The 68,110-nt window shown below is 50.4% G+C and overlaps 4 protein-coding genes across 5 annotated transcripts in view; 3 read left to right on the top strand and 1 right to left on the bottom strand.

Moving 5' to 3' along the window:
• Nucleotides 1-1,250: 1,250 nt before the first annotated feature.
• Nucleotides 1,251-31,688, top strand: SLF2 (SMC5-SMC6 complex localization factor 2). Its single transcript, XM_050899146.1, has 20 exons — nucleotides 1,251-1,360; nucleotides 5,839-5,882; nucleotides 6,345-7,057; nucleotides 8,041-8,098; nucleotides 9,397-10,556; nucleotides 13,393-13,475; nucleotides 14,430-14,546; nucleotides 14,819-14,986; nucleotides 17,408-17,510; nucleotides 18,973-19,048; nucleotides 20,816-20,957; nucleotides 21,413-21,521; nucleotides 22,712-22,888; nucleotides 23,451-23,548; nucleotides 24,020-24,107; nucleotides 24,611-24,733; nucleotides 25,574-25,651; nucleotides 27,357-27,443; nucleotides 28,851-28,919; nucleotides 30,053-31,688. The coding sequence occupies exons 1-20, from the start codon at nucleotides 1,251-1,253 to the stop codon at nucleotides 30,086-30,088; spliced, it is 3,639 nt and encodes a 1,212-aa protein (XP_050755103.1). The 3' UTR covers nucleotides 30,089-31,688.
• A 24,795-nt stretch (nucleotides 31,689-56,483) lies between these two features.
• SEMA4G (semaphorin 4G) lies at nucleotides 56,484-65,239 on the top strand. 2 transcript variants are annotated; one of them, XM_050898701.1, is made up of 16 exons: nucleotides 56,484-56,648; nucleotides 57,854-58,002; nucleotides 58,579-58,641; nucleotides 58,717-58,815; nucleotides 60,003-60,096; nucleotides 60,344-60,457; nucleotides 60,569-60,735; nucleotides 60,885-61,054; nucleotides 61,218-61,362; nucleotides 61,440-61,662; nucleotides 61,748-61,863; nucleotides 62,219-62,356; nucleotides 62,559-62,678; nucleotides 62,745-63,998; nucleotides 64,214-64,333; nucleotides 64,415-65,239. In XM_050898701.1, the coding sequence occupies exons 1-14, from the start codon at nucleotides 56,528-56,530 to the stop codon at nucleotides 63,579-63,581; spliced, it is 2,556 nt and encodes an 851-aa protein (XP_050754658.1). In that variant the 5' UTR covers nucleotides 56,484-56,527; the 3' UTR covers nucleotides 63,582-63,998; nucleotides 64,214-64,333; nucleotides 64,415-65,239. The 2 variants fall into 2 exon arrangements, with proteins under 2 accessions (XP_050754658.1, XP_050754659.1); XM_050898702.1 differs by having other exon boundaries at nucleotides 58,750-58,815; nucleotides 62,219-62,370; nucleotides 62,576-62,637; nucleotides 62,728-63,998.
• A 41-nt stretch (nucleotides 65,240-65,280) lies between these two features.
• MRPL43 (mitochondrial ribosomal protein L43) lies at nucleotides 65,281-66,423 on the bottom strand. Its single transcript, XM_050898704.1, has 3 exons — nucleotides 66,293-66,423; nucleotides 65,722-65,828; nucleotides 65,281-65,510 (listed from the first exon to the last, which is right to left on the bottom strand). The coding sequence occupies exons 1-3, from the start codon at nucleotides 66,421-66,423 to the stop codon at nucleotides 65,296-65,298; spliced, it is 453 nt and encodes a 150-aa protein (XP_050754661.1). The 3' UTR covers nucleotides 65,281-65,295.
• A 253-nt stretch (nucleotides 66,424-66,676) lies between these two features.
• Nucleotides 66,677-68,110, top strand: part of TWNK (twinkle mtDNA helicase) — a 4,782-nt gene continuing 3,348 nt past the window's right edge. The window contains 2 exon segments of the mRNA XM_050898703.1: nucleotides 66,677-67,097; nucleotides 67,100-67,927. Of these exon segments, the coding sequence (XP_050754660.1) occupies nucleotides 66,677-67,097; nucleotides 67,100-67,927 (1,249 nt within the window).

Consider the following 68,110-nt stretch of genomic DNA (forward strand, 5'->3'; position numbering starts at 1 on the left):
GTGCTAAAATAAACAAAACCAAACCCGATTTCACCATAAACCGCCCCAGATAATCTCCAGGGCACTGTTGTGATGAAAGCAGCTCTGTTCATGTTATCTCTTTATTTCTGCAGACCAAGGGCAGGGATCAGCTTGTATCTGTGCAGTGCCTGCTTTTAACTGTGAGAGCTACGACTGTGGAGACGTTTTGATACCGCTGATTTTTATAGAGGCTAATTATGTAAATTTGCGCAGAACACTACAGATGGCAGTACTAGGTCTCCCTAAGCTTGCAAATCTGGTTCTTCAGGTTGTCTAGTCCAGGCTTTTGACCCTGGGCCAAAGTGTTTGAAATGTGGTAGGGCAATCACGCAAAGGATGCGTTTTAAGGGGGGGGGGGCATAGAGCGAAGCTTGCACAGCACGCTGTGATTGGAAGGCACAGGTCTGCACGCTGTTTTAGCGGAGATGTGGGTGATTTCAGAAAAGTTACTCCCTTCCCAACTTTTTAGCCTCCTAACAGCTGCAACTTTGTCAAGCGGCTATGGAGATGGATATGCAGTCTGGATCTTCTCACAGATGTAGCACAAGCCCCATGGCCTGCAGCTCACTGGCTGTCCCCGGCCACATTCCTCACAGGACACTTCTGCTCGCAGAGGAATCCCCCCGAGCGTGCCCCAGGCCGAGGGCGCCCTCCCTGAGAGGAGACTGGCCGCCGCAGGCCTCCGGCAAGGAGGAAGGTGGCAGGGGCCGCGGGGTGCGGGACCAGGGCCGCGGTGGGGCGGCCGAGACGCTCCCGTGAGGCGGGGACGGAGGCGGGCGGTGCCTCCCGCTCGCGCCGGGGGTGGGGGACGGAGGCGGGCGGTGCCTCCCGCTCGCGCCGGGGGTGGGGCCCGCCCCGCGCGCACCAATCAGAGAGCGGGAATGGGGTGGGGGGTGGGGGGGGTGAGTGGCACGAGACCAAGGCGCCAAACAGCCCTTCCTCCTCCGGCCGCGGAAGGACGCTCCCACCTCCCGCTCTCTTCACAGCCAATCACAACCGCGCTCCGTCTCCCCGTCCCGCCCCTGGCGGCAAAGAACCAACGGGAGGCTCTACTCCTTCAGCCGCTCAGCCAATCAGTGACCGAGCCTAAAAAAACCCATCCCCGTCGTCTCCCGCCCGCAGCCCCGGAGGTGAGGGTCGCTCCGGCCGGCGGCCTTTGCTATGGTGCCGGGAGCGGCCGATATCCCTGTTCCCCTCCGCCGCGCGGGGTCAGCCGGGCAACCCGCGCCATGACCCGGCCGCTCGGCGTGGGCGTGCCGTCGTCGAGCCCGTCCGTCACCAGGTCCCGACGCCATTTTACGCTGGCGGTCGCGGCCAGAGAGACGGCCCAAGACTTCAGGTACCGGCAGGGAGCGGCTGAGGGGCGAACGGGGGTGTGGGAGGTGGCTGCGGCCGCCGCCAGGTACCGCGCCCGCCTAGCGGGGCGCCTCTCCGCTCCCGGCGTGCACCGCGCCTCCCGGGGCGGAGGGGTGCTCCCAGCGTGCACCGCGCCTCCGGCAGGGGGCGCCCCCGGCGGGCGGCTCCCGGCGTGCACCGCGGCGGGCGCGGGAGGAGGGGATGGCGCCATGGCCGGGGGCCGAGGCCGCTTTGAGGGTGGCCGGCGGCTGCGGGAGCTTCGCGGTGGTGTTCCCAGCTCCCGCCTTTCAGTCCCGGCCAGGCTTGGCAGATGGGGGTGTGAGGCTGTCAGGGAGCACAGCGGTGTGCCAGCCGTGAGGGGCGGCCGGTGCCCTCCTCATCTGTACTCGCACCACTGGGAGTTCCAGCCCTGAGGCGCTGGCCCTTGTTTTCATGTGGTGCTGATAGTTTGTTGACCAAGGTGAAAGGAGCCTGATAGCCAGGCAACCTGACAGCATACAAGGAAACTGAAGAAAATGTCAGGCTAAGTACTGACTTGTATCCAGCACATCATTCAAAATACATGAGTTCTCCCATGTGTACCCATATATTCTCCCGTCTTCTGTCTCGGTGTTTGTTAGCAAGTCTACCTGTAGAGCTAGGTAGGCTTCAGCAGTTTGGCTCTAAAGACCTAAAGAACTTCAGTTGTCATTGATTCAGCTTTCAAGCTTGTTCCAGCTGTGAACTGTACTGCTAATGGTGCTGGAAGACAAGATCTCCGATGAAGGCAGTGGCTGTCAATGACAGTTTTTAGACATGACAAACCTCTCTACCAACTAGAAATCCAAATTCTGCCAAAGACTTGATGAGGTTTTTCAGAGGCTGCCGAGTTAAGTAAGTTTAGTTTCTTGCGCTATGAGGCAAGTCGTAATTTTCTTACGCCATTAACAGCACCTTGTTTTGTTCATTTCTGCTGATACTCTTTTTTTGATAGCCCTGACATTTGGAGGAAAGGGAGAAGGTAAAAGTTCCGTTTCTCTTCTGTGTTACTTCTTGCCCAGGAAAGTGAAACTACTTTGTGTTTTGGTTTTGCTGCAGTCATCTAAAAGACAGTTGTGAGGTTTTATGTGTGACTTTCTGTTCTGGGTTGTTTTGTTGTTGGTTTTTTTTTTTTTGGTTGTTATTTCTACAGTGCTTTTCAAGATGCTCCATTTCGTCAAAGATGTAGTAACATTTTGTAGTTTATTCCTATGTTGTGTGGCTTTGCTTTCTCTGAGCTATTGCTAGTGTTTCCAGCACAGATTTTTAAAAGTGCAGTTTTTATCCAATCAGAGATAACCACTGATATGGCTGTAAACACTAATTACTTTTAAAGAATACTCAGGGGTTTGTCTTTTTAAAAAGTGAAAGAATTTCCTCCCTCCCTCTTTCATGCAGGTTGTGCCCTTAATTTTGAAAGACCTGTAAGGTCTGTTAGGTGCGTCTCCTGGCTGTGTAGCTTTTTTCTTTGTTAAGTGAGATCATGTATTTATGGGTTTTGCCTCTTCTTATCTGGGTTTTTTAGTGGTCTCCCTGGCGTCCCAGTTAAGATGAGATTTCACAAAAAATGGTGGAATAATTTTTAGTGGGGATAAATATGTTTTCCTGAATTTATATATTTTGCTGAAAAGTGTTAACCGGAGCTTTGTGGTTGTTGACAAAGATACGTTAAACAACTGTGACTTTCATGTCAGGTAAAAAAAGAGTGAAAACCAGTAATTATTGTTGCTTCATCAGTTCTTCATTCTTTTAGGGCTGATTATTTGACCTCTTAGTAAAACAATAGTGGAAATTCTCCTGTGAATAGTTTGTGAACAGTTATGGTCCTGTTCACATAGAAAATCACATGTTCTTTTTGTACTTTCATATATATGAAAAGCAGGTTGGAAAGCCCAGTACTTCCTCGTGTTCTTCCTTGTACTGTATCACATGCTTTATTTTTTTTTTCACCCTTTGCTTTTGTTCGAAGTTTCTAGTACACTTCCTTGTCTGAGACAGATACAATACAGCACTTGAGAAATTATTTTTAGTTGGACAGTTCCTATCCCTTGCACTTCCAAAAAGCAGAATTGCAAAGTAGAAAATGTCAATGGATAAGCACTTTAAAACAAATAGTCTAAGACAAATCACTTTCCATTCAAGTTAACTTTTATCCCAGGGAGAAAACAAAAAAAGCCTTTTTTTTTAGCAGCGGTGCCTCCATTCTCTCAATTATGTTATACAAGGCTTTTTATAATTATGGAACAAACACGGATTTTGTTACAAAGCTCTAGCATTTAGAGTAAAAGACAGCAAAAAGATACAACAATGAGATAGTGGATGTGGGAGGGAGATATGCAGTCGTTCAAAATCAGTGGCTGTGGAAAGAAGGAAGAAGATAGCAGAAGGCTTTGGGTTTGGTTTTGATTTGTCTTCAAGATTCAAGTGCAGAGAGGTAACAGAAGATGAGATTTGGACTGCCAACAGTGGTTGGTATTGCAGATGGGGCTTTAACCTGGAAGGAAGAAGTACAGTTTCTTAGTTAGGAAAATAGAAGGGTTTTGGAAAGATATGCAATGCAGAAAGCTGTGGGCATGGGATGATTTTGCAGCTGCGAGAGCAGTCGCAAGCAAGCATTGGGAGTGTCGTGAGGAATGCAAGGCGGAGAGAGCCTTGCCGTGAGAAGGTGAGGTCAGAGTGGGAGGTGGTCTGGGTCGGAAAGACAAATCAGTCAGCAACGGCAATAACAGCGAATAAACCTGCAATTTAGCCTTTTGATTCTTCTGTTGAACTGAAATTTGGGGACCCTTTTGCTTCAGCATGTGGGAAGAATGGGCGTATTTTGGCTTATGTCAAATTAAGCTGGGACACGTTGGAGGCAAGTAGTCTTTGACAAGTAGTTTTTCTGCTCTCTTTGGTAAGCCAAAAAGGCGGTTCTATGCACTCGCGTATTCTGATTACAGGTGGCTTTTCACTGAGTTACAGTATTCTCAAACATCATTGCTTGTCAGCAGCCTGCTTAAAGAAGTATCAGTGCATTATAAACAGCTTTTTGTATTTGTGTAGGTGCTAAAAATGCAGAAGCCGTGTTAGAAAATGCAAAAGTGAAAGTAACAAGCTTACGGAAAGATTCAAAATTAAATCCAAGTTTAGTTTGAACAAGTGAGCAGTGGGTTCTTCTGGCCTGAACTTCAAAATGGTTATTGAGTCTGTGAAAGCACAGTCATGTATGGATGCTTGAATATGTTAGCTTAGAATCTGGAATAAATAAGTTTTGCCTTTGTAATCACCGTTACACTGACAGTAACAATATAGCTTTCTTTTGGAAGGCACAGAAAGATTACAAAAGGTGGAAGAAGGTCTTAAACGAATCTGTATTATTCTTGCTTTCTCACACCAATATCTTGTTGGAACTTGAAGAAACACTTCCAAAACAAGCATAAATATAGTCTTGAAGTCGTTAGTAAACTTCCTTGCTGCGCGGGAGAAGATGAAGATAGCAAGTTCATAGTTCTTGATGTATTTTAATGTTCAAATTGTACGTTACTCAGACAATCTGCCCATTTTTAGAAGTGACATTCTTTCATGGAGAAATGCCTTGGTGTTCTCACGTCCTACTTACTCTTCCCAGAGAAAACACCTCTGATATAAAGCTATTAATTATCTTGTGTATGTGTAAAAATAAGATGGCTGTAGACTGCTATTTCTGTTGGAAGCCAGAAGATGCCCGTAACGTGTGCTGGGAGGGAGGCCACTGACACGTGTATTTTGTTAAGGGGCAGTGCTGGTACAAGTTCCTGCTGAGAAGTCTGATAATAGTGCAGATAGGAATTTGCATCACAGCCTGGCACCACATGTGTGAAAAAAGCAACAGTAGTGCACAAAGGGTTTTGGACAACAAGAAGAAAGTTACAGGATTAGTTGAACTTTACAACTTGCAGATAGAACTTTGTGGTTAGACTTGATTGCAACTAATAATGCATCGAAGAGGGTTTGGTCACTGATGGTATTGATAAGGCCAGCTGCTTACCACTATAACACCTTAAAAAAAAAAAAAAAAATTACAGTAGAAGTTACCAGCTCAAAGTGTTGACAGTGGAGATGGGGAAGTTGTTAATGCCATCACATAAGGTACTGGTGAGGTCTTATCTAGAATACTGGATACAGGTGAGGTCAGTCCCATTTAAGAAAGCTTAGTTTAAGTGGGAAGGATGGTTAAGACTTACTAGGATGATAAAGGAAACGGTTTGAGTGAGGAAACTGATAGGTTGGCTTCATTAGCCAAGCAGAGTGAAGGCTAGAAGGCGATGAGGATAATGATGCTTTCTCTGATCTATCAGAAATAAGAGCTGCTGGCATTAAAAAAAAATCTGCAGAAATAAATTACAGCATTTTATCAATATTCACTGTATGGGCATTTAGGTATTGTTCTTTTAAAAAGATAAAGTTATGTTTTCTCTTCAGAAACCAGACCATTACAGAGTTCTTCAAACCAGTTTTAAACCAAGGTAAATACATGTTTTTTAAATGGAAGATTTTTATATGAATTTTAATTATATAAGTGTTCAGAAGTATAGTCCAATCTCATTCCAAATCGGAGCAGCAATATAATGAGTATAGCTTACCAGATATATCAAAATGTGCATGTTTAAAATTTTTTCTAGTAACGTAACTGAAAACGTTAATTTCCTATTAAAATTAATTTCTTTTAAATAGTGATGTAATTATTATTTCAAGTTATTGTCTCATGCTTAAGCTAGATTGTTTATAACAACTGAAGCTGTGACATAGATCATGCAATTCTTTGATGTGAAATAAATCGCATGGCACTAGCAAAACTAAATGATTAAGTAAATTCCTTTTGGATTGCGTGTGAGAGAGAGATAAAATATCAAGTAATACAGTCCAATAAGATTTTTTTTTTCCAATATTGTGATTGTGAATAATTTGTCTTGTCTTTTCTCTCTTAGACCTTGGCCATAAAGACAGAACTGTGTTGTGTTCACCAGACAGAGGAAATGTAAAAGATGCAGGAATCGGACTGTCAGTTTTATGTGCTGAACGTTTTGAAAAGAAAATATCTTCTCCAAAGAAGGTCAGAAGAAAAAAGATGCCAGACCAAACACCAAACACAAGTCCTGTGTTGGATGCCTTTCGGAGAGGAATTAGGGAGAAAAAGGACAGTGTAAACATTTTAGAGAATGGCAGAGCATGCAAGGCACTGGGTTCATTGTACCCAAAAGTAGTGATTCAAAAACTCCTTGTTACCGCAGGGTCTCGCAGCTGTTTGTTGGCCAAAACCGATAAAACTGTCAAGTCAGAACAGGGAAGAAATGAAAAGTGTCTGGGTGTAACAAGAACACCATTGTCTTGTGGAAATAGTTGGGAAGAGAAAACTGACCGTATGGATCTAGAAGATACCAGTTCAGACTCTGACAAATGGCTTTCATCATCGGAAGCTGATACTCAAAAAGCCTGTGCTAGAAATAATGGCACTGTGAACAACACATCTCTGTGCCAAAATCCAGGTCTTCCCATGAAATTGCCCTGCACTCCAACTGACTCTGAATTTAGATTGTCACTGGAAGCCCTCTGCAGAGACAGGAAGCGGAAGAAACATAGAATGAAACAATCTAAGCCACATACTGTAAAGCCATTCTCAGGAACAAGTGTATCATATCAGGTGTGTTTACAAGGGTTGGAAGAGGTGGAAATCAGTGACCCATTGTGTGTGTGATTCTCTCCCCCCGCCTCCTTTTTCAATGTAGGATGAGATTCTTGGTGCTGCCTTTTTCAAATGTGACAAAAGTTTATGCTGTTTTGCTATTCCTCTGTAAATTTTAGGTAATGCTTGGGTAAGTTGGTTCTTATTCTACAATAAAAGAGAAATCCTGGGTTAGATGCAAGCATGGAAATGCAATGGAAGTTGTAACTTTAAATTGTATTTTGTAGAAAAAAGTGTCATTATCTTAAATGTCTTATAACCTTGTGTTTTCTTACAATGTAGTGTAGGGAACAGCCTGGCAAATTTCTGCTAGTTAGAAGTTGCAATTAATAGCAGTTCAGATTTATGCACTGAAGCCACTGTATTTAGATAGAGGTGGGAATGGTCCTATTAAGTATGTAGTATTTCATTACAGGTTGAATTATATTCACTTTTTTACCAACCAAGAAAACTCCTTGAGAGGTTGCTGGTTACTTGCAAGGAAGATCATTATGTGTGCCTCCATAAAGCGCTATGAATGGAACAACAAAGATTGTTTAGCTTGTGTTTCTTTTTCTCCTTAGCACCCCTCCCTCTGTATTTGCTTGTCTGTGCTTTCTGTCATTTTGTTATTTAAGTTCCTAATGACTTGTTTGAGGAAAGCCAGCTGGGCTATGTTGCCGCAAGTGGCTAATGGCCCTAAAAGTGGAGAGATTCAGAACCGGAGGCCAATCTGAAGAAAAGATATAAAATTAGGGTTGTGGAGAGTCCTTTTGTTGAGATCTTTGCAGCTGTATTTTAAGTTTGTCTTGAAATGAAGTATATTACCATATTTCTGGGTGTGTGTGGAACTAAGTCTGTGCTGGATTCAACACTTGGCTCAAGATCTCAACATCCTGGTTTTAAAAAGGATTATTAACTATTAACGATTAACTTTTTTATTTTCTCTGCCTTTATTTTAGGGAAATGGATGTCCTTTACAAAAAATACCACATTCTGGTTCAAGGGAGACTGCCTCAGGTAGAAGCAGCGCTGAAAATATGGAATTAATTAAACGATCAGATTCGTCACTTTGTGTCTCTTTTTAATGGCTTTTTTTTCTTGAAGTTATGTTCTTCTGTTTTCTCTCTCTCAAAAAAAAATTACTGCTGTATAGTGAAGGTTATTTCTAATAATATGGCAAGCTTGAAGAGGTTTAAAAGTAATTTGGGATTTTAGTGAAAAAGAGATTGTTTGTAACTTAGTTAGAAGTCATGATATTTCTTTGTCTTAAGACCGTAATCCCTGATTATTTTTATGGTTTCTCTTGCATTTTGGAAAATCCACGTTCACTGTGGAGATTAACAAATTTTGCCTTTCAGCTTAATCCAAAAAGAACATTCTTGTTGAATCAAACACTAAAGTTTAGCTGGTATTCTTGTTGCTTTTTGTCCCTTTTAACCACATAATTTTGTTCTACAGTAGGTAGAACTGAATATAAAAAGCTCACGTGAATAGAAGCTTGAGCTAGGTCAGTAGGATGATTTAAAAAAAAAAAAAAAAAGAGGGAGGGAACCCAAAACAAGGAGAGTATTCCCATGTTGTGGGTCCATGGCTGTGTAAACCTATCAGACACTGCCGCTATGCTTCACTTTCTGCCTATGCTAGCACAGGGACTTGGCCAGCGGTGCGATGAGCTGATCTGGCTGAAAATTGATTTGGGAAGTTCTCAGCCACATCAGCTCCGTGAAGTAGCTTGCCATGAAGTGTGCAGGTGCTGGTGCCAGCTTGAGGCAGGAAGCAGAAAAGCATGGTGAGGAAGGTGGGCTCTGGTGCCATAGAACCATAGCCTGAAAACAGATTTCTTCATATTCTGAATGCTTTTTTATGACCACTGTTAAAATTATTCCAGTACTTCCAAAATACTTTTCATACTGTTCATTATTTATAACCATAATATGTAATTACAGAGACTTTCTTCCAGTCCCATACCTCAACTGGGCTATTGTCTGTTTCCAAAGACTGTTTGATTCTAGTGTATAGGAAAAGTGTTCTACTGTGGCTACTGCATTGCTTTAAAATAAAAGGATTTAATTTCATTTCCGAGTTAGTTACAATAATAACATAACAGTACAGTATCAGCTAAATCTTAATTGTGTTCCACTGTATTGAAGCAGAATGGAAGTATTGTAGTTTCTGATAAAAATTTCAGTCATAGTTGACTTAAAAACAGAAGTTAATTTTTTAAAGGGTAAGCTGTTATGGTTTTGATTTTATTTTTTTTTAATATTTTTTAAACCTGACAACAGTGGTTTACTTTTTTCTTAAACACTTCATAGATAACCCATCTCAACCAAAGCCGAAGCAGGTTTCAAAACATGAGGCATCTTCTCCAAATGCACCGAGAAAGTCATCTGAGATGGCCGCTGGTATGTGCAAGAGCCAGTCTGTTCCTTCATGCTGCCTTAGTTCTAAGATGTGTTCTGGGCGATCCAAACAAATAGACTTTACTGGGAAAAGAAAACGTGCTGCCATGAGTGTGGATGCAGACAGTTCAAATCAATCTGAAGTATCAAGTTTGAATGATCCTGCTTTTAGTAGATCATCTGCAAAATGCAAAAATAGGAAGTCTGACTTTGTAAAAAATATCCTTCTAAAGTCTACTTGTGGTGATGTTCTGCAACTAATGGAGGCTGCTGCTCTACCTAGACATGATCCTGCTCTTCCAGAGGAATACCTGAACTCAAGCAATGAAAATGAGAAAGATAGTTACTCCTCTGTAGGTTTGTCATCTTCATATTCTGCACACAGTCCTGGTAAAAATAACCACATTTCTGTTGTGGATACCAAAGAGAATCAATTGCAGGTGGCTAACTCATGCTTTTTCTTGGAAAAGTCCCTTCCTTTTTCTCAGGAAAAAAGTACTGTGTTGCCTTCTCTCCACGACTTAACGCAAACAAAAGGTGTGAAACCTCATCTTCAGAATGCTGGCTTATCTCAGGTATTGGATGCTAACAAAGAGGAAGATGGGAAAAGACCAGAAATATGTGCACACAATAAAGCTTACAGTATTCAATCCAGCAACAGTTTTTCAAAAACAGAAGACAAGACTTCAGAAAATGCTTCTGATTCTTGTTCAGTGGAAGGTTCTGGGAAACTTGCACTCTCAGAAGAGGCTGGTAAAAGTGTTACCTGTTCGTTGTCTTTTAAAGAAGGGTGCATGGACAGCGGCCATATGTCTTCACAACTCACAGAAGAGTTAAAAGTTGAAAGCGCCTGTACAGACGAGTCCAAGTTGAATGGAAAATCAAAAAGTGGCTTTGATAGTGAAGATGAGAGTTTGGAATGTAATCTAGATGATGATGATGATGAAGAAGAAGTATTCATGCCACTGCAAGAAATTCTCTCTTCAAGTCCCAAGCCACAGGCAGGAACCCTGGAAGAATCTTGTCTTGACAGTTTTTCTCAGGTCACCATGACGCCATTACTGAAGCTTCATGTAAGTGGCTAAAAAACAAAAAAAAGCATTGCATCAGCTTTATTATGTTGTGGTTTTTGTATGATTTTTTCCTTTATTCATAATGCGAGTTATTTGCCTGCAAAATTGGTTACTCAGCTTCAGGGTCCTATGCTGTACAGTGCAATGTGGTCAGAGAAAGGGTGTGCTTGTTAGTGTGCTTGTCCTTGGAATGGTTGAAAGATGGTTTGTGCAGCCGGATTGCGTTAGCTGTATGGCTTTCGGTGGTTCTGTTTTTGCTTTTTTCCCCTAAAGAAAAAGGCAGGAGGTTGTGGGGTCTAATGTTTTCATTTTCCTGATCAGGTAAGATTTTTATGAGTTGAACTAGAGGGAATTGATGTAGACGTTGAAAGGTCTGTGTGCTAGACTCCGGTCATATATCCTTGTCACAGTGTGTGATTGTCAGAAATCTGCGTACAAGTTCTTGATCTGTAAGTGTGATGTTTTCTTTGAGGTTGAATTTCATGGAAATTGGAAATATTTTAGAAAGGATTTCAAACAGCTCAATGACTGTTCTGCTCACAAGGGATAGATGAAGTGTTTGAATCCCAGTTTACAGGATATTATGGTGATGACTTGATCTGTGTTTTTAAAAGTTAGCCTATTTGTTTAATAACAGCTTGTCAAATAAGTAGTCATTTTGAAGTTTTATGGTAAAATAATGTTTTAATTAGGAAGGTCCTGCAGTAGGACTTAGTGTGGCATTCCTGACAAAGTTGGTACAGGTTAGAAATGGCTGCATTTAAATAAAAAGATTTTGTACAGAATCTGGCTGGGTTGGAGTTAATTTTCTTCATAACAGCTGTATGGTGCTGTGTGTTTCGGACAAAAACAGTGTTGATAAGAGACCAGTCTTTTGCTATTGCAGAGCAATACTTGCTGAGCATCAAGGCTTTCTCTTCTTCCCACTCTGCCCCCACAGTGAGTAGGCCGGAGTGGTCAAAAAGTTGGGAGGGGACAGAGCCTGGACAGCTGACCCCAGATGACCAAAGGGATATATTCCATGCCACATAGTGTCATGCTCAGCAATCAAAACCAAGCAGGGGGAGTTGGTCTGGCATGTAGCCATTACTCAGAGTCTAGCTGGGCATCCTTCTGCTTGTGGGAGGTGCTGAGTGATTGCCCTTGCATCGCTTTTTCTTTTCCCCCTTATCCCCTCTTCCTTCACTTATTAAACTGTCTTTATCTCGACCCATGAGTTTTCTTGCTTTTGCTCTTCTTATTAACTCCCCTGCATCCCTGGGCGGGGAAATGAACAAGCTGTGTAGTGCTTAGCTGCTGGCTGGGGTCAGCCCGCCGCTATTTTCTACAGTAGAAAACAAGCAGCAGAATACCTGTATAAATACTCTTGTCCTCCTCTCCTCCCGTTTTTAAATCTCTGAAACGGTTTGTTTGTTGACTGAGTTACTATCTCCGCACGCAGATGTTGAACAGCCATAGTTATTTTATCTGTCCTTAGCATGCTTGCATAATGAATCGTATAGATCAGACTTCTGTGGTTACATATATATTCCACAGTCTTAACCAACATGTCTACCTAATTAATGGTTAAGACTGATAAACACATGCAGCCTAGATCAAATGTTTGTGGAACATGTATGTGACCACAACATTTGGCCTGTCCTGTTTCTGCATAATTAATGGCCAAGTAAGACAAAAGAGTTAAGAACTGTCCCAAAATTTCCATGACCATGGTTTTTGCATATACTAGCATTCTTCTCTTGTCATGTAAGAAGGGGCATATGTGCGCATTGGAATAAAGTCTTGATTCCTCAGTTGTTCAACAGTCGTTTTAGACATATTAACCAGATATAAAATAAGGTAAGAGGTCTTCAGCTTTCCCACAAGATTTCCCACACAAAGACATGCTGCTTGTTACATTTGAAAGGTATCTCTGAATACCAAAAATTAATGCTGTATTAACTGGCTTTTTTATTAGCAGGAGGACACTAACTTGTTAAACTAACTTCTGTTACCTTTGGGTAGTAGAAAATCCCCTATGAGAGGGTATGCTTTTACTGAATTTTGTTCTAAAATGAAGGAGCTCATAGGAAAAAGCTTTGTGACTGGTAAGAGGCTTGCAATTTAAGAAGGTGGTGTCAGAAGGGCACTGCTTGTCCAAAGAACTGAATCATGGTCATAAAAGATTTCAAATCTGTGTTGTTTGCTACTAGCTGAATAAAATGCTGGCTACTGAAAAACAAACTAATTTTGCTAGCAGTGAAGACTTTCTTTGTGTGTTGTTTTGTTTTTTAATTCTATTTATTAGCTTCTTAATTTGGGTTTATATTAGGATTTTGATTGGAAGCTTTGTTTTGTCTGATGATTTTGGAGGTGATTTAGCAAACACTGGTGCTTTGCCCTCTAGGGACTCCTGAAAGTAACAAAGAGGTACTGAATAATTTTTGGAGTTTCTTGTCTCATGCATGAGAATGGGGATTCCCAGGGTCTCAGTGGATGATAATAATAAAGCTGTGAGGTAAAAGGCTTCTGATGCTAATGGTCTTTGAAGGTTAGCTGGAGGTCAGCCCCAGGGAGAGAAGCAGAGACTTGCTTTGCTGCTCAGATCCATCATGAAGCACAGCTCTTTCTAAATTAATCACTGAGAGAGATTTGACCGTTATATAAAATTGTCAAGGGATTGAGAAACCTAAACTGTTAATAGTCTTGTTTTTCAGGGTATCCTTTGCGTTTTTATCTTCAGGTAAAATATCATTAAAATTGGAAGCTGTTTCTATTTTGATTATGTTTATTGTCTAATACTGAATGAATTGATAGCTTGTGGTATTTTTTTAATTTCTTAATATTTCATTTACAGCTTTCTAAGCCTCCTGTTGTTAGCCAGGTGTCGTATGTGAACAGCTTAGAACATCTCTTGAAGGAGAAAGAAGAATCTAAAAGGTTTGTTTCTTAAAGCTGCTTTTAAAAATTCGGGATGGAGTTGTAGAAGCTTAGATTTACCTCTGATGGAGTTTGGGTAGCAGCAAGCTAAGCTTTGCCTGCTGATGCCACCAGCGTACATCTGACGGGACCTACAAGGGTGGCTTAACTGTAAAAGCTGAATAACAGGCTCCTTCCAAGCAATAATGAGTGATTTGTGATACATCTGTCTACCCCTCAAGAGCCAGACTAAATTTACTGATGCCTTCTTTATAGGTCGCTGAGCCAGCTAGCAGCTGCTGGTCAGGCATGAAATAGAAGTATTTATGTAGACTGACTGTACTAGTTTCTTCAAAGGCATTTGTAGCTCAGTTTTGGTTTCCAAAGTTGTGTAGACTATTGGTATCTGAGTAGTTACATAGTTCAGTGAACAGAACTAATGAGTGTTCTTGCAAGAGATCTTTTGGGTAGAAAATGTAATGTGGTATATGTGCTAATGGCAGGTGGTGGCGATGGGTATATATGTGTGATTAACTGTTTTGTTTAAAGAATCTGACCCTAGTAACTATGGGCTGACTGACTATGGAGTAGTGAATACTCCTATAACTAATACTATTTAACAAATAAAATACTAGTATGATTTTAAAAAAAAAAAATTTAAAAAAAAAATCAACCAGAAGATTGAAAGTTTTGTGCAATTACAAAAAATTCTATCAGAAGTTGGTTGAGCATATTTGTCTCTGACAACCTAGTGATTGATTGTGCTGTTGGAAATGCGTTAGGTTTTGGGAAACATCCACTTTGTATCTTGGAATAGCAAGATGCTTTTGTTTTACGCAGATGCAATGTCTCGCATGCTTTTGCCATGTGTAATTGGCTACTGACTCCTAGGTTCACATTCAGAGCTTAAATTTGTTGTCTTCAGTTGTAAATACTAAATGGTGATGATATGTTCTGCTGCTACTGTTATTTCAGGGTAGATGAACTAGAAAAGCGGTTACAGGAAGACATACAAGGAAGGGAAACTGATTCTTCAAATGGAGAGGATGATGAGAATGCCAGTGGAGATGAAGATCTCTCAGAAGAACACAGGTCCTTCCAACTCCAAAACCAATTAAATATAGTTCTTCACTTTTCTAGCTTTTTCTCCTAATCTCTCTCTCTTTCCATCAGTTGTTAATATGTTTAATGTGAACCATTTTTAATTGTCTTTCGGGGCTGGGTGGATTTTCTTGGACATTACTGTATTTTAACAGTTCAGCTTTCACATAAGGCGGATGTGTTCATCATCTGAAAATAACTGTCTCAACCAGCAAATAGCCTCTCAATGTTTAAATTCATAAAAGCAATTTTGAATTTTACAGGGCGTTTATAAAGAGATTTTCAGTAGTAGCTCATGCCATACCTGACTACCACCCTGGAGAAGATATATTTGATTTATCAACCTCTGGGAAAATCTTCAATCAACATAACCTTGACTTGAGGAATTTTCACTTCATCCCTCAAAATCCTATAGAGAAGCTCCTCCTTAGGTAAGAATATCCTCTTCACTCTGTTGTGTTTACTTGTACCATTTTCTTCAGTGTTAGCAGTTTTTAAGATAAAATAGTATCTTTGCATGCAAATGAGCTCTGTCTTACTAAGTAGGTGTCCTGGTTTTGGCTGGGATAGAGTTAATTTTCTTCTTAGTAGCTTGTACAGTGCTGTTTTGGATTTAGTGTGAGAATAATGTTGATAACACACTGATGTTTTAGTTGTTGCTAAGTAGCGCTTATCCTAAGTTAAGGACTTTTCAGTTTCCCATGCTCTGCCAGCAAGCAGGTGTACAAGAAGCTGGGAGGGAGCAGAGCCGGGGCAGCTGACCCGAACTAGCCAAAGGGATATTCCATACCATAGAATGTCATGCTTAGTATATAAACGGAGGGGAGTTGACCAGGAGGGGCGGATTGCTGCTTGGGCATGAGTGAGTGGGTGGTGAGCAATTGCGTTGTGCATCACAGGTTTTTTTCCTTTTTTTTTTTTTTCCTTTTTTTCCCTCTTCTTTTTTTGTTATATTCCTTTTCTTCATTATGATTATTATTGTATTTCATCATGAATATTGTTAGTATTATAGTTTACTTTAGTTATTAAACTGTTCTTATCTCAACCCATGAGTTTTATCTTTTCTCCCAATTCTCCTCCCCATCCCACTGGGAGCCGGGGGGGAGCGAGGGAGCAGCTGTGTGGTGCTTAGTTGCTGGCTGGGGTTAAACCATGACAGTAGGCAAGACTGACTCCCTTTCCCTGGAATTCTCCTTTCCAGGTTAGCTTTACAGAACAGTGACTTGTTACTTGAAGCTTCCTTCTTTCCTCCTCTGGAATTCTTGAAAAACATCTTAAATGAGACATAAGGAAAAAAATAGATGTTCTGGCCTCTTCCATATTTCTACTGTGTTGAGCTATCACTGACCAATTTGTGGAAGATAAATGCAGAAGTGAAATGTTATAATGAACAAAAGCTTAACTATCCCAAGACAGAAAGAGGACCTTTGTGGTGAACTGATTTGTGACCTCCTAATGTTGCATTATGTCTGCTGAAAGACCTTTACGTGTTTTCGTCCTGAATGGGCCTGGGACTTCGGGCTCCACCTAATGAGGATTGCAGAAAGTCACAATTTCTGACATCTGTTAGATTCAGTCACTGAGCTAGCAGTGTGTCTGTGTGTATACAAACAACTGTTCTGTAACTCATAGGGATTTGTATTCTATATTTATGAGGCTGTCAGGCTACAAATAGCTGGACAAATTCTTGCCTAATACCGTAAGTGCAAATCCTGAAAAATTCTGGTTGTTTCAGTTGGCATTTTATTCCAAACTTGCATCAGTGAAACTTAGAGAATTCATTTAATCTTAAAGGATTTTGGATACATGTGTATGTGCTATTGTGGGTGTGAAGAGGAGGAGGGTGGCTTCTCCTTATCTCTTGAGGAAGTGATGTTTGTGATACACTCCTTTGGCTTCAGGCCTCTCTATTAATGTGTTTTGAAGATCACAAGGCTATAAGCTTCAAAAGCATCTTGTAAATCAGTGACTGGAGGAATGAGAATTAAATGAATCATCCCTTGCAGAAGGCAATTATGATTTAATTGCTTATGCATTCTGCACAGTTGGCACAGCTGGCATGTACTGGCTGTCCAGTTGGCACATGGATGTCTTCCTAGCCACTTGCTCAGTCAGACAGGTAGAGGGTATGTGGAGAAGTTAGGACACAGATCTCTCAACAGTGAGAGCAAGAGTAGACTGAAGAAGGTTATGTGGGAAACTGGATATCATTAATTCAGCTGCTTATGACATACCTGACTTTCTAAAGAGGACTAAAGCTAAAATAATCCAGTAATAAAGATGACATATTTTCTGTTCTTCCAACAGCTACTTTTTGCACCTCACAAGTTTGCACAGTGAGATTAGACTGTTTGATTTTAATAGCTTTAGTTTGCCTCCAGACTCTTTATTTAAAAGATTATTTTAAAAATTTCAAAAAAACTTTTTTCTCTTTTCTTCTAAAAGTGTTGGTAAAAGTCAGTGGACAGTAAAAAATCTCATTCACTGGTCTCATTGAGCATAGCAGTCTGTCTGTATAAACAGGCATAATGTTCATTGTACGATAGTGTAAATCAATGTTTGTTTGAAGCTATTATTCTCTAATAATACAAATGTTTCCAGATTATATAATGTGGCATTCTGGAGGAAAAGATAGTTGTTCTAAATAACAAATAAGGTTTAATTAGTATAGTATTTCATATAGGTGAGAACGTAAGAATAACATCTGTTTTGGATGTTCAGATCTTTGTTTGCTGTTGATGATGATCTGAGGGGTGGGGAAGTTCTTAAGCTTTTGTGAAAGTGCTGATTCAACCACTAATTTTTTTTTTTTTTTTTTCTCCTCTTTCCCCACCCCCATCTTTGTCTTACAGTTCTGGTGTAACACAGCAGCTTTCTTTAGCTATTAATGGTTTTCTAAGTTCTGCTTACAGTTGTATCTTGTGTCCCATACCAATTCTGAAGTGGCTTTTCCAGGTAAGACTATGCTATTCATGCAGTTATACTCTATCCAGGTATAATATTCTTCCTGGAAGCCAGTTGTAGCAGGAATAATCAGAACAAGTTGGTGAATCTGTTGCATTAGGTTAACAACTTTTAAATAAAAAAAAAATCTTTTTTTCCGGGTTCTGATTTGTCCTCCAGTCTGAAATACTTTGATTGTCACTAGGGTTAAAACACTAGGGATAGCTTTTTCTCCGCTCTTTCTGAGTGACTGCAAAGCTGCATGTCCCTCTCCATCTTCATACGTGTTACTGCATTTGAAAAGGGCACAGTACATGCTAGGTGAGAAGAGACTTCAGGATATAATAGTGTGGGCCAAATCACAAGCAAATGTAATCTCATTTCCTTCTACCCTTCAAAAAAAAAAGTATGTGCTGCAGTATGCAAAAGTGCAAAAGTACCATTTCTACATATATCACCTTCTAAATCATCAGGGATACCTGCATTATCAGATAATTTTCATTTGGAAAAGGTCGACATGCATTATGGCTCAGGAAAAAGTCTGGAGCCATTCTTAAACGAAATGTGGCTGTCTGCTTTCTAGATGTCAGTGTGTAAATCCCCAGGAGCTTACATTGTTCTGTCACAAAAATGCCCCTCTCCAATCTCCATTCTATTATTATTTACCACACTCTAACAGTGCCTGACACAAAAAAGAAAGCTGGACCGCCTGTGAAATTGCAGCCTTGGTCTGTTGACTGGCTTTCTGCTTTTGCCAAAAGCGAAACATTTTGCTCCTCCGTGTCCTTCCCTCCAACCAGTAAAAAATAGCCTTCCATCCCTTCTGTGAGCCCTGGTGTTCCTCTAATAAGGAGGAAGTGTGAGCCAATTCAGCTCACTTACAGAGCAGGAAACTGTCCAGCACTTGCGGCAGAAAAAGAAGAGTTTTTTGCTGGGCTAGTGAAGTGCTCCAGGAAACATGAACTGTAGTTTATAGTCATGTTTTTGTAATCAAGAGTTCTGTGAAAATCTAAGAATTCATTGTTTCAGTTTTTGCATATGTTCAACTTGCCCATGATTGGAAAAGGTTGTAGTTAACTTTGTTGCCTCTGCTCCTGATGAAGGAGTTCAATTTGATCACAGATGCAAATGGGTTCTAAAGGGATACGTGATACTTGCCATTCTCTTAACCTTCAGTACCTTCTTATGAACCAACAGATTCAACATGGGGTTACAGCATTCTGATATTGCAAATAATTAATTTTGAAGTATTCATAGCATCTGTGCAGTGCTTGAAATAATCAATATTCACAATATTCTGTTCTCCTTGGTGTATCTTGCTTTAGAGGCTTTCGGGTTGTGGGTTGTTTTTTTTTCTGTTCCTGTTTCTTATTTTATTTTCCCAAAGAGTTGGTTTATTTTTTTTTTAATTAAAAGAAAACTGATGCCATCATGCAACTTGGTGTTTGACATATAGCTTCTTTTCTCTGCACAGATGATGTCTGTTCATCCTGACTATTGTGTTTCCACCCAGATTTTAGACAGATTGATGGAGATAACACTAAAAAGTGGTGAGTATTTGGCGGATGGAAAACTGACCACCTGAATGAAGGCATTTCCCTTCTGTTAAGTATAGAAAGATATTGGGGAGGAAGTAAAAGGCACTGGCTCTGTTCTGTGATTCTGGCATGAATTTAGGCTCTTCTGTTACTTATGTAACGCACAAATGCTAGGAGTTGGTCTTCACTGAGTGTGTGCAAGCTGTACCACAGGATGTGGTCCTGGCATGCATTTGCAAAGCAGTGCATCTGGTACAGAGCCTTTTAAACTCACTTCTATTATTTCACAAATAGAATTAACCTAAAGAGGAGCCCAGTCTGCTCAAAAGTTTACTCTCCTTTCCATCTTTTACTTTGGAAGATGCAGACTTTCATTTCATAGCTTAAGGACTACAAGATGTTTTTCGTATAGTCCTACTCAGTATGTAGCACTGCATAGTTTACTTTCCAGATAAATGGCAAAAGTGAAAAGAATCATACACCTGCACAAAACACTTTCAAGGATCTGCTTCAGCCCACACTGCCGCTCGTGTCTTGTGTGTTTTGCCTTCCTTCATCTGTACTTTCAAATACTTCTCCAGTATAAGTTCCTTTGTATGTTCTCCATGTCTTCACTTTATTCAGATCCATCAAAAGTCACTAATTCATTTAAGCCTGCCAGTTAACATTGTTAAAGTAATGCGGTTCTCTTGCAGTACTTGCTCAGGTCTGTCCAGATTGTACCCCATATTTTGAATCTTGTTTGAAATTAGACTGCGAGCTGATATGAGAGGGAATGTAGCCTCCTTTATTTTGTGCTTTGCTGATCCTAAGCTTGATTCTGAATGAACGGTTCAAGCTGATGAATGAGCATTCAAAGAATTAAGGCTGGGAGAGATCTCAGCAGATCTCTGAACTTGGAGCAGGATCAAATAGCTACAGTTGCTCCTGGAAAGTTGTTTAACCACTTTAAAATTGCAAACTGTGGAGTCTTCAAACCATTCTGAGACATTCTGTTCCAGTGCTTAACTAAGGATGCATCTTTTTTGTTGTTGTGTTTTTACTGAGTTGAACATTGAGATCTGAACGTGCAGTGTCTTGAGTGTTATGTTCCATTATATTTGGTTTTTTTCTCACCAGCTTAGCTCTAAGACACAAAATGGACCCAATTCAGAATTCTAGTGACTTCTGTCATTGTTTGGAAAACACTGTGGCTAGTTTGATGTTACCTTGCTAGTTTAGTGTCCTATAGGGAGTCCTCTGTACAGTTTGCAGACTTTCAGATACAAGTCATCATACAAATAGGCCCTTTTTGCAATGAGCATTGTTTCTTATTTCTATCAAATAAGTGAATTCCATCTGGTTAGCACTTCTGTTCTAGAAAGCTTGCGTGTTTTCAGATCTTATTGCGCTCCACTTCCAGTCCCACTATGATAACACCCTCTTACCTGTACCTACACAGAATGGTAATTTATGTATTCTCTTAAAAGCAAATATTGCCTCCCTGCTTATTCTGCTGTTTGTGATGAAAGAGAGCTGTGAGGGAAAATGGGTGGAACTTTAAAGTAATTCACGTGTTACGTAGGCAAGATGTTTCTCTAGCATAAAATACTGTGTTAGACTACTTCCCCCCCCCCCCCCCCCGTTCTGAAAATAAGCATATCATTCACTGTACCAGCTCTTCTGAGATGAGAGCTGGTAGAATTGATGCAGACTGCTGAGCTTACTTGTTTCCCTTAAAAGGGACTAATGCGAAGAACTAAATTTAAAACTAATCCGTTCCATGTCTTTTACTTGTAGCTTCCATCAGTGATGAACAGTCTAAACCATGGATTCCTTCACTAGCTGATGTGTCAGCTGTTTTTGTCAATATGGGTGTTGCGTTTAGATCTCTCTTTCCATTGCAGCATCTTCAGCCCAACTTTAACGAGTGTGATATTTTGTAAGTGTTTTCCTTTTGATATTTATTGCTTAGATCCTGTGAAAGCAAGCCTTGTGCTTAGAATGTAGAATCAGAAGGTTCTCCTTTATTTCCCCTCCCTTCCATCAAGCCATACTCTTCTTTAAATTCTCAGCTGAGGTCTTTGTAAGAGTAAATAAGCCAGAACTTCAAACAATGCCTGCCAGGTAAGGATTCAGCAAACCAGAGCATTGTCCTTTGTCCTGCACCTTCCTAATGGAGGTTTACAAGAATTGTTGCCTAAATAGCTGGGCAGAATTGTAAGTAATTGGTTACAAGTTGAAATAGATGTGTGTGCTCTGTAACTGAGGGTTGTTTTGATTTGAAGGCATTTTGAAACATGCAGGCGTTTTTTTTTTCTTCAGTTTGATGCAAATAAGCCTTTGTGGGCTTTTAAATTGTTGATTTATTGCTCAGATTAGTGTCTCTCTTATTAGAAGTCAGATGCAAGAAACAGTGAGTAAACAACAGCCAAGAGGAGACCTAACCTCTGCCAGTCCAGCCTTCTCCAGTCTACCAGAAAACAATTTAATTAATGTGATTAAGGTGAGAAAACTCTAGTTAGTGTGGGAGGGTTTTTGTGGTCTGTTTTTTTTTGGGGGGGGGTGGTGGTGGTGGTGGTTGCTGCTTTGTTTTGTTTGGTGTTTTGTGTTGTTTGTTTGTTTAGCAAAAACCCTGGTGTCTTAATCTAGTCCTGGGCATGTTTTGCGAGTAGATGCTATCCCGTGGTTTCAGCTTCACATTCAGCAGAGATTATTGCAGGCTTGTTGCAAACTTTAGAGTTTCCTGACTTCCATTGGCTTCACTCACAACTGCACAGTTCTGCTGCCTTCCTTTTCCAGCTGTGGCACTTTATCAAACGTCTTTGCTCCCTCGCGTAGAAGAAACTATCCATTTCTGTGTTCCAGTGGAAATGGGAAGAGTAGTTGATGTTGGGTGGTATGTTTTATGCTGCCTCAGTGTGCTAGTGCAGCTCTCAGAAGTATGCGATCAGTCCCTGTGCAGCACAAGGTGAATGAGGTAGGAGCTCATGGAGGGCAGGTGGAGCTGTGACTGGCTCTTCTGTGGAAGTGAGGTGTTAGATCCATGCACCGTGCCCTGTGAGACCATAGGCTGAATGAGTGCTGGTCACACTTCACAGGCTAGTTCTGTGATTAAAGGTTGTATGGTGAAAATACTGACTTCATAACTGATTTCAGAGTTCCTTGTGGAAATATTTGAATCCTCCTAACATAATGTCTGTAGAGATTTTTAACTTAGTGCAAGAGGAAGCACTTGAAGCATCTCCACTAGAGACAGAATACACATCTCTTGATTAATTTGTGTTCTCATTTACACACACATCCCATATTGTAAGTAACCCATGTGATAGTACTTGGGTGGGGAAAAAATCTCTTGATTTGTTTTCAGTATTACTTGTGTATTTAGAAAGTCTGTCGGTCTTTCATTCAGTTAGATGAGGATTATCTGTGCAGTGGAGAAAGATCTTTCCTACTCTTGTAATGCCCAGGGAATATTGCCACGTTCAAAAGATAAGCCTCCAGCAGGTATAAAAAAAAAATAAAGTGCAGTTACTGGGAGATGGGGAGATGGGGAGATGTTAGTACACAGGTGTTGCAAGAACAATGTTTCATTTGAGGTGCATTTTAATGTGAGGGTGGAAAACTTAAGTTCTCATCATACTTTAAAATAAGCTAAACCAATTTCAGATTTTAATGCTTTTTATTTTTTTAAAGTTTCTAGGTTTCTGTACAACAATAATTCAAGGTGCATATACTGATCAAGAAATATTGCTGCTGCTTCTATTGCTATTTAAAATAAGCTTGGAGAAACAGTTAAAGCAAATTCCTTTGATGGATTTTCAGTGCCTTTTCATAAATCTTCTGATAAGTATAAAAGACTGGGATACAAAGGTAACTTCTTAAGTAATTTTCTTGTACTAGGTTTATGAAACTGCAACTTAATTTTCAAGAAACTTCTGTTTTGTAGTTTTCATTTTTTCTTGACATCAGAAAAACACTGCTTGAAAATGTAATATGAGCAAATTGGGAGCTTTGGATTTGTGTGAGATTTAGGAAGTGGGTGGGTAATACTGAGAGGGTTTTTGTTGCATGACATTATGCTTCCCTGTCCTCTTCTGCAAGGGGACTGTTGTACTGAACTTAATAGCCGTATGTTTAAAACGGCTCTCTGAAAGAATGAAGAACTGATTGCACTAAGCTGATAAAATGTCATTAAAAGCAATCTGATCTCAACTACCCTACTGTAAAATAGTATTTAGCAGACTTAACTACAGGTGCAACGCAGAAATATCTTTACGCACATCATCTCTTATTAGGTCCATTCCTTTTAATGTTTATGCTGTGTATGCTTCTTGGGAGGAGATGTGTACTCCTTTGCAAATAAAACAAATGCCCACCATATCCATTCTTCAGTATTGGGATTTTTGTTGTTGTTGTTGTTGTTCTTTTAAAGATGCCTGAACTCTGCCTGGCAGTGAGTGAACTCTCCAGTCATCACCATAATCTCCTGTGGCTAGTTCAGCTGGTGCCTAGCTGGATAATACGTGGACGGTAATGACACTGTAACATCAGAAATATGTAGAATCATTAACAGCTAATTTATTTGTATCATTAACAGCTGATTTATTTGTATAAGCTCAAAGTCTCATAAATGCAATAGGTATTAAACTTGGGTGATTCATGTCTGCTTTTGTGTCAATCTGTTATGAGTTCTGTATCTTTGAAATGAATAGATCATAATTTATCTGAGTGAGGAGAATGAATTAGATCCTCAATTTCAGGCTTGGAGGCAAGCATCTAGCAGCGTTTACTTGTGCAGAAGAAAAACTACAATGAGATAAGGGTTCTTATATTTTACTAGCCTCTTTACTAGTTTGATGACACCTATATTCAGAAAATCCAATTTAATAGTTGTAGGCAAGTTTGTGTCTAGGGAAGCCATGCATAGGCTCATATACTTTGTAGAAACAGTGTGGATTTCAGAAATTCTCTGGGAAAGAAATTTTTTTAATTGTTTTTCAGGGAAGTAAGAAGACGTCTTAGCCTAGTGCTAATTTCAAAGCTTCTTAATAAAAAGCATAAAGAAATACCTGATGACAGTGACAAGCAGGTACTGCATATGTGTTGTGTGTGTATAATTTGAAAGTTTAGAAAACATGTATATTATTGCGTTTTATATTTTATTACTGTAAGCCTATTTTCAAGAACCTTGCAAAATGACCAGTTAGCAATTTTTAGTTAAGATTAGTATTAGAAGTATATTTGCACATGTGTGTAACCTGCATGTTCTGCAGATTGTAAGTGCAGTATTGTTTATGTGCCTAAACGTTCATTTTGGACATTGGACAGAGGTCTACACTTCTTTCAGTCTTCCTTTTGTGTTCATGTAGAGTCACTCTTTGTTTTTGTACAGTTGATCTTTTATTGAGGCAACATACAAACACTTTAGTTCGTGAATAGTCAAAAATTACCCAAAGCATAAAAACTTCCATTTTAATTAAAAATGCCTTTTATGTTCTTGTCTCAGTGGACAAATAATATTGTAGTGTCACTCAGTTTCCAATTTTCTGTTGCCAGTAAACCAGTCCAATTTGTTGATGTTTGTATCTCTAGATGTCTCTTCTGCATCAGTTTCTGGTGTACATGAAACCTTCTAATCTACTAAAGAAGATGAGAGAAGGACTGGAGCAGCAGAATGCCGATGGAGACCACCTTCATACAGAACTAGAACAGGAGGTATATAGCTGATAGTGCTTTTTTTGCATTTGTCTTTTTATGCATCTTCTACAGTTTTGAGAATGTTTCTTTTAATTTCTGTTAACTGAGGACAGTTCTGTACATGGAACTGTATATACACTATTTTGTTGCTGTATAATTAAAATATTACTCATGTTCAATTTTGGTTATAGTCATGGAGGAAGGAAAGAAGTAGCGTGTGACAGAGGAAGCTGTATTAGGCTGTCTTACAAACGGGGAAATCGTCAGATTTTTTGAATGGCTAGGTCACATGGACATCTTGAGTCCTGTCTTCTGTAATCAGAGGACCATCCTCCCTCCCTTCTGATGTAATCAGTGGAAACTGTTTGATGCTGAGCCAGACCTGCACCTGCAGGCTTCAGAAGGAGATTTATGAATCCTTTATGAATCTTTTCTCATAAACAAGTATTAGAAAGATTTAGTATTTCCATCCATCCAAAAATTCAATATTGGTTTGGTTATTTGAGTCTATCATGGAATCTCTTAGCAAGTATTTTGATCTGTATGTAGATGCAGATGTAGATGATCTGTATGTAGGGAAGATAAAGCCAACTGCTGAATTTAATTCTCAGTAATTAAAACTACAGAAAGTTTTGTAGGTTACTTAGATAACTTAAAACAGTGTAATACTGTTTTAAAATGTTTCTAATGTATGAATGTACTGTTTCAAATTAGTTATTTAGGCAAATGTGTAGACATACTTGTCCATTGATCTGGCTGTTGGAGGAATCATTCCAGAAAGCAAAGATAGTGCTGTATCTAGATGTGAAGAGTTACAATTGTACTTTGACTGCTAAAGCTCTCTTGATTTCTCTCCAGGCATACTACCTAATCTACATCCTCCTTCATCTAGTCAGTGAAGCTAGTTTCTTTGATGTTGTAAATTCTAATCAAAGGGTAAGTAACTTCAGTGGCTAGATCCTTAGATTTTAAAAGACTCTTTATCATGCACACTTGGTCTATTTTGGTAAGAGCTATCGTGATAGAAGATGACCAGTGGATAATAGCACTAGGGGAAACTTTTGTTCTGGGGCAAAGTAAATGCAGAAGAGCTTTCTCTGTACCTGCTGCAGAGAAAGAAACCTCTTCTGCGTTTCTGCAAATGGAACTACCTCAAAACATAAGGCTGTGGATCAGCAGGCATTTATTTTGTTAATCTTTCCCAGAAAGTAACTGGAGGTTAACTCAACACAGAAATTCTAAGAAGTCCCATGATCCTCTGAACTTTTGAAGTAGCGTTGAAATTTTTCAGTCTAGAAGAAAACCACTTTCAAAATATCCCGTAAAATATGTTCAAAGACATCACTGTTTTCTGTGCTGGAGTGCAGCCATGCAGCAAGTGAAAGCTAGGACTGTATCTCTTCTGTTCTCTGTAGTGATAGTTCCTTTGTGTCAGGTGATGTGAGCATCTGTTAAGTAATAGCTTCTGCTTAGCCTTTCAGTAATCCTATTCAGATTTCTGTGATCACTTGCTGTGAGTTGCTTGCTGCAAGGTGTTTGTGTACACCTTCTACCCCATGGAATCACTCTTGGCTTTTAAAAAATCTGTCATATGAACTGTTTGAGAGAGGTAAAGCAGTGATGTTTGGTTATATTTCGGGGCTTAAGTGTCTCAGTTTCCTACTCAATGCAAAAAGATAATCACAGAGTGTAATCTGAAACAAAACCCTATTCAGTAAAGAAAATAATTATATTGTGATGGTCTTTTGAGTTGTTTTCTACAACTGCCGTCCTGAAGATTTTGATCTTTTTTTATATATTTTTTAATGTCTCTGTATTTCTTAATGAAGAAAGAGTGTATTATTCACTGACCTGTTAGCCATGGCAAGAGGGGTGTGGCTGAATATGGTGCAGGCTAGACTTTGTATAAAATTAGTATAACTTTCATTTCTGGTCCTCTTCCAGTTAGATGGGGTAAATTGTCATGGTCTTGAGACACCAGCAAATGTTCATAAGTAGAATTTCAGCATGTCTCACCTGTTCTGCAGAGCGGAGCCTCTTTGCAGCTGTTCAGTGAGGGATTGAAAACAGGAATTTTAGGAAGAAATTAACAGAATGCAAAAGATCTTGGGAGCCATTATCAAGAGATTATGAAGTTGCAAAACTGCTTTATTAAAGTAATCAGAAATTTAGAGAGAAATAAAAGATCAGTGCATAAACCTTGGATATGTTTCACCTGCTCAGCCAATTCCTACAAAAGAAAATGACCTGAGTCATCAGTACTGAAAAAGTTATTTTTAGCTATTGTAAGTTCAGAACTTTTTTTGCTCATAAAAGATGTGAATGGCACTGCACTTGCTACTTTGGAGACAGAAAGGATTTACAAATTAGCTAGTAGGAACTTTAAAATTTGTGATGTATAGCTCTGCTATACTTTGAAACTATTTTTTAAAGCTCTTAGATCTGGTTTACCAGGTGCATACCAGCACCTGATAGAGAATCTTGTAATCTTGTTTTTTTTCTTTTCCCCCTTCCTTACAGCATATTTCTGAGAAAAATTCAAACTGAAGCATATAATTTTTAAATTGAAATAATATTTGAAGAAAGCTTTTAGTTTTGACATGGAGGTTTTAAATAGCTGTACACTTTTGTCTTTATTTAGCAACACTTACTGAAGCTTTGTGGTGCCTTAGATAAGCACATAAAATGTGATATTAGGGAAGATGCAAGACTGTTTTATCGAACTAAGGTAAGACACGTAAGCTGGAGGTTTTTTGTTTGTTTTGGAGTGGTTTTCAGTTTTCTTGATGTGTGTTGTTCCCTCATCCCAGCCCTGGAAATTCTAAGAGTCCTTCATGGGTTTGTTGTTTTTTTTCCTGGCTTCTCTGTCTGCATCATGTCTTTGCACGTACATAAATATATGCCCATTATAATGCACTGAAAATACTCTTTTTTTTGCTAACAACAGGACTCTTAACAACTGTAGAATGTGAGCTTGTCTTCCTTTTAGCCAGGCATCTCAACTTTAGACCCACAGAGTTGCTCCGTTTCTTTTCCTGGCAGTCACTGATAGTTGACTCTACTTTTAAGAGCAAAGGCTACATGCAGGGCAGGATACAGAGGACTGAAAGACTAGCCTATCTTGCATGTGTCTCTGTTTTATTTTCAAATTAATGAGTTAGTTAAAAATGTTGTGGGTTTAAGCCAACAGTGTATGTGCTGTAGCATCAGGCTTGGATAATTGCCTTTCATTTGCTTTGTGGTGTGGGGCTTACTAATGAAAGTCCTAATTTTGTGACTTTCATGCTTTGCATGCTGTTGTAGCAAGCCAAATCAGATCAGTGATAAAGTGACCTACCTCAACTTCGAAAAGCCTTGGCTTCTTCAGCTTTAAATCAAACATTTGCAGTTCTGTGCATCATTACCTCTCAAGAAGATTTTTCTTTTTTATTCAGCCAGATTAGTAGAGCGTGGATCCTTTTAACAAGTTAATTACTCTTGCCTTGGATTTTTGTATCTCAGGTCCCTTTCACCTTTGTTTCTATTGCCCTTGTGCTGAGAGGGGAAAATCTTACTCTTTTTCCCCATCACTTCATTTGTGTAATAGTACAGTAACTTCCAGAGGACACCACTGTGCTGGGTTTTAACACAGCATATGAAGCAAATCTCAGTTCTGAATGGCTTGGGTTAAACACCTGCTTGTGATTGGTTATGAAAAAGCACAGTTTTATGTATAAGGAATTCATTTCAGAAGCAGACAGTGCTGCATAGTTGGCTTTTGTGATTGCAGTTGCAGGCACCTTTTCTAGGTACAATCAGACTTGTGTAACAAACCTAACTCACCCGAAGGATGAGATGGGCGTTTGGAGGCCAGAGGCTTGCATACTAGTTCCAAACACTTAACATGGGGAGTCATGTGCCTGTAATGTGTTTGTGTGGAGTACATGACTTTGAATTCAGAGTCCCAAATTACAGGGATCTCGTTGGAGCTGAGGTGGTGGTACTTTGTGCAAGCTGTAAAATTATTCCCTCCCACTAAACCCTGGGTGTTGGGTTATCCAGGGTTTTATGGGTTTGGGGTGGGGTGGAGGAGACAGGGGGTATGATTTTGGCTTTTTTAACATAAATGGCTAAATTAATCAATCTGAATTTGCAGGTAAAAGACTTAGTTGCTAGGATATATGGCAAATGGCAAGATATGATACAAACCACTCGACCTACTCAGGTACTGTAACGAAACCTTTTTCTCTCTTTTTTCATATTGCAGGGTGCATTTAACTCCTTCTTTAGCATTTGAAAATAGCATATTCTTTTAAAGAGATATTTTTTTCTTCATAAATGCCATGGCTGTGGAATACACTTAGATGTATTAAAATAGATTTTAATTAAAATCCTTACTTTGCTGGCTTCAATAAAACCAAGATGTCATCTTTAGCCTTAAAAGTGCTGCTTTTGTAAGTGGCTCGCGTAATACACTAAAATGCTAGTACTGAGTCAAGTTACAGGGCCTGTCTCTGATTATAGTTATTAGCAGATGCTTCAAAAAGGATGTTGGGGCAGAAATGCAGTGATGCGCTTCCTGCTGTGGTCTGGCAGTGTGTGACTACAAGACTACTTGAGTCCAAGGCTCCTATCCACATATGTTTAACGGCTCTTGATAACTCCTCCCCCTTTGAATGTGTTGAATTTCATGCAATGATTAGGAAAAGCCTTTTATGCTCTGTAAAAGTATGCAGTAGTAAATAATGTCATGATTCATCTCTCATTAATATTTGCCTTCATGATACCTAGCTGGCCTTGGTGGAATAGGTGGATAATTTCTACTGATGTCCGGAGTTCAGAGCTGTTTCTTCCAGTCTAGGGTTGTAAGGTTTATTTTGTAATGTGATCAGACCAACTGTTTGAGTCCTGTCTTGGAATATAAAGCTACCCATCTTGGAAAAGCTTAGCTTTCCAGTAATGTAGTGTATCACTTACATAAAATTTAAATTATACGTATATGCTTAGTATTGATTTAAGTTAAAAACTGTGTAATCAACCATTTGTCTGTAAAGACTATTAATCACTCCCAGCAATGTGCAAAAAAGACATCGTTTGTAGTGTGTGTGACATTTCTTGTTATAGAGGGGGAAAGGAATTAGCCAGCAACACGTGGCTGCAGAAGCTATTTAGCAATTGATGAAAGTTGATAATGATGCAGCTCTTTCAGAGTTGTTTTTTCAGAGATATTTGGGGTTGATTCACATATGGGGAAACTGGCAAGTGTTTCCCAATAAAATTCTAGGCACTTGCCTACTCTACTCTTTACTTCTATCATTGGTTTTCTGACTTGTTTACTATTTTGTTTTTACTCTTTAGGGAAAACTGCATGACTTCTGGGAGCCAGATTCATGAAATCTTGCCTAGTTCAGGGAAAATAACAGAAAAACTCTGCAACCAAGGAAGATGTAGAATGAATGGAGCTTCACCTTGATCGGAACAGAAGAAATCAGTCACCTGAGTTAGAACTTGAGCTTGATTCAGGCAAATACTAGAAACACAAGGATCCAATTTGATTAACATTGCTTTTACTACAGATACACTACTTATGAAAAATTGAAGTGGGTAAACTGAAAAAAACCCAGCTCTTTCTATAGCCCTATCCAAATTGGCTAGAAATATTTTATCGTATTGAAAGCTGAGGGAAGTTTTCTTGTTTCCATTGTTAATCACAAGACATTTGAAAACCATATGTATTAGTTTTCTTGCCAGCACACACCTGCAAGCATTGTTTTAGGATGGCTGGGAAAGAACGCCCCTGTGACATGTAATGTGAGTTCAGAAACAGTGTTAGACCTCCCTTGTTGTGAGCAGGTGAGGAAGTGGTTCAGAACTGGGCTGAGTAGCAGAACTGCCTGCACATGTTAATCTGCAAAGCAGAATTGGTATGACCATCCAATGTCTCTAAAAAATACAAAATGCAGCAGTTGCATGTGAACAAGTGACTGCTCTCGTGTTCACTTGAGGGTGGAAACAGAGCTTAAGAGTGGTTGTACCCAAACAGGTTAAGTGGATGCTGCTTTGTTCTGTGGTTGTGTTTTATCAAATAACAAAATGTAATTTGTTATTACAGTGATGCATTCATTTTAACTTAAATTCCTCATCTTCAGGCACTAATTTATTTATGCAGTGAATGTGACTGCACAGGAAGTGTTTCTATAAGACCAAGTTATAAATGAGATCTTATTACACCAGTAGTATTGTTGTACTGCTCTTTAAGAAACAAACATCTCTATATTTGTTATCTGGCTTCAGCACTTTCTCTAAATGGAGAACATACTAATCCTAAAATATCAGCTCAGTGGAGATTTGAGGAGATGAGCATTTGGCCCACCTATGTAAAAACTGTGAAAGCCATATGAGGTCTGAGTTCCTTTGTGTGAAATCTTGCCACACACACAATATGTGCGCAAAGCTCCAAGAGCTGTTTGTGAAATAATCAAAGGAAGATGTGATCTCCTTTTGTGCTCTCTGTGCAAATGCCATCATTTAAATCTTACACTGTGGTTTGTCTGTAGGATGTGTGTATATATGAAGAGAAAGTTAAGGTATTGGGTAGAAGGACCAACTGGTATTCCCTTAACAAGTGAGATTTTTAATAATATCAACATGTGCGTTTTATAATACTGTTTCCTTTTAATTTTTGTAGATTACCCTGTCTTGTCTTGTATGATAAATTCCCTACAACTTTCCAAGATGAGAATGTAAAATAAGACAAAAAAAACCCCCAAAACCACCCTTCAGATTTAAGTATGTACATTACATATAAAGGAACTGCTATAGAATGGGCACATGTCTTATAGGGAAGGTTTACTTACAAATTCCTATTAAATGTTTTGTCTTTCATTTCAAGTGTTAGAGAGTTAGCCTAAGACTACAGCGTCTCTGTGCTCTTCACAGGATAATCAGCTTATCTTTGTTCAAACAAAAGTTATGCTCGTGGCATTATTCGGGGGTGGGGTGGGGGGAGAAAATCCCCTTTTTTAAATCTCAACATGTTATTTAAGAATTGGAAGAATCTACCTCAAAAGGTATCTTTGTTTGGCGATAGAACTGCTTTAGGCTAAAAAAAAAATTACATGGTGGTATATAGGTATGGCAATGCCATCCTTTGCTCTGCCTGTCTTTGATAGTGTATCAGCCTTCCCTCTGGTAGCAGTTGCTTACTCTGTTGAATATATTGTATGTTAGTTTTATTAATGTTTATATTTTTTTCTCACTAACGTTGTATAAAGTTTAAAAAATTTGCAGAATATGTTTACTGTATGTAATGTGTATATATTTTCTTACTATGTAAAGTTGAAGTTGCTGTCCTGTATATTTTGGAGAAGGAAAGGGGAGGGGGGTTAGACAGCTTTTGTACTGCAGTTCAAAGCACATTGAAACTGCTGAGGTTTTTTTCCAGATGAAATAACCACTTTGATATTTACTTTTATTTAATAGAACAATGAAAAAATAAAACCAGACATGCTTTTCTAATTAAATGTCCCTGGACAAAATGGGCATGCCTCAGCTCTGTTTCACAAAAAAAATGGCTGTGGGTCCTATTTTGGTCTTATGGCACACGTTGTAGTTCTTAGGTTCACAGCTGATTAGCTTACTATAAATGGAGAAAGTCTTGAAATCATTCTTAGTTCAGCCAGTCCTGTGTTTTCATGCTTAATGCCTGTGTATACATTCTGGCATTTTCCCTCTCTCCCCCCCTCCTGCTTTGTCTGGACTTTTCTTCCATCTGTTTTGTAGCTGAGTAGTAATTCCCCAGTTGCTTGAGTCTAGACGTGGGTTGAATTGGAGCTCATCAGTATCCTTACAGAGATGATCCCAAAGCATCGCTGCTGAGTCTTTACCAGGGACTGCTGAGCTGAGCAATGCTTCAGGACTCCTGGAAATGAAATAGCAAACCTGCTGCCGTTGTGTTTTGTCAACTCATTTACTGGCCCCCAGCCAGAAGTTACATGCGTTGGAAAAGGCTGTTTGCACAGTAAATGTCTTAACTGCTTTGGTTGTCTTCAGATAAGCATTTTGCACTGAGGTTTATCTTTTGATATTACGTTGGCTGTATTAAGAGACATGTTATCTCATTTCATGTGAAATTAGGTGCACTTTATTGCAGTAATCACAGACAAGAAATTAAAGGCTGACTATAAAATATACATTTGTGGCCCTCTCCCTTTTTTTTAATTTTCTGACAAGCCTCTGTATGGCTTAAAAAAAAGCTTCTGGCTTTAAGTTGAAGAAACGTGCCAGCGAAACTATTTGCACATCTCATATTCTCACTGTTCTGTTGTGGAACTTGGTAATGGATGGGGATTTCAGAAGTGATTAATGACTTGCAGGTAGGTCTGGCTGAAGGTCAGTAGGACATGTACGCTTCATTGATGCAGTGGCTGCAGGAACTCTCTGAAGTCCCCAAAGCTGATAGTTGAGTTGAGAATATCTTTGGGAAAAGCAGATGACTGGAACAAACACGTGAAGTGTGCCGTTGTTATTGGCGGAGCAGCTGGTGAGATTGCTATGTGGTGGGATTTTAGAGGTAGCGTTTCAGTGTGGAAAAAGACCTTTTTCTAACAATGAGGGATGGATACTGCAGCGTTAGTTTTCTGAGCACAGACAAGCCAGGTCTGTCTCCATCAAAGGTGCCTGTGCTTAGCATCGTCTAGCAGCCAGCTCTGGGTCTCAGAGATGGCCTAGCCCGGGGGTGGACGCTAGGCACGTGGGCTGTGAGGGAGACTATGCTGTCTCTTGGAGATTCAAGCAAGTAGTACTAGCTAGTTGGGTTACAAAGAGGATTCTGCTGACCCTATCGCTAGCAGGAATACTTCAAGCCACTGTATTAACACTGGTCTTGTATGTTTGTTTTTCTTCTTTCCCAGGAGAACTGTATGTATAGCATAGTATCCCTGGCTTGGGTTTGTGTTTTGGTTTGTTGTTTGTTTTCTTCCGCTGGCTTCTAGTGTTTGTGTGACTTCCTGTTCCACTGGAAGGGGCAAATCAGAAAGGGTGCTGCTGGAGATGACCCTCCTAATTCTTGTGGGGGCTCATTCCTTGGGCTTATGAGCTCTTGAGAAAAAACTTCTTGCCCAAGGTTCCCCAGTGGGAAACACCCCACTGTGCCAGAGGGGCAGCTGTTGGCACTGACGTATCGGTGCTTGTTTCTGCATCCTGAAAAAGAGAAAAGGCTCTTGGAACTGGCTGGTGTGGGGCAGAGCAGAGGCTTGATGAGCTCTTAGGAGCCTAGGCAGCTGCTGTGGGATCCTCCCTCGGAGCTCCAAAGGAGCTGCCCAGAGAGGTCAGACAATCATTAGTGGATTTAGCTCATTCCTTGTGGTTTAAGTTATCAGAACGCTCTTAATGATGTTCAAATTGCCGTTTTCCCATCTTCCCCCGGGCTGTGAAATACCTTGATGTTTTGCCTTGTGGATGTTTTGCCAGTTTTACTGGTGGGGCCCCTTCTTATCTAGTGTTGAAAAGGGCTTTCAGTGCTGGGGAACGCAGTGGGCTGCTGATGGGGAGGATCCTAGAGAAAGTAAATTCCTCGAAGGGCTTCTCCTTGCAGAGGTGCTTTTAGTTTTGCCTGACTGCTGCTTTTTTCAGCCAGTGCTTCCTCGCCTTTGCAGTAAGGAATTTGAAAGAGTATTTTATCTGGTATCAAAAGTAGGGCTGGGTGGTGAGAGAAGAAGAACATTCACATCTTCCCGTCTTGATATTTTGGTCTGGATGCTGAAAGCTGGTCCCATACTTGCAGGCTGCTGGTTAAGATGTATTTTCAGGTGACTTTTAAGGGGCGTTCATGTATCTTGTACTTTTTTGAATGTCTCCCCTGTCTCTGCGCGGTGAGCTGCTGCTAATGTTTCATCTCCTTCAGCTTCCCTGCCGCCTCCCAGTTCCCTGTAGGGAGGTCATAGGGGAGGGGATGGAAACTCGACTGGAATTGTTCCCTTCGTTGTCATCAAGGCATCTTTGCCGTCAGCCTGGGGGAAGACCCAAAGCTTTTCCAGGCAGGTTTGGCCCGTATGGTGTGTAGGGGAGGGCTCCTGGCACAGGATACGGGGCCATTCTCACACACCCTTCTCACAGTGCTTCCCTTTGGGTTTGCGTTCACTGCTGCAGCTGCCTGAAGCCGGGCGAGTGATGCTCCTTCCCTCTCGCAGAGAAAAGCAGAAAGGGTAAATAGATTTTTGCTGCTTTTGTGCTACTGGGCGAGCATCCTTCACCCAAGCAGCGAGTGCTGTGAGCTGGGGCTTGGCTTGCAGGCTCCATGGCTTTGCCTCTGGGTCTTGGGCTCTCTTCTCTCAAAGCCTGCTTGGAGATTAAAGTCCTGGCTCTCGGAGCGCAGGCAGGAGCAGGGGGTCCCTTTCCTTTCCGGGCTTACCACCAGGCTGTGGCTGGAATAAAAATAATAGCTTAAAGCTGCCAGGCTCGGCGGTGGGGAGAGGATGGCTAGGTATTAAGTTTCATGCTTTATTCATGCTGCAGGCTTTTATAAAGGCAGTGTAAATCATGCAGGGCGGCCATGGGCTCTTCAGACGGCATCATTCAGGCTCTCAGACACATTGATCTGCGTGCTGGAAACTGAACCTGTCCCCTTTGCCCTAACCCAAGCTGCGGGGAGAGGCCTGGCAGATGAGGATGCCGAGATGCTGCACTGCATATCAGCTCTCCTCCATGTTTGTGGAGCGCTGCCTGCCTCCCCTGTGTACTAACCTATTTTTTTTTTTCAGTATTTTGGGCTCCAGCATTGTTATGGTAAGGTTTGCACAGCACAATGTGTTTTTCCCTCCAGTTGATTTTCTCTTATTAGCCCATTTTTCCTCTTGCCCTCATTCTGTTTTTCCCCGCAGTACGTGAACGCCGTTTGCTGAGAAACTGTGTCAGCCTTCCTCGTAATTAAGAGTCTGGCAGGAGCCAGCGCGACAGTCATTTTGGAGATGACGCTTCCAGTTTGGAGTTGACAGTAAGCTGGGGTGCTGCGGCGGGAGCTCAGTGCTGGGGATGCGGGGATGTTCTCCAGCTGAGCGGGGCAGCGGGGCAGGGGGATCCACGAGGAGCCCGGCGCAGGAGCAGTGAGTACCCTGGGTACATCTCAGCTGGGATATTTAAACTGTGTCCTCCTGAAAAGCAGCTCCAGGAATGGTTAAATTCTAGGTTATATCACAGGTTTAGCCCTTTGGGAGGGAATCTGCATGTGTGTGTATAGGACAGGAATAAATTGCAGTGGCGCTAAGTCAGCTGCTTCTCTCCAGCTCAGAAATAGTTGCAGTGTTGGAAAGTAAGATGGAGAGCTCGACAATCAAATGGCCTAAAAAAGGGTAAATAGAGAGAAGTTATTCAATGGCGCTCTGTAATTTGGCTTCAGACTCCGTAGTTCTTTTATTAGCAGGAAGGCTCAAAGCAAACAAAAGGAGACAGGAGCGGGGGATCTGCTTGCCTCAGGATGTTGTGGATGCTAAAAGCTTAGAGGTTCAAAGAGCATTTTGCAGCAGAAAAATCCATCAGGGTCTATGAAATCAAAGCGGCCATCCCTGGCTGGGAAAGCTTCGAGCTGCTGATCCCTGGAGGGTGGAGCGTGTGCTGGGGAGGTACCCCAGGCGTCCGTCCTGCTCCTGTACCCCCCTGCAAGATCCTAGGATTTTGGTCCAGCGTGGTGGGCTGCCTGTATGCTTTACATGAATGGCTGAGGGATTTCATGTCACGTCATCTCACAGTTTCCAAACTGTTGTGTCCACAATTGCGTCTCTCCTTCCACTCCTAAGACAGAAGTTGCTGTTGAAGGTGCTGCCAGCCCTTGCTCTGAAGGAGCCTAGCGAGGTGTATGGGATCAAATGTCTCATGTGGCTGAAGAAAAGCCAGTGGCTTTTTTTGATCTTTCTAATGACACTGCAAGCGAGACTAGGAAAACAAGTCGTGTGGTTCAGGAGCTCCGGCAGAACACAATAACACCTGACCAACCACACACCAAAGCTGACCTCCTTCCTCTCCCCTCCCACCCCATCCATAGATGTTTTCAGCTAGGGAGAAGTAAAAATAAGAGCATATGAGGAGATTTTTAAAAAAATCCTTCCTATGTGGTACCTTCAGAATGGAATTCAGCATTTTCCCTCTCTCGTTGCTGTGTCAGATTTGCCTCTTGGGGGCAACCTCACCCTGCTCCAGCTGGGAGCGTGGCTTCTGTCACTGCAAAGACAAAAGGGAGTTCCACGTGCCTGGGAGATGATGACTCACTGCACATCTCTCGCTGCCTTTGCATTATCAGATCATTTTTGGCAGTCGAGGTCATTATTTGCTGAAAGGATTTGAGGAAAGCCGTCGAGGTTGACTGTTTGTGGCTTTTCAGAAATGATGCGGTTGGTTCTTGAAGGTCCCTTTCCAGGCTTGGAGTCCTTCAAAGTTTTTCCTGCCCTGCTGTTCTTCATGGAGAGGAGGGTGGCATGGAAGGACGTGTGTTTTGCGGCTCTGGTTTAATGGATAGAGCATAAATCTGTGCAAGGAAGGTTTACAATTATCTCCCTGCTCCTCTTCTGCCTGGAATCCCTTGGACCAGCGCTAGGCCTATCAGCGCTGCGGTTGTTCTGACTTGTATATAGGGGAGAGTGCAAACTTACTGCTCCAGCTCCATTTTAGCCTCGTGTTCCTGAGCAGGCATCTCATACAAACCCTGTCCATAAATAACCATTTGCATTTATTTAAAGGGCATTGAGGTATACGGTGGAATAAAGGGAGTATTATTCATGCTTCGTGCTGTGGTTCCTAATGGTACTTTACACGCCGATATGACCTACAAAGCTTGTTGTTTCGTGCCTGCAGTGCTCTGATGTTCTTACCCCGAGGGTCAGAAATGACAAGAATAAACGATCATGACGGGTGTCTTGCAAATCCCCGCTCCCTCGCCTTGGAAGTGTCCTTGCAAGGGAGCAGCTCGGTGACATTGCTGGCGCAGGCAGAGGAGGAGGCAGCATGCTTGTCTGGCCGCAGGAGGTGAACAGGGCAGCCTTTGCGTGAGATGCAAGGGCAGATTGATTTATCCATATTCCTGTTTCATCTTCTCCCCGAAGTGCAGGGATGCAGCTGGGGTTGGGTAGGGGGGTTGGCCCAAGCCCAATGCATGCAGGAATCCCCCCCAGAAAACATCGGTGGAGGAGGCTGGAGCCAGCGGGGTTAACCACGGGCGCTGGAGCGTAGGGACTAACCCGAAAGAGGGGTGCTGTGGGATGCTGCAGCCTGTTTCTGCCTGATGAAGGACTGAGTCAGCCCTGCTGGGACAGCAGCTCCTGGCTCCAGCCAGCCTGGGTGCTCGGACGGCAGCGACCGCACAGCTCATTAACCCAGCCCTCCGGCACTCACTCTGCTGGCCTCGACACTGTCCTTCTTAATAGCTCCCTTTTCTTCTTTCCTTTTTTTTTTTTTTTTTTTTAATAAAGGTAAATTAGCTATATGGATATGCAGGAACATGAATCAAAGGAATTCAGCTGACTCTTGAACGTACCATTTGTACAGAGATGTGCTAAAGCACCAGGACGTGATGGATGCAGCCTGCTCGGAAAACACCTGAGGACAAAAACTGCTTGTAAGGCATCTCACCGCAGCTTCCCAAAATCTGATTACGTAAGGGGAGGAAAAAAAAAAATCAAGTTTTGGAATACATTAACTCAGTTGAACAGTACAGGGAGAAGGTACCAGCAAGAAGCAAATCAATTCCCGAAGGCTACAGGGAAATTTCACTGACTTGGAGCTTCAGAGCAAGGTTGGCTACACTTAGAAGAGTTATGTTTCACCTGAAATATTTAACACTGGGCATTTGAAATGCTCTGTGTATCTAAAAAGCCCACCAAAAATGTGCTTACGAGGAGATTTTGGAGGAACCTTGGGCTCATGCCATGCTTTCAATGGGTTAACCCAGAAGTTTGTTTGTTTTTTTAAACAAAAAGGAGAAGCATGGGAAGGGTAGGACTCTGGCCTCTGTCACATGGAAGCAAAAATTACCACGTAATGAATGCTGGGCTGCTTTTGGGACATGTGCTGATAGATCTGTTGTTAGGAGGGAAATGGTTTTGCCATGGAAACATCATCCTAAATGGCACCGTAACTCAGCAGAGATGCGGCGGTGGCCCCGGGGACCATCTTCTTGGTCCATTCCGAGCACCCTTCCAGGGGAGGTGGGAGCGCGACAGCAGGGAGGATCAGGGCATGCGGGGTGATGCTCCCCGCGCCAGGGCTCTGCCGGCAAGGCTGTCGGCTCAGTGTTTTTCAGTGCTTTCCGACTTTAAAAGAAAACTACAACAAAAGGCAAGCTTAAAATGGCTCATTTTATCTCAGCAGACAAATAACTTGCTTTAAGCATCATTGTCACTCAGGCTAAATTACTTTTAGATGTTTTTAATGACCGGGTAACATTTTTCAGCTGTTCATTCTGCGGCACCCTGCTGGGGGACAGTCCGTCTGTAAAGACCACGGACTCGGATATCGTGGTTGTTCTTCCTGACATTCGTTTGGCTTTATTATTTGATATGTGATTCCCTGTGGTAGAGATGTTTTCAGCTAAATTTACAGCTACAAGCTCTTTTCTTTGCATAAGGGGATCTGTTTCCAAATGGGGCTGGGAGGCTGGCTATGCATGAAGCAGTGGGAGGTCAGGGATGCAGAGGAGAAACTCTGGGAGATTGAAGGTGACAGTCCAAATCCTATCTGTGCTAAGGTTGACATTACCATAGGGCTGGAGGGATTTTTAACCCATCACTTGTTACCCCTACCTTTCATTTCACTTGTAATGCATGGCACGGAGAACTGTGACTTGCAAAACGATCCCAACAGGGACATGGTTTGCGACATCAGCCACGCAGGTCTCCTAAATCCCGCTTTCCGAGGCAGGTACAGCTTTCGCATTCGTTCCCGAAGGCAGCTTTTAAGCCACTCGCCTTTGCCATCTCTGGGTTTTGCAGCACTTCTAGGAGATGTATTTTTAAATCGAAGCTCATAAATTTTGGAAGCTCCTCTCCTTCCCCCACCCCCTCGCCCCTATCAAAGTGTCAGAGCTGAAGAAAAACCATGAGAGTGATGGATGCGCCCGGCTCTGCTTGCCAGTGCTCTGCCTGTGCGCGAGGGGTTATTTACTGCGCTGCTCAGGCTGTTTCTTCTTTGGTGGTGGCGATGGCAGCGTTGGGGTTTGGTGCCTGGGAAGGAGAGGCAGGCTGCCCATGGGTCAGTCGAGCCTTGGGCTGGAGCAGGCAGGGCTGGGGAGAGGTTGCTTGGGCACGGGGGCTCAAATGGCCAAAAGGTGAAGCCATGGGGACGTGGATCCTGGCTGGTGGCTTGGCCCAGAGGGTGGGTGCCGGGGGCTATTACACCCTCCTGGCTTCAGCTCTGGGGTGTGCAGTTTAGCTCACCCAAAAGGGCAGCTTTTAAAAGCCACTGGTGTTGCCCCAGCCCCCATGCAACCCCAGGGATGCGCGTTGCTGCTCTCGGCAGTGTGTGGCAGGGACACAACCTGCCACGCAGGGAAAAGCACAGGGGGCTGTGCCCCAGCCACAGAAACGGAGAGAGAGACCCCCGTGCTCCCTGGCCAGGCTGAAGCCTGCCTTTTTTTACTGGGAGCAGCTGGGGTGATGGGCAGAGGGGTTGCTGGTGTCCAGCCAAGCCAGCCACTTCTCCTGGGGCTGGAGCCGTGGCTCTGCCCCTTCTCTGCCTGCAGCCACCTTGGTCCTGCTCCTGCCCCAGAGCCAGGACGAGACCCCGCGTCAAGCCCCGAAATGCCACTCTCGCCTCTCCCACGGGATTCCCGGTGGCTGCTGGCATTTGCCCCCTGTGCTGCAGGAGCATCCCGAAGCAGCCCTGCCTGGTTGAAAGGCAGGTCAGGAGCCTGTCCTCCCGCAGTCTTGCCAGCCCTTCCCCGCAGGTGTACTGCCGACAGATCCCGAGCCAGGGAGGTGCTTTCTACCGGCTCGGAGAGGTTTGCAGACGAGCAAACCAAACCCCGCTGGCTCCCCGTGCGAGCGCCTGTCCTCCGTGAACTCCCGCGCGTCTCTCGCAGCCAGGCTTGTGGGAACAGATCAGAGGCTGCTGTGACTCAGCTGCTTCTCCCCTGAGAAAATCCACCCTGGCACCACGCTCGGCTCTGCGGCTGGGGCTGCCAGCACCTGGCAGCCTTCATCAACAAATGGCCTTGGGCAAAACATCCCAATTTCCACTGCCAAACACTTACAGGGGAGAAATCCAGCATCTGATCTTGTGGGAAGTTGGGGCAGCAACTCTGCTGCTGTACTGAGCTGGGGGGAAGAGTCCCGTCCCTACCCGAAACCGAGCCCTGGGCTGGAGTGGCTGCAGCACGAGCTGGCTGTTCGGCTGCCTTCTGGCCTGCCCCTGCCTTTTTCCAGCTCATTATAACTTTCTCAGACAAATTCTTCTGCAATTGTAATTTTCCTTGCTGGCTCTCAGCCCGAAGAAACAGTGATTTGGGAAGTTTGCTCAATGACTCGAAGGGAAGAAGCTCACGAGCATTTCATGCCCTGTGCCCGCTGGAATTTTTTTCTTCCTGGGGCTAATCTGCGGAGCATCACACTTGGCTTAACGAGTCCGTGACGCTCTCAAGAAACAGAGCCAAGCCTGGTAAGCGTGCAGTCAGCTGCCGGGAAGCCCCGAGTGCTGCTGCCGGGCTCCAGGCATCGCCGGCAGGTCTTTTCTGCTCCTCCGCTTCACGCAGCGCTGCCAGCCCGGAGCCTGGGCAGGCTGGTCCTGGGGTGGGCAGAGGGGACTGCTGAGATGGCGGATGCTGGAGCAGTGAGACCGACCCCGTGGTGTGGGGCTGGTGTGCTCCCCACTGGGCTTTTCTTCCACGGAGGCAGGCGAAGCAGCGATGCCGGTCTTGCAGCATAGTTGAGGGATAGAGGGGCCCGGAGAAAGGCTGGTTTGCTCGTTGTTGCTTTCTCATGTTGAAAGGGAAAGGTACCTGGTTTTCCGCCAGTGATTTTGATGTTATAACACGCCTCTCGGCACGGTGCAGGCTGGCATGGCTTTAGCATGAGTTTCACAACTCTTTTGCTAGTTTCATAAATCCCCAGCTCCTGGAGTGCCGTGATTTTGTAACTCCCAGCTGGCTTTCAAACCAGTCTGGAGAGCAGCTTGAAACGGTCGGCTGCTTGCTGCCCCTTGGACCACAGAGGCTGGCAAACCAAATCCCAGACACTGGGGTTTTATCTCGCTTTTCTTGCTCGGGGCGAGGGAAAGGCAGGCTGCAGGCACTGCTGGGGAGGAGCCAGACCTGCCCCTGGAAGAAGTTTCCTACCAACAGCTGCAGATCCTGGTCAGTGCCATGGGTTTGATAGGCACTGACACCCTGTCAGCACTGCAACCCCAAAACCGGGGGCTTTGAGACATGCTGCTGCTGTGGTGTGCATGCCTGCCAGCGTATTTCCAATTTAATGCTGGTTGTTATTCAGTCCTGCTAAGTTGTTTGTATTTATGCTGCTGTGATCCATAATGAAACCCTCCTCCCGGCCAAAACTGGTTCCCAGTGGTGGGAGCGGGGACATGCAGTGGTGGGGAGGGTGGGGGGCTCCTGCCAGTCACCCGGGACACCACCGTGCATGGGGCATCCCCTATGGTCCTGGCCATGCAGGATGAGCTTGAGGCGGGGCAAAGGGGCTGGCGTGTTTTGGGGCTGCAGGCAGGGTGGGGGTCCCTTGGGGCCCAGGGTGGCAGTGGGTGCTACAACCAAACCAGACAACACTTCATCCCCAGCAGAGCCTGAGCCACAGCGGTGTTGTGCATTAAGCAACTTAATGCATGTCTTCTTGTGCTGCGACGGGGTCCCCTATGTCCCTCCAGGAAGGCTGCAGGCTGGCGGTGGCTGGAGAAATGTCTCTGGCTGGGGTCCGGCAGGGAGCACCTGGCAGCGCTGCTGCCCCAGGCACTGAGCTGCAACCTGACTGCACGCAGGTCGCCGGCTCCCGGGCTTGGGGTGAGCACAGCATGTGTGCTGGGAGAGCTGATCCGCGCTAATCCCATCAATATTTCACGGTGCTGTGGCCCTGTTATAATTCCTCACGTCATCTGGATGCCAGCTGGGACGGGGGTGCGGTGCCAAGTGAAACACGAGAGCTGCTGTGGCTTCACCCTGGCTCCTTGGGCATCACAGGGGTGAAAGGGGCTGGCTGTGGGCATTTCTACCCGCTGCTGTGGGTAGCGTTATCTAGCAGAGATGGGTGAACACAAACATGCCGGCTGAGTGTGGGCATTGTGGGCATCTGCCTGGCTTTGCCGTGTGCCGGAGTAGTGGGGCTGTGCTGTGACGGGCAGCTGCCAGCACAGGCAAAGGGCAGCTGACCCTGGCGTGGACGGGGTTGTGATATGGGACAAGCCTGCTCTGCCCAGTCCTTTCTCCATGGGACATGGTGTTTAAGTGACAAGAAGAAATTAAACAGTAACCAGAGTCTGGGCTGGTGATCAGGGCACTGAAGCATCTCCTTTTCCTAAAGGCTGTTCGGATTAACGGGGAGAGAGCATTAGGGATAAAACCTCCTTGCGTGGCCGTGGGGAGGGCGGTTTCCCAAGGCGCCGTGGCACAATCCAAAGGGCCCCCTGCTCCAGGCTGTCCCCTGGGCTGGGACAGGGGCTGCAGGGCTGCTCCGACGGGATATTCCCCTTCCAGCGCCTTGCTGGCTATGGGCTGAGGTTGGAGCACAAGCAAGACCTCCCCGCTCGGCAGCACTGCTCTGCGGGGCAGAGGGATGCAGGCGCAGGAGAGGGTCGGGTCTGGTTCGGCTCCCGCCTGCTGCTGCCTGCGTCCCACTCTGGCTCTTGGGAAAGCTGCGCAAATAAGAGCAAGGCCCTGGCCTTCAACCTCACGGGGCCCTAAATTCCTTTAGTTAATCTCATGGGGGCAGCAGAGCAGGCGAAGGCTCTGAAAATAGATCTGCTTCCAGCTGCCGATGACTCGTGTTAATTAATTAAAGCCTCGCAAGCTTGGGCCTGCAAATACGCAGTGCCGAACGCGCCAGGCTCTGCTCACTCTTTGCTCATGCACTAATTACCCCACTGCGAGGCCAGGAGCTAACGCAGCTCCAATTTGTGCTGGGTTCGGCTTGCAGCCACGTGGGAGGGTGCCTGCCTGTGCTGCCCACACGGGCAGTGCAGCGCCCTAGAGAGGGAGGGAGCCTTGGGCAGCCCTGTCTCAGCCCTTAGACCCCCTTCCCCAGCACTCACGGACCAGTTCTCCCCATAACCGGCCCCGCAGCCTCCAGCTGCACCTCTGCTAAGGTAGGGGATGGGGTTCGGAGCAGATGTGGGGGTCCGGCCGCCTTGCAGCACCCAAACCCCCCATCCCTGGGTAAGACAGGCTGACCAAAAGCATCCCTGCTTCAGCCTGCCCTCCTGCTGCCCGTGCGGTGCTCTGGGTCCAGCTGGGCAGGGCTGCGGGTGAGCTCGGCTCCCGGTGCCTGAGCATCCCACTTCCACAGGGTGGGCAGAGAGGTGAGGCGAGGCGCCCCAAGGCGTGGAGGAGACGCTGGGGTTTTGCCCAAGGACAGGAGGAAATGGTAATTAGCCGCTGGAGCGTACAGGAGGTGAGGGCGGGAGGACAGGGAGCACTGGAGGGGGTGGGTAGCGTTTCTGCTCTGCTCTCCTGGGGTCCCTGGGAGTGGGGACAGGGAACGGGTCCCGGCATCTCATGCTGGGCAAGGGGATGGTGGCTGCTTGGTGAGTGCGCACAAGGGTGACGGGAGCCACCCTGTTTGCAGGAGCACCCAGATGGGTCCCTCGTCAGCTGAGACCCATCAGTGCATGTGGACTGGGGGAATTCAAGCCTGTGCTGCTCTCCCTCCCACCCATGGCATTTTTAGAAGGCAGGACCCGGGCAGTCAGAGGCCTTGAGAGTAGCATGTTAGCTGGGCTCTCCACAGGAGTACCCTGCCCCTGCCACCCTTACTGACCCTAAAAGGTCCAGGTGGTGGTGAGAGCTCAACCGGGGCTGATGCTCATCCCCAGACGATGCTCAGCAACTTCAGCACAACCTGCTCAACACTAAGCCCTGCCGCAGGTCCGGCTCCAGGTCTGCAGGGTGTGGGGTCAGGGTGGTCCTTGTTCCCTTCCTGGAGACCTCACCCCTTGGGGGGGGGTCAGTGTGGAGTGGAGGGGATGAGCCAGCACCCGAGGGTGTCGATGCTGGGACTGAGCACTGCGTAGCTTTGTAACCACAGGCTGGCAGCACCCGGCCACCCTGCCAGCTTTGGGAGCTGTAATCCGGCATGTGCAGGTACAGCATCTCCCCACCTCCCGCTCCAGCTGATTTCCAATTGCCCTAGATCCAACCTGCTGATTACATACAGCGCTCGGGGTTTTGCTTTCAGTAGGCCTGCCGCCGTGAAGGGTGAGGAGGGAGGGTTGGCCAGGCGTTGAAAGCTTGCGAAAGGAAAGCAAACACAGGCCTGAACCTGGCAGCTCCTGCCCGTGGGGAGGAGCCGCAGAAGCCACCCAGGACAAAAAGGCTGCACACAGGGCCCTAGAGAAACCATTACCTGCCCGTGTTTCCAAACAAGCTTCCACCATGGGTAAACACAGACTAAATGGGGAGGCATGTGCTAATAGGAGGGAGAAGATGGTGCACGGTGCTTCGGTCAGGTGTGCGATGCGGGATGCGAGGAGCCAGGGTGGGTTTGGGGAGCGAGGAGCCTCGGCAGGCACCGTGGCACTGGCCGAGTTGCTGTGGTGTGATGACACCGCATGTGCTGTGTTGGCAGAACGGGATGATGCTCATCTGCATTCGGTAACGCTTTTTCATAGTTACAAGCCCAAGTTACCAGCCCTTTGCCTCCCTGGCCTTGCAAAGGGCTTGAACACAGGCTCCTCTGCCAGAGGCCTTTTTGGGGCTGTATAACCCAAACTGCCCGTGCTGAGCGAAGCCCCCAGACCACCCCACGTGTCGGGTGCTGACCGTCCCTGGGCCGGGGGGGTTGCACAGCAGCGTCTCTGCCTGCCGCGGCTCTGCCGAGGGAAACGCCGCCACCTGCCTCCCAGCATTTGCTGGGGAGGCCCAGCGCAGGCAGGGGTAGCCCAGCGCTGCCTGTGCAGGCAGGGGTAGCCCGGCCCCGGCTCCCCCCCCGCCGCTCCTGCCCTTCTCCTTCGCGGGCCCCACGCAGGCGGCCGCCTGCCTCCGGTCCGGGGCTGGGCACCGCGGCCTCCGCCTCCGCGCACCGGAGCCTCCGCTCACCGGCGCGGCCGGCAGGGGGCGGTGCGGTGCGGGCGGCGCGGCTCGGCACGGCTCGGTACGGCACGGCGGGGCCGCGCACAGCCGGGCTGCGCCGGGGCTGCGCTGCGCCGTGCCGCGCCGCGCCGTGCGGTGCCGTCCGCACCTGCTGCGCCGCCGAGCCGAGCAGCGCCGCGCCGCACCGCACCAGGCAAGTGCCGGGGAGACGCGAGTGGGGACAGCCGCCGGCCGGGTGCTGGGTCCGGGTCCGCAGGCAGGGCCGGGAGGGCTGGGTCTGAGCGCCGCGTCCACAGTCAGGATCCGGAAAGCTGGGTCTAGGTGCTGGGTCCGGGTGCTGCATGTACAGGCAGGGGCTGGGTGCTGGGGCTGGGTGCTGAGTCCGCAGGGCAGGGTCGGGGGTGCTGGGTCCGAGCGCTGAATCCGCAGGCAGTGTCGGGAGTGGTGGGTTTGGGGTGCTGGATCTTGGTCCGGGTCCACAGGCAGGATTGGGTGTGCTGGGTCCGGGTGCTGAGTCCACAGGCAGGATATGGGGTGCTGCATCTGGGTGTTGAGTCCCTTGGTAGGGCCTGGGGTGCTGGATCTGGGTCTGCAGGCAGGGTTTGGGGTGCTGGATCCGGGTGCTGAGTCCACAGGCAGGATCTGGGGTGCTGGGTGCGGGTGCTGCGTGCACAGGCAGGGCCTGGGGTGCTGGGCACACAGGCAGGGTCCAGAGAAGGAGGAGCAGGGGTCTGACCTGCTGGGGTTGAAGTCCAGGGAATGATGGCTTGGGGGAAACAGGGGGGCAGAGCCTTGGGGCAGGATGGAGAGGGGTTCACGGGAGGTCTGATGCAGGTGAGGATTTGGAGGTGACAAGCTGGAGGGGAGGTGGGGACATGCAGGATCTGGTGGCAGTGCAGGTAGCTTTCTTTGGGGACAGGTTTGCAGTGTAGGGTGAGATGGGGCTGGGGGACCTGGGCAGGAGTGATGGGGGGACATGCCAAGGGTGTGAGGGAAGACAATGGTGGGAATTGCAGCCAGACAGGGCACCAGCTTCTGGGGGGAGGGCTAAATACAGCCCCTCCCTTCCCCAGCGGATCGGGGGTCTGTGGGGATGGGGACTGCTGGTGGTATTTGGGGAGGCTGAGTGTTACCTGGGGGCAGCTGGTGTTTCAGCCGGCTGGGACGAGGTACTAAACCAATGCAGGTGGTGCAGTGCAATCCCTGCCTCCCCGCTCCTTCCCCTCGGGAGGCGGGGGGGGCGCAGGACGTGGCTTGTCTGAGCCCTGGCTCCTTGGGATGCATCGCTGTGGGGGCTGTGGATGCCCCTGGGCAGAGGGGACGGGCTTGTGCTGGGGGCTTGTCTGCGTTGGGGTTGAGCTGCATCTCCCTGCTGATCCAAGGGTAGAAGGGACCTGCTGTGCAGCTAGACAGCACTGGGATTTCGGGCTCTCTTTGCCCTCCCCATCAGTACCCAGGTGGGCCAGTGGCTTGCACCTGGCCTTTAAAACTGAGAGTGTGAAGTGGAAGGGGGAGCCATGAAAGGGCTCTTCTGGTGCCAAGAAAAACAGTCTCCAAAGACAAAGAGACTGCCCAAAATGGATGAGGAGTGCAGATTCCTCCAGAGGCAGGGAAATTATTAATAACAACGAGGGCATTTTTTGTGCTAGTTGGCCTACCACCACGGGCTCCGGCTGCTTTGCCTCCCTCCACGGCGGGCGCAGGGTGGGAGCCTCTGCCTGAACCCCAAACCTGGGCAGGACGGCCGCGGCGATGCTGCGTGTCCCACAGGACGCGTCTGCTTCATCTCGGTTTGGCCAAGCTCGCTCTGCCCGGAGGGACAAGGGGCACGGAGCTGCTCCCCCCAGCATGCTGAGATCCCTATCTCGACTTTGTTTACGTGTTGCAACCGGAGGGGAAAAAAAACACAAAACCCCAACAACCCTTTCGGTTCCTGCAGATGACAGCTTTGTGTCGTAGGCTTGTTCTCCCCCCCTGCCTTTTCCAACATCTATTTGAACCTTTCACCACTTTCCCCACCAGGAATGCAGCGGGTTTCCCGGAGCCGGGAGGTTTATTAAGCAAATCTGGCAGGTCATGTGCCAGGAAAAAGCATCCAGGTGCACTTGGCAGGGCCAGTGAGGGGGGGCTCTGCCAGCACCCCATGCAGGAGGGCAGCGATGGGTGCGGTGGAGACACGGTGCCAGCCTCGCCTGGCCGCGTGCGGGGAATTTCCCTCCCTGTGCTTGCCGCCGGCTCCGCTTGGCATCTTGATGGGACTTGTTGGGAAGTGGCTCATGTGATGGGGGGTTTGGTGGGGGGGAGCCGGTCCCGGGGGACCCGATGCCTCTCAGGGAGGGGAGGGACGATGCCCCCAGAGTTTTTTATGTTCCCCTGCTGTGAAAGCCCCCCCGGCAGTGGCCGGCTGCTGCTCCGGGTGCTGGGCGGGCGCCTGTTGCCGTTCAAAGGTGAGAGCTCCCTGCCCCACTGGTGCTTCAGGAGGAAACGCTGCCGCTGCTGTCCCTCCCCGCCTGGCTGTGCCACCGCTCCTGGTGATTTACAAGCATGAGGGCTTTGCTGTAGCAAGGTCATCACCAAACCCACCTGCTCCATCCTCCCAGGGCCAGAGCTCCGCCGTTTGGAGACGAAGGAAGCCGAGGGTTTCAGGCAGCATGTTACCCACCAGTGCGGGGGCCAGGATGCAGCTTGGTGATTCAAGGTGTGCTCCAGCTTGTGCTTTTCTTGTTGCTTAAAAGCTCCCCCAGGTACAACCCCATCTCCCCTTACCTGATGGAGGGCTCTCGTTTGCCTGTTGCAAAGCCCAGCCCATGCAAATAAGGTGGGGAGCTGATTTTGGGGCAGCAAAGCCGGTGGTATGCAAACGACTGTGGGAAAGGCCAGGTGCTACTGCCTCATGCCCTGCAGTTTTGATTGCAAAGTTGAATATCAAATTGGGTTTGACCCCAAATTTGAAGCTTTGTTGGAGGGAAAGCGAAGGAAACAAGAGGAGGTTGTTAAAGCTGGAAGCCATAAAACCGCTCCCGTTGTCTGGTTTTGCTGGACTTTTGAAAAGAAAACAGTTTATCTTTGGAATAAATAAAAGGGAGAGGGACAAGCTTGCGGCAGAAAGCCCCGCGTTCATTCCAGGCGAGCTGGGTTGCGCTCCAGCTCTTGCGCCCGCTTCCAAGGGGACCCCAGGTCATGCGTGATTTCTGAGCCTTGGTTTCCCCTCGGGGAAGCCCCGCGCCACGCCGACGGTGGGAACCCTGGGCATTGCCAAGAAACGTCTTCGAAACTCAAACCTGGCTTTGGAAAAAAACTGGAAGACAAACCGGCTCTAAACAAACACCCGAGTTAATTCCCTGTCTTGCATTGTATGAGCCCAGTGAAATGAAACACAGTGCAGCCACGGGGACGAGCAAATGGATTCAAATGCATCAAAAAGCCCCGAAATCTGCTGGCTCTGAAATGTCCCTTTACATTTAGGGTTGGGATTTTTTCTCGTTTTCTTTCTAATTGTTCCTGAGAGTTTAATTCTACAATTATTTTCCTGCTTCTGCTGTGAAGACAATGTGCTTCAGCCACAAACCCTTTGAAGGCTGAATTGCAGATCGCATCCAGTGCTGAGCCACTTGACTGCGAACGCCCCCTCGCTGGGAAACTTTGCTGTGACATGGAGGGCTGTCCATCCAGCTGTCCATCTGTCCGTCCGGTCTGCCAAGGCGCTGCCAGCAAGCGGCGAAGCCTGGCCTGCTGCAGCAGAGGCAGGAAAGGATGGAAAATGTTGGGGCTTGGGCTGATGTTGCTAGTGCCGAGTGTGCCTCTTCCCTGGGAGCCCTGGGGGTCTGCACCCTACATCCCGAGGCTCGGCGGCCGCCCTCTGCCTCCCCCGTGGCCTGGATGTGGGGGCGGGCTGGCGGCAGGGTGAAGTCAGAGTCAGGCCACCGCGTCTTGGCATCCTCTGGTTTCACTTCCCGGTTCCTGCACAGCTCCTGGCTGGGCTCTCAGGGGCTCCTAGGCTGCGGGGTCAGCCCAGGGCTGCTGCTGTGGGGTTTCTGCAGGGGCAGACGTGCTGGATGGGAGGGAAAAGCTGCGGGGACTGTGTCGTCACTGCCAGCTTGCAAGAGCCAAACAGCCTCTGGCATGCAGGGAATTGCTCCTGCGAGGGCAGATTTGCTGCCCTGCCCGGGGGTGCCGGATCCGGGCACGCCGGGGCATCCTTTAGTGCTCCTGGTCCTGCTGCCGAGCTGCAAGGGTTTGCCCTTCAGCCTCCCCTCCTTGCACCCTTCCCTCCTGGGCCAGCTCTGAGCAAGGCTTTTGGGGCAATGGAGACAGGCAAGGAGCTGTTTTGACTGATGGCTGGTGTTGGTGGGTTTTCCATACAGACAGGGAGCGGAGGAGCGCTCTGTCCTGCCGTCCCAGGCACCGTGCTCTTGCTGTCTGCTTGCAGCGCTCCGGGAGCTGCTGGAGAGGAGCCGTCTCCACGCCTGGCAGATGGCTGCAGGCAGGTGATGCCTGCCCATGGCACAGGCCGGAGCAGCTTTCCTTATTGTCTCAGTTGGGTTTTTTGGGTGGGTTTGGACGGGAATGCTGGGAGAGCTCTTGCGGGGACTTGGCAGTGAGCTCCGTCGCTGCCTGGCAGCCCCTTTGAACCTCCCGCTCCACATCAGATCCAACCTGACGGAGGAGAGGAGCAAGTTCTTGTAAGAACAGTGAAAACGAGGAGCTGGGGAGAAGCTAAACGCCTCCATCCCTGGAGCTGTGCAGGGGGACACCGTGGCTCGGCCCTGCCCCTTGCTGAGCAGGCAGCATTCCCCGGCGGGATGCTGCAGGGGAACAGAGATAAAGGCACGGCACTGGGGGCCAGCGGGGCAAATCTGTCGGAAATTGCACTGTTGTTAGTTTTATTGCTGATGGATCAGCTTGTGTTTTCAGGGATGTTTAGATGTCTGGCTCCTGCTGGCACTAGTGCCCCTTAAACTGGCCCACGTCCCCGGCTGGCCCCACTTGCTCTCCCATCCATCACTTTGCTCCTTCCCATGCCTCCTCCCCGACGTGACGTTGGCGGGATCAGAGCTGGGCGCTCTCCTCCGCTGGATGCTCTGGGCTCTGCTGGCGGCGGATGGGGGCTGTGCCGTGCTGGGGGAATTCAGAGCCCGTTCCCACGGCCCACCGCCTGCCCCCCAGCTCCACGGCGGCTGTGCCGTGCGTGGGGGTTTTGTGGCGGGAGTGGGGCAGGATGCTCTTTGAGAGGAGCCAGTGTCGCCGCTCTCCCTCCCCTCTGCTGTGCCTGAATCCCAAATTTGGGTAAAGGAGGGATATATCTGCTTCCCGAATCACCAAAGCTTTCGTGCGTGTCTGCTGAAGCACTTCAGGGTCAAGCATGGTTTTGTTTAAAGAAAGCAACTAAAATAAACTTGGCGAGGGGCTCCCAGGAGGTCACTGTGCTCCTTCGCTCCCCAGCCCCAGCCCCCAAACCCGGCACAGATCCCCTCTTCCCAGAGGGCTTTCAGCACGTTAGCATTCTTTTCGTGCTGTTGTTGACAAAAATCCCGGCTGGTTGAGAAATATCCGGGCAGCAGCGCCAGCCCAGTCCCACGGGTCAAATCCTGCCCCTGCAAATCTCTGCTGGGAAGGGTGGCTCATCCCGGGCTGGCCTTTGGGGATGCTGCCGGGGGGGACCCATCGCCTTGCAGGGCACCCCCGGCACAGGGCCATGAGCAAGTTCCTGTGATGGACGGACGGATGGATGGACACCACGGGCTTGAAGTGGACCTGGTGTTTTATCATTTGCTGGTTGGGCTCCACAGCAGCAGCAAAGTGCTGGAAGTTCGTCAAGGGCTGCATTAAAGTTGCCTGGCAACCTCCATCTCGGCTCCTCTTCCCGCATCTCGCAGGATTTCCCACCCAAGGTCTGCCAGCTCTGGAGAAGGGGAGCCCGAAACGCGCTGCACTCCCAGCCAGGCAGGGGCCAGGCTCGCCTCTCGCTGGATGGCTCTTTTCCTGTAATTCCCTGGCTCATTCCCACGCCTGGGAGCCGGGAGCTCTCCCCGCCTCGTCCCCTGGGGCAGGAGCCTTTCCCCAACCTCCCCGCGCCGGGAACAGGTCGGGCTGTTTCGGCTGAACCTGAGGGCAACTTGCGTGGGTTTCCGGGGGGGTAAAACGGTGCTGGGCCAGTGGGAACGCGGCTGGGGGAGCGAGCGGCAGGGCAGCCGAGGGGGCCGGGGGGGTCACATGCCAGGCTTGGCCCCGATGAGTAAAGCTGAATTGGCCACACGGGGTTTGGAGCGCCTGGGCTGGGCCGCTGTGAAAAAGCAAGGTGGAAACGGAGTCTCCTGGTGCAGTCCCTGCCGGGAGTCTTGCTAAGGCTGTTTTGCAACCCTGTAACTCGGAGGAGACCCCCTGGAAATCCTGGCCCCCACCAGGAAGCCAGCGGCCCTTGCTCATAGGAATGCACGATACCAAGAGGGGCATCCCACAAGGAGGGGAGAAAGGTCCGGCAGCCATTCTGGGAGCCTGCTTGGGCTTTACTAGAGCTCGGTGGAGCAACCACAGGCTGTGTACGGAGTGGCGGGATGGGGAAGCATCTGATCCTGCTCTGCAAATCTCTGTCGTGCCATCCAGCATGGATGCTGGGGGTGAGCCAGAGAAGGGCTGCTCGCACCCGGAGTTTCCATTCTTTCTCCTGGGTTGCTTTTAAATTAAAAAGCCAGCATCGTTTTCGGCTGTGCTGCCGAGGAAACAGCCATGGGGGGTCCATAAGACCCTGGCTGAGGTCCCTCCATATTTACCAGGCCCACTGACAGTGCAGCTTCCCTGCACCACAGCTTGCGGCTGGCTCTTGCTCCCAGGTTTTGCTGCCTCGTGGCTCTGAGGACTGGGGCAGCAGGAAGGGGCCCCCATGGCCAGCAGAAGCTCCCTGTGCAGCGGCTGTCGAGGGGTGCGGCAGCTTTGGCTGGTTTCTTTGGCCAGACCCAGGTTGGCGATACCTGCCGCTGGGAAATTCGCTCATCAAAAGCTTTTTGTGCCTCCAGAGACGCTGGTCGTGGGGATTTTAAGGAGGTGCCAACTGGGCTGGCTCGTTTGGGTGTGCTGTGCCGGCTGGCTGCCGGTGGGAGGCTGAGGCTGGCACAGTCACGCTTGCACAGCTTCTGTCGTGACCCAGTAAACCCAGTCAGACCTGACCGGGGCTCTCTTGCTCACTCCCCTGCGTGCTTACGCACGCCTGCACACCTCCGCTGCCCCGCTGCTTTCCTGGCATTCCCTGGCGACCAGCAAACCCATCCCACCGGTGGGAGCCAGTGCCTGGGTCTGGCTCACCCGGCTCTGTGCCAGGAGCCATGGCTGCATCCCACAGGAGCACCGATAGTCAGCGGTAGGAGGCTGGGCTTTGGCCCCCGTGGACGTTGCATGTTGTGATTACAGCAGCTGGTTCCTGGCTTCACCCCGTTCTTGGGGCGGCCGTCAGCCCCACAGCCGGATCCTGCCTCCACCACCGTTCTCCTTCAGTGTCGCCGGCTGGGGCGGGAGCTGGGGACAGATTTCGGGTCCTATGTCAGCCCCCCCTGCGCTGAGAAGTAGGTGAGGCGCTGAGGGGCTTGGGAGCTCGCTCCTGGGGATGGAATGGGCTTTTCTGGGCAGTTTTTCTCTTAAACCCCAGGTTTCATCAGAGCTGCTGCCGCTTTTCAGCCTCTTCCTCTCCCCCTTTTGTGTCCCTGCCCCGGAGAAAGTTCTCTGTGGCATTTCACCTCCTGGCTTTTCCCCGTTTCCCATGGAAGAGCTGGGCTTGAGCAAACCAACGGCCCCCAGCCCGACCAGTGGGTCCCACGGACCAAGACCTCCTCTGCCTCCCGCCCTGGCTCCTGGCCCTAGCCTTTGCCCAGAGCTTTGAACTTGCACCCTGCAAAGGGGGAAATGATGGGTTTGGGGGTGTTTGGTGCGGCTGCAGCCTGGGGTGACAGTCTGAGCAGGGACAATGATGGTTTCAGTTCCTTCTTATTCTTTCTCCCCCACCCTAGGTATGAAAAATAAAAAATAAAAATAAAAAAAAAAATAGAGAAGCCCAGAGCAGCCCTTCCCTTTGAGTAAAATATTAACTGGCTCTTACAGCTAACTGATTAAATGTCCTTTAGGACAAAGTTACATCTGATCTGGGGCAAAGGAGCCTTTGGAAATGGGTGTAGCTGCTCCCTTGGAAAAAGCAGAGGAGCCCAGCCCTGGCAGCAGAGGAGGCTGCTCCCCCCTGCACCTGCCCCTGCTTGGCTAGGAACCCTGCACAGCCCCACAGCTTAATTTATTATTTGTATTTTTCCCCCCCTGTGCTGGCTCGGTGCTCACGCTGGTTAAATGTTAGCCGGGGCTGGCTCGCAGTGCGGCGCTTACCCTGCAAGAAGCACCATCCCTGCCTCCCTGCCTGGCCGCGCTCCCAGCTCCAGTCCCCCTTGCGCCTGGAGCCGGGCAGCAGGCAAAGTTCAGGGCTTGTTTGTTCGGGGGAGATAAGGCGAGGACGCCTCGCAGCGTGCAGGCAGCTCGCAGGGCTGTTACTTATTTATTAGAGATTGTTGTTTGCCTTGTCGTAAGAAGGTTTCTCCTCCCCTCTGCTTTCCCAGCCCGGGTGCACAGCAGCTCTTGTGGCTCGTGCGTGATTCCGGGCTCATGTCCCTGCGTGGAGGCCTGGGGAAGGGTCCCTGCAGGTGCTGGGGTGGCCCTGGTCCCGCTGGTGGAATGGAGAGGTGTCAGCACGGGGCTGGCTGGAGCACCTTCGGGTGCTTTGGTGCTCCAGATGTGACCCCGCCACTTGCATTGCCCACAAAGCTTGGTGGGTTTGACTTGTGCCAGACGTGGTGCCACCAAAGCAGCTTGTTTCCCGTTGACCTCCATCCCCACTCACCCACCTTGCATCGCCCTGCCAGGCCCATCGCTTGTGGGCAGACCCTCGGTCCAGACAGGGCTTGTCCCAGGAACAGGAGTTCCTTGGAGGGAGGATGCTCCGGGTCACCATCTTCTGCTCCCTGGGGAGCTCAGCCCCACAGGCAGCACCCTGCCCACTCCCAGGGTTGGGTGCTGTACGGGTGCTCTGTACTGGGCCGGCACCTGGGGGCCAACGAGGCAGGAGGGAGCAGGGGGGATGTCCCTCCTCTGCCTCATTCCCGGGATGCTCCGGGGCAGCGACCAGCACAGCTGTGAGGTCTGGGTCTGAACCCCCGCCGAAGGGAACAGCGGTTTAATGCAGGCTCCAGGACTATGGCTGGGTCCCACATCCAGCCCCTCGCGTCTCCTTTTCAGCCCCAAAGTCCCTTTCACTTTCATTTCACTTTGGTTTTACCTCCCCTCTGCCTGAGACCCGGCGAGGTATTTGCTTCAGGGAAACCATCTGCAGCAAGCGTGTTTGAACAGCTTCTCTACAGGGCCAGGTATTTGGTTTTTATATGTATAAAAAAAACCCCCAACCCTAAGCAAACATATAGGTGCTGGTCACTTTATGGGGAGGTCTCCTGTTCGGAGATACCCGATCATCTCCTTCCTCCTTAGCGCCTGCAAAATGAACTGGTGGTTTTGCTCGCAGCAGCCGGGAGAGGCAGGGGATTATTTGGGAGGGATTGGATGCATGAAAGTGAGAGCCGAGGTAGATGCTGAGCTTCAAGGCAGCTTGGGACGAAAGAGAAACTGAAGTCTCATGGGAAAGCACTGGGGGGGAAAAACTGTTCTTGCTTGAAAAGACTTGATGAAGATGCCAAGTGGCTCCTGTATGGGTTTTCTTTTGCCCTGTGTCACTGCGTGCCTGCAGCATCCTTCCCTGCGCCTCTGTCCTCAGGCGTCTTGTCATTTCAGGAGGGGCAAAACTTTGGGGACGAGGGTCTCGCACGGCAGGAGATGGCCAGCCATGCTTTTGGGGAGGAGCGGAGCCCTTCGGCTCCCTGGGAGGCCCCCGCTGCCCATCCCGCCACAGCTGCTCTGGGGAGCGGGGCTTGGGGTACCCCAACATGCCAAGAGACCTGCAGAGGGGCTTGGCCCTGAGCCCCACTCTCTGCTTTTGGGGGTAAACGTGCCTGCTTTTCGGACATGAAAATGTAATGGGGGATCAGCTGGCTCCACTGACGCGTGTCCTTCGGTCAGGGGGAGGTGTGGGAGAAGATGGCCAGGAGCAACGGAAGGAGGAGCCCAGAGCAGACCAGGAGGAAAATGAGCCTCCGAGCAACTGAACCAAGCGCTCAGCAAGTGACTGCCGCTGCTGCGACGGAGCAGACGCTGAGCCAGGGGGATGCTGCGGGGGGTCACTCCGCTCAAACTCCCCTCCCTGCCCTGTGCTGGCTGCAGGCTCGACGCCTTGCACTGTGCCTCAGTTTCCCATTTGGCAAACGAGGTCTTGCTTTTCTCTGAAGCCGTCCCTGGGCTGAGGCCGTGCCCGGTCAAGCGTCCATGCGTGTGTGCGGCTGGTTCCTTCCCAAGCCCACTTGCTCGTGAGGTGCTGGGGACAACAGGAGCGTCTGACCTGGTGCTCTGTGTTTCAGGAGGGTTTGGTGGCTGGCCCTGTCCCAGGGAGCTGGGGAGCCTGTCCTGAGGATCGGCTGTGCCAGCCTGGCGGCAGCGGGTTGGGTGGCTGCCCTCGCCGGGGGAGCGGGAAGATGAGCGGAGGCACGGCCCGTCTCCTGACAGCTCTCTTCGTGGTGGCGGCAATGGGCTACCCGTCACGACGGTCTGCCACCGACCTGGATGCCACCCCCAGGACAACGATCACCTTTGACGGTAAGGGGGTGCGGGTCTTGGTGATGGTGGTGAGGTTTGGGATCTTACCAGCACTGGGTTTGGTGCATCATGACTGGGTCCAGCCTTCACCAGCCCCCCAGAGCAGGGTCTTGGCATGGGAGGGTAGCTACAGGGAGGCCTCCAGTCCCCTGGGCTCCAGAAATTGGAGCCCACATATCTGTCTGGCGTTGGGTGCCTGGAGCCGATGTGCCCCAAGGGAGGGAGCAGAGCAAAGGCATCTCCCCAAAAGCCGGGGTGGACAGGGGTGTGCAGGGAGCCACCTTTGGCTAGCCCCCAGCCCTGCCCAGCAGCCTTTGGAGGGTGTCCTGAGCCGGGCATCACACCTGGGCTGGGCTCTCATGGCCCAGATAGTCAGCAGGGAGCTTTCCTCCATAATTTTCTCTAATTGCCACTGGGCTCTTGGCCTCCAGCCTCTGTGGTGTCGGCCAGCCCCACAATGTCATCATGCCTTGGGCATCCATACAACTTTGTTGACCTCGTTAGTGAAGCCCAGCTCAGCAGTCGACGGTGGGAGAGGGTTTCATTTGCAGCTGGGGTGCCCTTTTCTCCCCAGGCAATGCCTCCTTTCGGGGGGGTCATTCCCTCCCCAGCTGCCTCTGGGGTCCCAAGCCCCACGGTACTTTCTCCTCGTGTGGCGGGAGGGTCCAAGCCTGGCTTGGGGTCCCTCTGGCCAGGGCTGAGTTCCACCTCACACTTCTCAGCACCCCAAATTGGATGGTTTCTCCAGCTCGGTGAGCAGGGAGCGCCCAGCCTCGCTGCGGGAGCCCTCCCCTTGCACGGCAGTTTTGGTTCAGGTTTTTTGCGTCCTTCCTTTTGGGCCGGCTGGGTTCGGTTCGGAGCCGGGGTTGCTGCTGGTGTGTTTTTGCTTCCTCCAGCGGTTCCCCAAACAGCGTGGCAGGACTGTGCTGGCCATGGATGTCGCAGCTCCCACCCCTGAGCTGCCATTTTAATTAGCGGCAAGAAATGTCCCCTGTGAGCCTGAGCCCGATTAGTGCCTTTCGCCTCCTACCAAACCTCCCCTCTTCCTTTCCTCCTGCCGTAACCGCTGGCACCCAGCACCGTCTGCCTGATAACCTCAGCGGGTGCCTTCCCACCCACTCCCGGCTCAATCCTCTGTCTTTTACCTGGTGGCTCGTGCCATACCTGCCCCAGGGTCCCCCCTCAGCCCCCTGTTCCCTTTGCAGAGCTGTCGGGCATCCGGCACTTCAGCGCGCACACCCTCAACTACAGCACCCTGCTGCTGGAGGACGACCGGGGCATCCTCTACGTGGGCGCCAGGGGAGCCATCTTCGCCCTCAACTCCAGTGACGTGGCCGACGGCTCCCACCGCACGGTGAGCCTGGCCTCTGCCCGCCGCTGGCTGGTTGTCCTCTCCTGTCCCATGCTGCCCGGTCCCTGCCCGAATCGTGGCCACCCTATCCCTGCTCATCCTCCTGCTCGCCATCTCAGGTCTTGCCTGGAGGTGCTCTCCCCAGGTCTGTCCCCAGGTCCGTCCCCAGGTCCCCTGTGGATGCCTGGTTCTTCTCCCCAGCCAGGCAGCGTGGGGACAGCAGTGGCAGATGTCCCCAGGCTCAGAGCTGCCTGCTTCAGGGACACCCCGGCAGGACGAGGGGCAGGGGGGGAAGCGCGCCCCTTTGCTCCCTCCAGGAAGGACACCCCAAAATCCTCCAGGTTCCTGTGGGTGCTCTGGAATTTCTGTCCGCAGGGTGGGGTGTGGGACCGCTCTCGCCCCGGGCTGGGGGGATGCGGGCAGGGTGCCGTCTCATGCTCTGAGCAGCCGTCCCCTCTCTAAATAAAAGAGAGGATTTTAGCATCTCTGATGGCTCTGGCAGAGGCTGGAGCGTGCAGTGATGGGGGGACCATGCAGTGATGGGGGGTCACGCAGTGGCAGTCCCTCTTCCCCTTGCAGATCCACTGGGAAGCCTCCCCGGAGAAGCAGATGGACTGCTTGCAGAAGGGCAAAAACAACAAGGTAGAGCTGGTGGGTGGGTGCCGGGGGCTGCCGCCACTTTCCTCAGCTTGTAACGCCTGTCCTCTCCCTCTGCAGACCGAGTGCTTCAACCACGTGCGGTTTCTGCAGAGGCTGAACAGCACCCACCTCTACGCCTGCGGGACCTACGCCTTCCACCCACTCTGCGCCGCTATCGTGAGTACCGCTCGGCCCCACGGCTGTCACCTGTCCCCTGCCACCATGTCACCCCAGGGTGGCGCAGCTCCTGTCCTCTCCTACCATCTCCACCCGCACCCCTGTCCCAGCCCCTCCCTGGCTCGGGGGGGAGGCGAGTGACCCCCAGGCTGGGGCGGGTTGGTTTGGGAACACAGCCACCATGACGCAGATGCCCAAAGTCCCCACTTCAGCGCTGGGGTTGGACTCTGACCCCACAGCGAGGTGGCTGGGGGTGGATTGGTGCCGTGGGGGGGGCACGTGGGCTCAGTGGGGCCGGTGCGGTGGGACATGCCAGCACTGGAGCTGGTCTCCAGCACCTGCTGTTGCAGGGCCCCTTCCCAAAGCAGGGGCTGCAGACTAGCTGGAGGCCGGTGGCAAGCATGCTCGGGGAGGGTGACGGTGGCAGGGAAGGTGACGGTGGCGGGGCTGACTCAGCAGCCCCTCCCCAGGGATTTCCCGGGCCAGGCTGGGGGGTCCCTGCGTGGCCATGACTCACGGCAGAGCAACCGGGGGCAACCACGTCCCCGGGCAATGGGACTTTCACCCCTGTGCAGTGGCTCCTTGGTGTCTTGGCTGCCCTTTGCCCACCTCCCTCCCTGAGATGGGGGGGCAAAGGGGCCTGGGGCCGCATCCCCAGCATGGCCGGGGAGCCCCGGATGGGCCGTGCCTGTTCCCACGGCTGCGCTGCCGGTCCGGTTTGGCCATCACACACCCTGGGAGTCAGGTGGAGGAGCTGCCGAGCTGGAAGGGCCCCATCATTATTTGACGTGCTTTGAACTGCAAACCCCAAAGAAAATAACTGCTGCCATGACAGGGATGTCACCCTGGGGGACCCAGCCTGGCTGGGCAGCGTCTGCCAGCCAGGCACAGCCCGGGAATGTCGGCTGCGCTGGCTGGCTCCTGCCCGGTGCCCATGTGATGCCAAAGGGGGATGCCCGGGCTCCCCTTCCCTCCTGAGCCCTCTCCCCGCTGTCGGCTAGGGGCTCCAGCTGTCCCTGTGGCTTCTGACCAGCTGGAAGGTGCCGGGGGGGGTTATCTTGCCCAGATTAAGGCATGGCCATGGGCATCGCTGTGTCCCTGCTGGCAGCCTCTGCAGAGAGCCTGGGGCTGGCAGACGAGAGGAACTTGTCCCCTCCTGGCTAAACTGGTCCCCTGTCCCCCCCAAGGAAGCCGACAGGTTCACGTTGCCGTCCTACTTTGAGGAAGGCAAGGAGAAATGCCCATACGACCCTGCCCGCGGCTACACCGGCCTCATCGTGGGTAAGCAGCACCTTCCCCCGGGCTGGCGGGGACATGTGGGATGCCACCGACCCTGGCCTTGTCCCCAATGCCCCCACGGGGGCCCCCCAGCCAGGGGGGCTCTGCGTGCGGGGGGCTCAGCAAGCCAGGACTTGGTCCTCCTCCTCCTCCTTCTCCGCCTGGAGCACGGGGATGATGGTGGCTTTTGGGGCTGTCCCTGCTGTCTCTGGGGTGCACGGCCATGCTGACGGGTGCCTGCCCTGCCCAGACGGCGGCTTGTACACGGCCACGCGCTATGAGTTTCGGAGCCTCCCCGACATCCGGAGGAACCTGCACCAGCGGCCGCTGAAGACGGAGGAATCTCCGCTGCACTGGCTGAATGGTGAGCCATCCCTGTCCACCAGGACTGGTGTCACGGCCTGTGGGACGCTGTGCATCGCCACCACTCCCATGGTGGGTCCCCAATCTCTGCTTCTCACTCCGCATCCCCCAGATGCCGAGTTCGTGGCCTCCGTGCTGGTCCAGGAGAGCAAGGACAGCCCCGTGGGCGACGATGACAAAATCTACTACTTCTTCACGGAGCGGGCGGGTGAGGAGACCACGTCCTTCTTTGACAAGAGCCAGGTGGCCCGGGTGGCCCGGGTGGCCCGTGTCTGCAAGGTAGGCATGTCCCTGGCCACAGGGAGCCAAGCGCTGCTCCTCCCGGTGTAGGGGCTGTGTGGCTGCACCTTGGGGGAAACCGAGGCACGGGCAGAGGGGGACACACGCCCCCAGCAGCCTGTGCAGAAATGCTCCCTGCACTCTCCCAGAGCGACGTGGGGGGGAAGAAGATCCTGCAGCGCAAATGGACGTCCTTCATGAAGGCGCGCCTGGTCTGCTACATCCCCTACTACGAGGTGCTGCGCAGCATCTGCAGCCTGGACGGGGGCAGCTGGGCCAGCACTGTCTTCTACGCCGCCTTCACCCTCTCGGCGCAGTGGTGAGCGGGGCAGCGGCCGAAACGGCTGGGGCTAACAGTCTGCAGCACGGGGGGACCAGAGATGCTCGATGGGACGCGCAGGCAGGCGCTGAGCACCTGGGGGGTGCGTCAGTCGGGAGCATCCGTGTGTCTGCCCGGGCTCAGGTGGGGCTCTGTCCCCCAGGAGGACCATGGAGGCCTCGGCCGTGTGCCGCTACAGCATCTCGGCGGTGCAGCGCGCCTTCGAGGGCCCCTACATGGAGTACCAGGACTCGGCTCGCAAGTGGTCCCGCTACGACGGTGCGGTGCCTGAGCCCCGGCCCGGCTCCGTGAGTGCCTGGGGGTGTGGAGCAGGGGGGGCGTGGGGCGGCCACATCCCCCCCTGACCCCCATCTCCCCCGGGCAGTGCATCACGGACCGCTCCCGCAGGAAGGGCTACAACTCCTCGCAGGACCTGCCCAACAGCGTCCTGGACTTTGTCAAGCTGCACCCGCTCATGTTCGAAGAGGTGAAGCCGGCCGGTGGGGAGCCGCTGCTGGTGAAGAAGAGTGTGGCGTACAGCCAGCTGGCAGTGGACAGGGTGCGGGCCCTTGACGGCCACTCCTACGATGTGCTCTTCATGGGGACGGGTGAGCATGGGATGAGTTTGCTGGGTCTGTGCTGGGCAGGGGGGACACCCCACACTCCCTCCTGACCCCCCGCTCTGCTCTCCAGGGGACGGCTGGATCCACAAGGCTGTGGTGGTGGGCTCCGGCATCCACATTGTGGAGGAGGTACAGGTGTTCAGGGACCCCCAGCCCGTGGAGAGCCTGGTGATCTCCCACGCCCAGGTGAGGGGTGGAAGAAGTGGGGGGAAACCACACATGGGGCACGTTTGTGCTGTGAAGCTGCCACTGGGCTGTTTGGGGGACAGGGGGGACATGACTCCTGGGTCACCCCAGCTTGGGATACATGCCAGAGCCCAGCGGGGCAGCCTGGGGAAAGGGACCAGCCTGGCCCCTACCTCCTTGCCAGGTGCCAGCCGCAGCCATTGGCACTGGCTGGAGCTGGGGGCCCTTCCCCGTGCACCCCCACCAAGGGAGAGCTGTGCTGTGGGGCTGGGGGGGGATCTCTGGGCACCATGGGGCACCCCACAGCCCAGCTGCACCGTGCCAGAGCAGTGCTGAGCCAGCCCTTTCCCCCCAGAGGAGCCTGTACGTGGGGGCAGCCAGTGGGATCCTGCAGGTGCCCCTGGCCTCCTGCGCCAGGTACGCCTCCTGCTACGACTGCATCCTCGCCCGGGACCCCTACTGCGCCTGGGACGGCAGGGCCTGCCGCGCCACCGCCACCACGGACAGGTAGGGAGAGGCTGCCCGTCCCCGGCGAGGTCCCCACAAGCCTTCCACCTGCCCCATCCCGTGATCTTGCACATCACCCCATGGCACAGTCGCCCCAGTGCCACCCCCAAGGGTCTGGCATCTGGCAGTGGGTCTTCAGTGGCCGTGACCCCATACGGGTGGGCTCAGCTGGGGCTGTACGGCTGAAGTCCCCCGTGTCTTGCAGCACAGGGCTGGTGCAGGACATTCAGAGCGGCAACGAGGGATGCCGGAGCAGCTCTGGGCGGGGTGAGTCTGCGCCACCCCTCGAGACCACTGGGGATGCCAGCGTCCCTTAGGGTGGCCGGGACGGGTGCGAGGCGGTGCATGTCCCCGCAGGCTTCCTGCCACGGAAGAACCGGACGGTGCTGCAGGGGGACGACGTGCTGCTGCCCTGCGACCAGCGCTCCAACCTGGCACGAGCCATCTGGCTGCTGAACGGCAGCGAGGCGGCGGGCACGGGGCAGGACCGGCTGCGCGTAGGGGTGGACGGGCTGCTGGTGACGGACACGCTGCCCCAGCACAGCGGCGATTACTGCTGCTACGGGGAGGAGCGGGGTCTCCGGACGCTGCTGGCCGCCTACAGCCTCACCGTGCTGCCCGAGCTGCCCCGTGGCCCCACGGCCACCCCCTGGCCCCACGCCTCCAGCCAGGTGGCCGGTGACATGAAGGTGGTTTATGTCTCCGCCATCGTCGCCTTAGTGGTGCTGTGCGCCGTGCTCAGCACCGTCCTCCTCTACATGTCCTGCCTGGAGAAGCGCAAGGGCAAGTACGTCCTGGGGGAGCCGCGGCCAGCCAGCGTGGAGCTGCAGACCGTCTCGGCCAACTGCCTGCGCAAGGGCCGCCGGGAGGAGGAGGAGGAGGAGGAAGAGCTCGCCTACCCCGATGGCTGCCTGCGGATCATCCCCGGTGAGGCGCCCACAGCTGCCACCTCCCCGGTCAAGGAGCTGCCAGCTGCGGTGCCCCCGCTGCCGCCACCGCCGCCACTGCCGGCCGAGCTCACCAACGGCGTGGGGGCTCTGCCCAACGTCCTCCGCAAGATGAACGGCAACAGCTACATGCTGCTGCAGCAGCAGGAGGAGCCGCTGGCCTCGCCACTCTACAGCGCATCCTTCACTGAGGAGCTCAGCAAGATCCTGGAGAAGCGGAAACACACGCAGCTGGTGGAGAAGCTGGACGAGAGCTCCGTGTAGGGGCCGGGAGGGGGTCCTGCCAGCGGGACCCTCCTCCCCTCCGGCCCCTTCTCCCACCCCCTGCCAGCAGTGTTACAAGACTCAGGCAAAACTACCTCCTGGATGGCAGAGCCGGGCCGGGCCCGGGCTCGGCCGTTCCTTCAGCTTTTCACTCACTTTTGAGACTCGCTGTACAGAAAAAAAGAAAAAGAATCTATTTAAATTTGGGAGCTCTATTTATGTATAAAAACCCACCGATGGCGGCCATGAGCCGGAGGCAGGAGCTGGCGCCTGGCTGAAGGTGGACACCGGGGGGAGGGAGAGTTTCTGTCTGTCTGTCCGTCCAGGCGTGAGAGAGAGATGCTGTTGTGGATGCGTGGACTCGGCCTGCCCCACTGGGCGTCCCTCGGCGCACGGAAGGCAGACGGCTGCTGAGAGGTGGGTGAGGAGCAGGGAGGGGGGCTGGGGGCTGCCCCAAGGTGCTTGCACCTCTTGCAGGGTGCAGGGTCCCTTCCCAGCACGGGCCGGGGGGGGGGGTTTCCCCCAGCTGCCCGCTCGCAGGCCGGAGAGGGGCTGTGGACACATCTCGTGTTGTGGGGGGCGGCCTCGGTGGCTGCCAGCCCCTGCCCGCTCTCCCATGTCTGCCCCCCCAGGGTTTCCTCTCCGGGAGAGGACGATTCAGCGACGGACGGAGCCAGGGCAAGGAGCCCACGTCCCCGAACGGCCTGGAGCAGCTGGTGGAGTGGCACGTGCCCGCTGCGAGGAGGCCCCAGGTGAAAGGCAGGGGTGGGTGCCCTGGGGAGGTGGCACCCCCGGGGCCTCTGACCCTGACAGGCTCTGCCCCCTCTCCCCAGGGTGCTGCAGGGGAAGAGCAGGATGCAGCAGTAGGCAGCAAGATGCACTGGCAGCAGGACCGGCAGCCACCGCCGTGCTCTGCAGCGTGGGAAGGGACCAGCGCAGCACCCACATCCACGTCTGCAGTGCCCCCGCAGCCCTGGGCACCATGTGTTTCTGCCCTCCTGCGTGGTGCTGTTGAAGAACTGGGGTTCAGGCACAGCCCTGTCCCCCATGGGACAACACGTCGGAGGAGAAACATCCTCGCACAGCGAGGAGGAGGAGCCCTGGACAAAGGCCTGCCTCCCTCTGGGGCCTCCTGCTCTTCATGGCACTTTCCAGGAGCAGCCACTGTCCCTAAATCCCCCCAACTACCTCTGCTCCTGCCGCCTCGTGGGGGAACTCGAGGGACTGGGGTGACAAAAGCATCTCACACCCCAGAGACAGGGCGGTGACACCAGAGAAGCCGGGGAGGGACAGGCTCGCTGGGGTGCGTGTCCTCCCCTCTGTGTTCCTTGCTGGCACTTCCAGGATCAGGGCAATGCCTGGAGCTCAGCCCTGCAGGGCGGGGAGAAGGGGGGTGGCAGCCCCTGGGGTCCCTAACAGGCTGGAGCCCAGGCCCTCCTGCCCCGGAAGAGCGAGGCTTAGTGGGAAAAGGCAAGAGCCAGACGCCTGGGCTCTCCCATCCTGCCCCCACCCTTGTTTTTGCTGCAGGGCGGGGCAAGCCACCCCCAAGCACCCCCGCCCCCCCGCAAGGAGGGGCATCGCCCTCCCTGTCTGGCATCCCTCGTGCACAGCCCCACATGCCCCCCGGCAATAAACGCGGCTCTGTCTGGACGTGGCGTGGTGAGGTCTCTGCGGGCAGGAGGAGAGATGGATGCGGAGGTGTGGGGCAGAGGCTTTATTGGGGCTGCAGGCGCGGGCCCCGGACGGTGAGGGCGGAGGGTTTGTTGGTGAGGGGGTGCCACTGGCCCTGGACGCTGGGGTTGTCGGTGTGGAAGGGCTTGCGGATGCGGATGATGTCCAGGCCAGACTGGCCGGCCAGCTTGGTGGCCAGCTGCACGATCTCCTCGCTCGTCTTGCTGGCGATGAGCTCCTCCCGCACCGTCCCGTTCACTGCGGCAGAGTGGGGGAGGGGTCAGGCCGGGGGCCCCCCCAACCTGCAGCCCACCCCCCCCGGGGGGCAGCTGCTGTTCCCCGGTCCCGCACGGCAGCCGGCCCCAGCACCGTCTGTGGCTGGCGGAGGCAGTGCAGAGCCGGGGCAGGGTGGGGAGGGCCCCGTCCCCATCCTGCCCCCCAAGCCCCCCCACGCTCCCCCCGCACTCACAGTACTCGGCCACCAGCAGCGGGGCTGGGCCAGAGCGGGGGCTGATGTAGAGGACAACATCGGGGTGCTGCCGGGCGAAGTCCAGCGCCGCCTCCTCCACGAACTGCCTGTGGGGGGGCCGGGGGGGGCGTCAGCCCCAGCGGGGTCAGAGGGTGGAGGTCACGGTAGTCCCCACCCCAGGGCAAAAGTCACAGGTGGGGTCACCCACACCCTGGTGCCCTGCCCACGGGAAGGGTCACAGTGCAGAGGTCGGGGTGTGCCACCTGCAGGTCAGACGTGATCACCCAGCCTGCCCCTGTGCCGGTGGGTCGGAGGTCAGGGGTCAGCAGTGCTGCCTTCTAGTCCCTCCCCCATCGCGTAAGAGGTCGGGGGTCACCACCCCTCCCCGACCCCCACCTCTGTGGGTCACAGGTCAGCAGCGCCTTCCCTTTCCCTATACGGACAAGTCAGAAGCCACCACAGCTTCTCGTAAGCCCCTCCCCCAGCAGGTCAGAGGTCAAGGGTCACCAGGCCTCTCCCCCCTCCATCCCAGGCAGTCAGGGGCAGCGGGTGAGGGTGCCTCCGACGGTACCTGGCGCCGCGGGCGTCGGCCGCGGTAGGGCTGAAGAGAAGCTGGAGGCGCTGGAGCTGCCGCACGTAGCGGCCCACGCCGTTCTGCAGGACGGCCGCCAGGAACCGACTGGGCGTCCCGCGGCCCGTCATGGCGCCGCCCTCACCCCAGAACCGGAACCGCGCGGAGGGGGGAAACATCCGCTTCCGGCTCCGCCCGGAAGTGACGCGCTGAGCGCGGTGGCGGGGTCAGGCAATGGCGGCGTCCGTGGAGCTCCACGTGAGGGGGGCGGCCTGAGCGGCGCCGGGCCGCGGGGCCGGGGGGCCGCGGGGCCGCCGCCGATGCGGATCGGCAGCGGCACGGGCGGGTGCCGGGGCGGCTCGGGCGGAGGCGGGCGCGGGCAGGATGGCAGTGGTGCCCCTGCGGCCCTGCAGAGCCGCCGGCCGCCTCCTGCCGCTGCTGTGCGGGGGGGCGAGGAGCAAGGGAGTCTCCCTGAGCCCCGGGGTGCCGGGCCGCCTCACCCAGCGGCGCTACAAGAAGGACGTGCTGCCCTCTCCCGAGGGGCCCGTGCCCTCCGTCTCCATCACCGAGATCCGGCAGTACCTGCGGGCCCAGGGCATCCCCTTCCACGACGGGTACAGCTGCCTGCATACCCCCAGCCTCTTCACTGACAGCCGGGAGGACCAGCCGCCGGCCGCCAGCGCCCCTTACACACTTTTCATTGACAAGACCACGGGCAGCTTCCTGTGCACGGCCACCCTGGCCGAGGGCACCTGGCAGGACTTCCAGGCCAACGTGGAGCTGCGGCACCGTGGCATTCCCCTGCCAGCTCGGTAGAGCCGGAGGAGGACACGCGACGGGCTCGCGAGGATGCCCGCTGCATCTGGGACCGGGCGCTGCCGCTCTGGGAGCTGCTGGATGAGGATGAGACCAACAAGACCAAGGCTGTGTTTGGCATCTCCCTGGTGACGGACGCCACCCTGAAGCGCTTCGGGGTGCGTTATCTGAGGACTGCCAAGTCCCTTGTCTTCCCCTGGTTCAGCCCCCGCGATGCGACCCTGAAGGGCCTGAAGCTCGTGAGGGTGGAGAAGAAGGGGGATGCGATAGCTTATGTGGAAGAGACTTTACCCCGCTTCGATTCCTATCACAATCTCTTTGGGCTGCCCCTGATCGGCCGCCGAGACACGGAGCTGGTCTTAACTGGGTGGGAGCTGGATGCCCTGGCCCTGCACCAAGCTACAGGGGTGGCCAGCCTGGCCCTTCCGCGGGGGGCCACCTGCCTGCCCCCTGCCCTCCTCCCCTACCTGGAGCAGTTCAAGCGTATCACGCTGTGGCTAGGCGAGGACCTGCGCTCCTGGGAAGCCGCCAAGCTCTTTGCCCGCAAGCTGAGCCTCAAGCGCTGCTCCCTGGTGCGCCCCGGCGACCTGCAGCCCCGGCCCTTGGAGGCTCTGAACCAGGGCCTGAACCTCACCAAGATCCTGCGTGCCGCCCTGCCCGCCAGCCACAAATCCATCGTCTCCTTCCGGCAGCTGCGTGAGGAGGTGTTTGGGGAGCTGGTCAACACCGAGCAGGTGGCCGGCGTCAAGTGGGCACGCTTCCCCGAGCTCAACAAGCTCCTCAAAGGGCACCGCAGAGGGGAGCTCACCGTCTTCACAGGTGATGGGCAAACGGCTGGTGGACGGGGGGAGCAGAGGGCTCTTCAGTGGCTTCACCTTCCAGGTCCCCTTCTGCTCGTGGCTTCGGCTGAGCCCATCTTGGGGGTGCACGAGAGGCTGGGGCGCGTTCCTAGGTGCAGTGGGGCTGGGCATGCCGGTGTGGTGGTGGGCTCCCTGCCTGGGG

Source organism: Gymnogyps californianus, chromosome 6, assembly GCF_018139145.2.
Source record: "Gymnogyps californianus isolate 813 chromosome 6, ASM1813914v2, whole genome shotgun sequence".
In the NCBI taxonomy this organism is placed as follows: domain Eukaryota; kingdom Metazoa; phylum Chordata; class Aves; order Accipitriformes; family Cathartidae; genus Gymnogyps; species Gymnogyps californianus.

Bases quoted from the DNA above. Each gene is read 5' to 3' on its own strand.
- SEMA4G (XM_050898701.1), top strand. From the start codon at position 56,528: ATGAGCGGAGGCACGGCCCGTCTCCTGACAGCTCTCTTCGTGGTGGCG. The intron at 58,816-60,002 runs GTGAGTACCGCT...GTCCCCCCCAAG, and splicing joins ACCCACTCTGCGCCGCTATC to GAAGCCGACAGGTTCACGTT. The intron at 61,864-62,218 runs GTGAGGGGTGGA...CTTTCCCCCCAG, and splicing joins TGGTGATCTCCCACGCCCAG to AGGAGCCTGTACGTGGGGGC.
- MRPL43 (XM_050898704.1), bottom strand. From the start codon at position 66,423: ATGACGGGCCGCGGGACGCCCAGTCGGTTCCTGGCGGCCGTCCTGCAG. The intron at 65,829-66,292 runs GTACCGTCGGAG...GCCCCCCCACAG, and splicing joins GCCGACGCCCGCGGCGCCAG to GCAGTTCGTGGAGGAGGCGG. The intron at 65,511-65,721 runs GTGAGTGCGGGG...ACTCTGCCGCAG, and splicing joins GCTGCTGGTGGCCGAGTACT to TGAACGGGACGGTGCGGGAG.
- SLF2 (XM_050899146.1), top strand. From the start codon at position 1,251: ATGACCCGGCCGCTCGGCGTGGGCGTGCCGTCGTCGAGCCCGTCCGTC. The intron at 7,058-8,040 runs GTGTGTTTACAA...CCTTTATTTTAG, and splicing joins GAACAAGTGTATCATATCAG to GGAAATGGATGTCCTTTACA. The intron at 24,108-24,610 runs GTACTGCATATG...TTGTATCTCTAG, and splicing joins CTGATGACAGTGACAAGCAG to ATGTCTCTTCTGCATCAGTT.